Genomic DNA, 72,089 nt, shown 5'->3' with positions numbered 1-72,089 from the left:
TTGCGACCAAGCTTTAACTTCCTGACTGGTGTCTTGAGATGTTGCTTCAATATATGCACATAATTTTCCTGCATCATGACGCCATCTATTTTGTGAAGTGCACCAGTCCCTCCTGCAGCAAAGCACCCCCACAACATGATGCTGCCACCCCCGTGCTTCATGGTTGGGATGGTGTTCTTTGGCTTGCAAGCCTCCCCCTTTTTCCTCCAAACATAACGATGGTCATTATGGCCAAACAGTTCTATTTTTGTTTCATCAGACCAGAGAACATCTCTCCAAAAAGTACGATCTTTGTCCCCATGTGCAGTTTGAAACTGTAGTCTGGCTTTTTTATGGCGGTTTTGGAGCAGTGGCTTCTTCCTGGCTGAGCGGCCTTTCAGGTTATGTCGATATAGGACTCGTTTTACTGTGGATATAGAAACTTTGTACCTGTTTCCTCCGGCATCTTCACAAGGTCCACTTTTCGCACCAAAGTACGTTCATCTCTAGGAGCCAGAACGCGTCTCCTTCCTGAGCGGTATGACGGCTGCGTGGTCCCATGGTGTTTACACTTGCGTACTATTGTTTGTACAGATGAATGTGGTACCTTCAGCCGTTTGGAAATTGCTCCCAAGGATGAACCAGACTTGTGGAAGTCTACAATTTTTTTTCTGAGGTCTTGGCTGATTTCTTTTGATTTCCCATGATGTCAAGCAAAGAGGCACTGAGTTTGAAGGTAGGCCTTGAAATACATCCATAGGTACACCTCCAATTGACTCAAATGATGTCAATTAGCCTATCAGAAGCTTATAAAGCCGTGACATCATTTTCTGGAATTTTCCATGCTGTTTAAAGGCCCAGTCAACTTAGTGTATGTAAACTTCTGACCAACTGGAATTGTGATACAGTGAATTATAAGTGAAATAATCTGTCTGTAAACTATTGTTGGAAAAATGACTTGTGTCATGCACAAAGTAGATGTCCTAACCGACTTGCCAAAACTATAGTTTGTTAAGAAGAAATTTGTGGAGTGGTTGAAAAATCAGTTTTAATGACTCCAACCTAAGTGTATGTAAACTTCCAACTTCAACTGAATGTACACTACATGGAGCTCTGTATTTTCTGTCTTTTATACAATATGTCCAAATAGGCTCTAATGGATGGAGAGAGTGATGGAAGAGAGAGGGATAGAGGAGAGCGGGATAGAGGAGAGAGGGATGGAGGAGAGAGGGATAGAGGAGAGAGGGATAGAGGATGGAGGAGAGAGGGATGGAGGAGAGATGGATAGAGGATAGAGGGATAGAGGATAGAGGGATAGAGGAGAGAGGGATGGAGGAGAGAGGGATAGAGGATAGAGGGATGGAGGAGAGAGGGACGGGGGAGAAAGGGAGGGAAGAGAGAGGGATGGAGGAGGGATAGAGGAGAGAGAGATGGAGAGAGGGATGGAGAGCGGGATGGAGGAGAGAGAGATGAGGAGAGAGGGACGGCGAAGAGAGAGACAGCGGAGAGAGAGACAGCGGAGAGAGGGATACAGAGAGGGACGGAGGAGAGAGACGGATGAGAGAGAGACAGAGGAGAAAGGGAGAGAGGGATAGAGGAGAGAGGGATAGAGGAGAGAGGGATAGAGGAGAGAGGGATGGAGGAGAGAGGGATGGAGGAGAGAGGGATGGAGACGGAGAGAGAGAGGGATGGAGGAGAGAGAGAAAGAGGAGAGAGGGATGAGAAAGAGACGGAGGAGAGAGGGACGGAGGAGAGAGGGATGGAGGACAGAGAGACAGAGGATAGAGGGATGCAGGGGAGAGAGAGATGGAGGAGAGAGAGAAGGAGGAGAGAGGGACGGAGGACAGAGAGACGGAGGACAGAGAGACGGACGACAGAGGGATGCAGGGGAGAAAGAGGAGAGAGAGACGGAGGAGAGAGGGAAAGAGACGGAGGAGAGAGAGAGACGGAGGAGAGAAAGAGAGAGGGATGGAGGAGAGAGGGATTGGATGGTGGTGTAGGGCTGGTCTGTATGTTGAAGAGCAGGTTTATAATGACATGTGACAGACAGAGACTACATCTCAAATGGCATCCTATTGCCTCAGCAGTGCACTCCTTTAGACCAGGCCCATAGGGCACTACATTAGACCAGGCCCATAGGGCACTACATTAGACCAGGCCCATAGGGCACTACATTAGACCAGGCCCATAGTGTACTACATTAGACCAGGCCCATAGGGTACTACATTAGACCAGGGCCATAGGGCACTACTTTAGACCAGGCCCATAGGGCACTACATTAGACCAGGCCCATAGTGTACTACATTAGACCAGGCCCATAGGGCACTACATTAGACCAGGCCCATAGGGCACTCCTTTAGACCAGGCCCATAGTGTACTACATTAGACCAGGCCCATAGTGTACTACATTAGACCAGGCCCATAGTGTACTACATTAGACCAGGCCCATAGGGTACTACATTAGACCAGGGCCCATAGTGTACTACATTAGACCAGGCCCATAGGGCACTACTTTAGACCAGGCCCATAGTGTACTACATTAGACCAGGCCCATAGGGTACTACATTAGACCAGGCCCATAGTGTACTACATTAGACCAGGCCCATAGGGCACTACATTAGACCAGGCCCATAGGGTACTACATTAGACCAGGCCCATAGGGTACTACATTAGACCAGGCCCATAGTGTACTACATTAGACCAGGGCCCATAGTGTACTACATTAGACCAGGCCCATAGGGCACTACATTAGACCAGGCCCATAGGGTACTACATTAGACCAGGGCCCATAGTGTACTACATTAGACCAGGCCCATAGTGTACTACATTAGACCAGGCCCATAGTGTACTACATTAGACCAGGCCCATAGTGTACTACATTAGACCAGGCCCATAGGGCACTACATTAGACCAGGCCCATAGGGCACTACATTAGACCAGGCCCATAGTGTACTACATTAGACCAGGCCCATAGTGTACTACATTAGACCAGGCCCATAGGGCACTACATTAGACCAGGCCCATAGTGTACTACATTAGACCAGGCCCATAGGGCACTACATTAGACCAGGCCCATAGTGTACTACATTAGACCAGGCCCATAGTGTACTACATTAGACCAGGCCCATAGGGCACTACATTAGACCAGGCCCATAGGGCACTACATTAGACCAGGCCCATAGGGTACTACATTAGACCAGGCCCATAGTGTACTACATTAGACCAGGCCCATAGGGCACTACATTAGACCAGGCCCATAGGGCACTACATTAGACCAGGCCCATAGGGTACTACATTAGACCAGGCCCATAGGGCACTACATTAGACCAGGCCCATAGGGTTCTACATTAGACCAGGCCCATAGGGTACTACATTAGACCAGGCCCATAGGGTACTACATTAGACCAGGGCCCATAGGGCACTACTTTAGACCAGGGCCATAGGGCACTACTTTAGACCAGGCCCTAGGGCACTACTTTAGACCAGGCCCATAGGGCACTCCTTTAGACCAGGGCCATAGGGCACTACTTTAGACCAGGCCCATAGGGCACTACATTAGACCAGGGCCCATAGGGCACTACTTTAGACCAGGGCCATAGGGCACTACTTTAGACCAGGGCCATAGGGCACTCCTTTAGACCAGGGCCCATAGGGCACTACATTAGAGCAAGGCCCATAGGGCACTACTTTAGACCAGGGCCCATAGGGCACTACATTAGACCGACTTTAGTCCTCCAAATGCCACCTCTGCACCATCGAGAGCACCCTGACCGGTTGCATCACAGTCTGGTACGGGAATTGCTCCGTCCACGACCGCAAGGCCCTAGTGAAGACAGCCCAGTACATCACTGGGACCGTGGCCTCCAGCAGGTAGTGAAGACAGCCCAGTACATCACTGGGACCGTGCCCTCCAGCGGGTAGTGAAGACAGCCCAGTACATCACTGGGACAGTAACCTCCAGCGGGTAGTGAAGACAGACCAGTACATCACTGGGACAGCACGGCCCTCCAGCGGGTAGTGAAGACAGCCCAGTACATCACTGGGACCGTGGCCCTCCAGCGGGTAGTGAAGACAGACCAGTACATCACTGGGACCGTGGCCCTCCAGCGGGTAGTGAAGACAGCCCAGTACATCACTGGGACCGTGGCCCTCCAGCGGATAGAGAAGACAGCCCAGTACATCACTGGGACCGTGGCCCTCCAGTGGGTAGTGAAGACAGACCAGTACATCACTGGGACCGTGCTCCCACCCATCCAGGACATCTACTCAAAACGGAAGGCTGTAGCATCATCAAGAACCCCACACACCCCGGCCATGAGCTGCTTTCTCCCTTACAGTTGGGAAGACGGTATCGGAGCATGAGGTCTTATACCTACAGGCTCAGAGACAGTTTCTATCTACAGACTGCTGAACACTTGATCTGGACTGACCACCTGCACTGATTCTAACAGGACTGACCACCTGCTCTGATTCTAACAGGACTGACCACCTGCTCTGACTCTCTGCACCTTTGCACACATGAAATATAAAAAATAAATAATATTTAACCTTTATTTAACTAGGCAAGTCAGTTAAGAACAATTCTTATTTACAAATACGGCATACCCCAGCCAAACCTGGACGACGCTGGGCCAATTGTGTGCCGCTCTATGGGACTCCCAATTACGGCCAGATGTGATACAGCCTGGTATTGAACCAGGGTCTGTAGTGACACATCTAGCACTGAGATGCAGTGGCTTAGACTGCTGCGCCACTCAGGAGCCCCCATGCATACACACACACATTCATGAACAAGATGGCGCAGACAGAGATGGCCGTTCATGGGCAAGATGGCCGTTCATGGGCAAGATGGCACCGACAGAGATGGTCGCCTCGCTTCGAGTTCTTAGGAATCTATGCAGTATTTCGTTTTTTATGTATTATTTCTTACATTGTTAGCCCAGGAAATCTTAAGTCTTATTACATACAACTGGGAAGAACTATTGGGTATAAGAGCGACGTCAACTTACCAACATTACGACCAGGAATACGACTTTCCAGAAGGGTATCCTCTGATTTAATCCCAGAGGCCGACCCAAAACAACGTCTCCACAGAAGAGATAGATGGAGCAGCCTCCTGGTCAGGCTTCAAAGGCATGCACACAGCCCACCACTTCCGAGTATACTACTCGCCAATGCCCAGTCTCTAGACAACAAGGTGGACAAAATTAGGGAAAGGGTAGCCTTCCAGAGAGACATCAGAGATTGTAACATTCTCTGTTTCACTGAAACATGGCTCTCTCGGGATATGTTGTCAGAGTCGGTACAGCCACCGGGTTTCTTCATGCGTCGCGCCGACATAAATAAACATCTCTCTGGGAAGAAGGAGGGCGGGGGTGTATGCTTCATGATTAACGACTCATGGTGTAACCATAACAACATACAGGAACTCAAGTCCTTCTGTTCACCCGACCTAGAATTCCTTACAATCAAATTCTGACCGTATTATCTCCCAATAGAATTCTCCTCAGTTATCATCACAGCTGTGTATATCACCCTTCAAGCAGATACCACGACAACCCTCAAGGAACTTCACTGGACTCTATGTAAACTGAAAACCATATATCCTGAGGCTGCATTTATTGTAGCTGGGGATTTTAACAAAGCAAATTTGAGAACAAGGCTACCTAAATTCTACCAGCATATTGATTGAGAGCACTTGTACGGGCAAAACTCTGGATCACTGCTACTCTAACTTTTGTGATGCATACAAGGCCCTCCACCGCCCTCCCTCCCTTCAGCAAATCCGACCGTGACTCCATCTTGCTCCTACCGTCCTATAGGCAGTAACTCAAACAGAATGTACCCGTGACTAGAACCATTCAACGCTGATCGGACCAACCGGAATCAAGATTGTTTTGATCACGTGGACTGGGAAATGTTCCGGGCAGCCTCAGAGAATTCCATCGATCTATACACTGACTCGGTGAGTGAGTTCATCAGGAAGTGCATTGGAGATGTTGTACCCACTGTGACTATTAAAACCTACCCTAACCAAAAACCATGGAAAAACCATGGATGGATGGATGGTGGCATTTGCGCAAAACTTAAAAGCGCGAACCACCGCATTTAACCATGGAAAGAGGACTGGGAATATGGCCGAATATGTGCAGTTATTCCCTTCGCAAGGCGATCAAACAAGCGGTATAGGGACAAAGTGGAGTCGCAATTCAACGGCTCAGACACGAGACGCATGTGGCGGAGTCTACAGGAAATCACGGATTACAAAAAGAAAACCAGCCACATCACGGACACCGACATATTGCTTCCAGACAAACTAAACACCTTCTTTGCCCAGTTTGAGGATAATACAGTGCCACCGATGCAGCCCGCTAACAAGGGCTACGGCCCCCCCCCCCCTCCTTCTCCGTGGCCGGCGTGAGTAAAACACAACTCAGAGAGGCTGCTGCCTACATAGAGACTAACTAGCCACTTTAATAATGTTTACATACAGTATATACATATGAGATGAGTAATGTAAGGTATCTTACACCATCTATTGCATCTCGCTCAGTCATCACTCATCCATATATTTATATGTATATATTCTTATTCCATTCCTTTACTTAGATTTGTGTGTAAAAGGTAGTTGTTGTGAATTTGTCAAATTACTTGTTAGATATTACTGCACTGTCGGAACTAGAAGCACAAGCATTTCGCTACGCTCGCATTAACATCTGCTAACCATGTGTATGTGACCAATAACATTTGATTTGATTTGATGCTACACACACAAACACACACATACATTCATGCTACACACGCTCATAATACACACATGCACACACAGACACACACCCATACCTCTCTACACACATCACAACTGCTGCTACCAGGCTCTTAATATACTACTCAGTTTATACACAACCCCCCCTTCTCCAAAACATGTGTAAATATTGTTCTATAAATGCTGCCTTCCTGTATTACACTGATGCTATGATGTTTATTCTGTTCTACTGAGACATTTTACTTGATGTCGTATTCTTATCTTTTATTATTTCTTATTGTTGTCCAGAAGGAACCTCCAAGTGAGCATTTCATTGGACGGTGTAGTATACCATGCGTATCCCGTACATACACTACATGACCAAAAGTATGTGGACACCTGCTCGTCAAACATCTCATTCCAAAATCATGGGCATTAATATGGAGTTGGTCCCCCCCTTTGCTGCTATAACAGCCTCCACTCTTCTGGGAAGTCATTAATATGGAGTTGGTCCCCCCCTTTGCTGCTATAACAGCCTCCACTCTTCTGGGAAGTCATTAATATGGAGTTGGTCCCCCCCTTTGCTGCTATAACAGCCTCCACTCTTCTGGGAAGTCATTAATATGGAGTTGGTCCCCCCTTTGCTGCTATAACAGCCTCCACTCTTCTGGGAAGGCTTTCCAATAGATGAACATTGCTGCGGGTTCTTGCTTCCATTCAGCCACGAGAAGTATTAGTGAGGTCGGGCACTGATGTTGGGCGATTAGGCCTGGCTCGCAGTTGGCATTCCAATTCAAAGGTGTTTGATGGGGTTGAGGTCAAGGCTCTGTACAGGTTTTTCAACACTGATCTTGACAAACCATTTCTGTATAGACCTCTCTTTGTGCACGGGGGCAATGTCATGAGAGAATGCCAAGAGTTTGCAAAGCTGTCACCAAGGCAAAGGGTGGCTACTTTGAAGAATATCAAATATAAAATATATTTTGATTTGTTTAACACATTTTTTGGGTTACTACATGATTCCATATGTGTTATTTCATAGTTTTGATGTCTTCACTATTATTCTACAATGTAGAAAATACTAAAAAATAAAGAAAAACCCTTGAATGAGTCGGTGTGTCCAATCTTTTGACTGGTACTGTATTGTGACATTTAGTAGTGTTACTAGTTCAGCTGGGGGCCTACTGTATGGTCATCAGCTGTACTGTCGCTCTATAGCAAAACACTGAGCTGTTAACACTATGCTATTACTAACCATCCCACACCACCTGGGAGCTGTGTGTGTGTGTGTGTGTGTGTGTGTGTGTGTGTGTGTGTGTGTGTGTGTGTGTGTGTGTGTGTGTGTGTGTGTGTGTGTGTGTGTGTGTGTGTGTTTAGTTTAGTTTAAATAGGAGTACAATGGTTTGGAACAACTGTCAGGGACAGGAAATGAAAACGTACCACACCAGGTTTACCAACTTTAGGAGGAGAGAGAGTGGAGGGTGAATGAGACGATTAACCAGGTTTACCCCACAATATGTTTGATTGAGTTCCTTTCTGTTGATCTACTGATTCTGCTCCATTTTCTTTATTTAACTAGTCAGTTAAGAACAAATTATTATTTACAATGACGGCCTATCGGGGAACAGTGGGTTAACTGCCTTGTTCAGGGGCAGGACAACAGATTTTTACCTTGTCCTTGGTGCCAGTTTTCCTCCAGACATGAGGTTAGCATTCAGGTCAAAGAGTTCAATCTTGGTTTCATCAGACCAGAGAATCTTGTTTCTCATGGTCTGAGAGTCCTTTAGGTGCCTTTTGGCAAACTCCAAGTGGGCTGTCATGTGCCTTTTACTGAGGAGTGGCTTCCATCTGGCCACTCTACCATAAAGGCCTGATTGGTGGAGTGCTGCAGAGATGATTGTCCTTCTGGAAGGTTCTCCCATCTCCACAGAAGAACTCTGGAGCTCTGTCAGAGTGACCATCATCCCTTTCCCCCCGACTGCTCAGTTTGGCCGGGCGGCCAGCTCTAGGAAGAGTCTTGGTGGTTCCAAACTTCTTCCATTTCAGAAGGATGGAGGCCACTGTGTTCTTGGGGACCTTCAATGCTGCAGAAATGTTTTGGTACCCTTCCCCAGATCTGTGCCTCGACACAATCCTGTCTATGGACAATTCCTTCCACCTCATGGCTTGGTTTTTGCTCTGACATGCACTGTCAACTGTGGGTCCTTATATAGACAGGTGTGTGCCTTTCCAAATCATGTCCAATCAATTGAATTTACCACAGGTGGACTCCAATCAAGTTGTAGAAACATCTCAAGGATGATCAATGGAAACAGGATGCACCTGAGCTGAATTTCAAGTCTCATAGTGAAGGGTCTGAATACTTATGTAAATAAGGTATTTCAGTTTTGCAAACATTTCTAAAAACCTGTTTTCGCTTTGTCATTATGGGGTATTGTGTGTAGATTGATGAAGAAAATAAACGATTTAATCCATTTTTGAATAAGGCTGTAATGCAACAAAATGTGGAAAAGGGGAAGGGGTCTGAATACTTTCCGAATGCTCTGTACATTAAAACAATTATCTATAGGTTATATGCTGTAGCGGCCTAAACAATCCCCACAAAATCCTGGAGGGACTATTCCACTGTCGTTTTCTGCTCTCTCATGCAAACACCCCAATACATTACTAGGTTCCTGTATTCACAGCTTGTCTGCGGATGCTTGTATAGCCTATAGTTTATATAAATAACACCTTACTATTCATGACTAATAATGCATGTTTTTCAGGAAAAAAATGAATCTATTTATGAGGCTACATTTGTTTTATACGAAATTGAAACGCACTCCTGTGGATGATCACGATTGAATGTTCGCAGTGTGCCGCGGACGCCGTCACTCAAACCGGGAGGAAGAAGAAAAAAAAAACACAACTCATGTTGCAACACACAGCCTACATCCAACACAACACGGCCAGGATATTCAGAAATGTAGAATCAGGGACTGACTACTATAGAAACACAGACAGACAAGCTGTGATGAGTGATAGTCACCAACCTGCTGCAGTATGCTGTTCTCCGGTAGCTCCGGTAGCTCCGGCGGCTCGAGGTTCCGCGGTGATGCTGCTCGGGTCGCTGTGAGATCTGCCTCTCTGCAGCAGGCAGGACTCCTCCAGCACACCCGAGGTAGCCATGGAGATGGAGACAGACTACAGACTGGAGACAGGCAGACTAAAACGGGTCGGAAAATAAAATACAATATTGAGAATGTTCTCAGCGTCAGAGAGAGACACAAGGTCACCACGAGCAGAACATCCAACGGTAGTCGGTGATGGGTAGTAATGGATAATTAATTCGGTTTGACAACCAACCACATTTTCGTTGAGTAGGCGACCCGAGAGGCGACGGGAAGAAGATAATATACCCATCAGCGTCTCTCTCTCTCTCTTCCCCCTCGAGCTATCTCTCCCTCTCTCTTCCCCCTCGAGCTATCTCTCCCTCTCTCTTCCCCCTCGAGCTATCTCTCCCTCTCTGCGGGAGCATGTGTGCCAACCTAGAGGAGAGGGATGGTGTTCGTAGGAATACAGTGACATGTTTGTCCGATATTATGGCAAAATTCATATAAAATGCGACCTTTTTTTTTATTTTAGCTGAGCTCATACAAGACTAAGGACATTAAAGGGGTAATCTGCGAATGATTTATATATATATATATATATATATATATATATATATACCCATGAATTATATATACCCATGGATTCTTGAAGAATGTAATTTATACATGCCTCATGAGTTTAGTTCAACTGTTGTACCCCATCAGAACGCAAAAACCCAGCTTGTTTTACCCCATGGCTTATAAACAATACAATTGTAAACACAGACAGTATAGCATCAAAGCATATGGTTGAAACTATGTCTAATATCATTGACAGTCATTCATGGCATCCATCATCCATCATGGCATCCATCATGGCATCCTTCATGGCATCTATCATGGCATCCATCATGGCATCCATCATGACATCCATCATGGCATCCATCATGGCATCTATCATGGCATCCATCCATCATGGCATCCATCCATCATGGCATCCATCATGGCATCCATCCATCATGGCATCCATCATGGCATCCATCATGGCATCCATCCATCATGGCATCCATCATGGCATCCATCCATCATGGCATCCATCATGGCATCCATCCATCATGGCATCCATCATGGCATCCATCCATCATGGCATCCATCATGGCATCCATCCATCATGGCATCCATCCATTATGGCATCCATCATGGCATCCATCATGGAATCCATCCATCATGGCATCCATCATGGCATCCTTCATGGCATCCATCCATTATGGCATCCATCATGGCATCCATCATGGCATCCATCCATCATGGCATCCATCATGGCATCCATCCATCATGGCATCCATCATGGCATCCATCACGGCATCCATCCATCATCCATCATGGCATCCATCATGGCATCCATCATATCCATCATGGCATCCATCATGGCATCCATCACGGCATCCATCCATCATCCATCATGGCATCCATCATCCATCATGGCATCCATCATGGCATCCATCATGGCATCCATCATGGCATCTATCATGGCATCCATCCATCATGGCATCCATCATGGCATCCATCATATCCATCATGGCATCCATCATGGCATCCATCACGGCATCCATCCATCATCCATCATGGCATCCATCATGGCATCCATCATGGCATCCATCATGGCATCTATCATGGCATCCATCCATCATGGCATCCATCCATCATGGCATCCATCATGGCATCCATCCATCATGGCATCCATCCATCATGGCATCCATCCATCATGGCATCCATCATGGCATCCATCCATCATGGCATCCGTCATGGCATCCACCATGGCATCCATCATGGCATCCATCCATCATGGCATCTGTCATGGCATCCATCATCCATCATGGCATCCATCCATCATGGCATCCATCATGGCATCCATCATGGCATCCACCATGGCATCCATCATGGCATCCATCCATCATGGCATCCATCCATCATGGCATCCGTCATGGCATCCATAGCTCTGTCTTTGAGTTTGCTAGCTAGTGGTGGTTACATCTCTCCAACCCCATCCCTAAGCTATTACCAAAACAGCTGCTTTGAACTGCAGATTGCCCCTTTAAGGACAGGGCTGGTTTCCCTGACACAGATTAGGCCTGAAATTAGTCATGGACTAAAAAAACAGATTATCTTTGGGGACAAACAAAATTGTTCACTGATTTACAACACTCCATCTCCATCAGGACAATGGTAGCATCCCAAATGGCACCCTATTCCCTATATACAGCACTACTATAGACCAGAGCCCTATTCCCTATATAGTGGCACTACTATAGACCAGAGCCATATTCCCTATACAGTGCACTACTATAGACCAGAGCCCTATTCCCTATATAGTGCACTACTTTAGACCAGAGCCCTATTCCCTATATAGTGGTACTACTTTAGACCAGAGCCCTATTCCCTATATAGTGCACTACTATAGACCAGAGCCCTATTCCCTATATAGTACACTACTATAGACCAGAGCCCTATTCCCTATATACAGCACTACTTTAGACCAGAGCCCTATTCCCTATATAGTGCACTACTATAGACCAGAGCCCTATTCCCTATATAACACTACTATAGACCAGAGCCCTATTCCCTATATAGTGCACTACTATAGACCAGAGCCCTATTCCCTATATAGTACACTACTATAGACCAGAGCCCTATTCCCTATATAGTAACTACTATAGACCAGAGCCCTATTCCCTATATAGTGCACTACTTTAGACCAGAGCCCTATTCCATATATAGTAACTACTATAGACCAGAGCCCTATTCCCTATATAGTGCACTACTATAGACCAGAGCCCTATTCCCTATATAGTGCTCTACTATAGACCAGGGCCCTATTCCCTATATAGTAACTACTATAGACCAGAGCCCTATTCCCTATATAGTGCACTACTATAGACCAGAGCCCTATTCCCTATATAGTGCACTACTATAGACCAGAGCCCTATTCCCTATATAGTGCACTACTATAGACCAGAGCCCTATTCCCTATATAGTGGTACTACTATAGACCAGAGCCCTATTCCCTATATAGTGCACTACTTTAGACCAGAGCCCTATTCCCTATATAGTGCACTACTATAGACCAGAGCCCTATTCCCTATATAGTGCACTACTATAGACCAGAGCCCTATTCCCTATATACAGCACTACTATAGACCAGAGCCCTATTACCTATATAGTGCACTACTTTAGACCAGAGCCATATTCCCTATACAGTGCACTACTATAGACCAGAGCCCTATTCCCTATATAGTGCACTACTTTAGACCAGAGCCCTATTCCCTATATAGTGCACTACTATAGACCAGAGCCCTGTGGGAATAGGATGTCATTTGGGATGCTCATATTATCAGATGCTGTTGTAGTCTACATCACGTGTCAAACTCATTCCGCGTCGGGCCGAGCGTCTGCTAAAGAACTCCCCTCACATGGTCGTCTAGGTCACTAATTAGTAAGGAACTCCCCTCACCTGATTGCCTACGTTAATTGAAAGGAAAAAACAAAAACCTGCAGACACTTGGCCCTCCGTGGAATGAGGTCGACACCCCTGTTCTTCACTGAACCACAATATAAACACAACATGTAAAGTGTTGGTCCCATGTTTCATGAGCTGAAATAAAACATCCCAGAAATGTTCAACACTCACAAATAGATTATTTCTCTCAAATTCTGTGAACACATTTGTTTACATCCCGTTTAGTGAGCATTTCTCCTTTTGCCAAGATAATCCCTCCACCTGACAGGTGTGGCATATCAAGAAGCTGATTAAACAGCATGATCATTACACAGGTGCACCTTGTGCTGGGGGACAATAAAAGGCCACTCTAAAATGTGCAGTTTTGTCACACAATATAATGCCACAGATGTCTCACGTTTTGAGGGAGCGTGCAATTAGCATGCTGACTGCAGGAATGTTCACCAGAGCTGTTGCCAGACAATCGAATGTTCATTTCTCTACCATAAACCGCCTCCAACGTCATTTTAAAGAATTTGGCAGCACGTCCAACTGTCCTCACAACCCGCAGACCACGTGTTACCACGCCAGCCCAGGACCTCCACATCTGGCTTCTTCTCCTGCAGGATCGTCTGATGGGGGATGGGAGGGTGTTGAGGAGTATTTCGGTCTGTAAGAAAACCCTTTTGTGTGGAAAAACGAATTCTGATTGTCTGGGGCTGTCTCCCCTGCCCAGTCATGTGAAATCTATAGATTAGGGTCTAATGGATTTATTTCAATTGACTAATTTCCTTTTATGAACTATAACTCAGTAAAATCATTGTTGCATTTATATTTTAAAAATAATTTTAAAAAATAGTTTATATTTTTGTTCATTATACATCCATTCCATCCACACAGAACTTGCTGGAAGATCCACTTGGAGTGAAAACCTACAGGACGGTAAAAAAAAACCTGGCAACCAGGCTAAAATGTCCAGGTACAGGATAAAGTTCATGATGCCGTTGAGCTTAACAAGGACCCAGGACCAGTGGAAGGTAAATAGCCCCATAACATCACAGATCCACCACCATATTTTACAGTAGGTCTGAGATACTTTTTTGCATGTTTCTGTTAATCAATGCCAAACTCACCACTGGTGTTGCTTGTGGCGGATGAATCAGAATTAGTTGGGTAACAGAGATAATTAAGATGTTTTATTTGTATAATATGCTTATGTGAGATACTTGTCATTAGGATGGCGTGTCCTTTGGACTCTGGTGTTGACAGTTGTACTTTTCCCTTAGCTAGGGCTCAGTCACTTGGGGCCCAGAGAGGGGAGAAGTCAGAATGAAACATTGTATCCATATGTGAATGTGCCTTTACCTATTCTTAAACCATGTGAAGGGATGGCATGATTAATGGGGAACCAATTACTTGTCTCCACAATGTCTGTGAGCAAGTCACTCCCTCCTTTTCAATTGGGGGAAGGTGTATGGCAGAGTCTGGACCATTCTATGTCCTCTCTCTAGATCTTGCGCTTATCCTGGGATAGTGTATGACCTAGAGGCTCACTCCCCTCAGTGAGCTTGTCCAGGAGTGGAGTCAAGAGGGGGTTTACTCGAGATGGGAGTATCTAGAGTTGTCAATTGATTTATGCCATTGGATGAGCTAATGGTTCTGTTCTATACCGTACCAGGAAGAGACGGATCCAGTTTGGAGTAGGAGGACCAGACACTGGTCTGTTCTATACCGTACCAGGGAGAGACGGATCCAGTTTGGAGTAGGAGGACCAGACACTGGTCTGTTCTATACCGTACCAGGAAGAGACGGGTCCAGTTTGGAGTAGGAGGACCAGACACTGGTCTGTTCTATACCGTACCAGGGAGAGACGGATCCAGTTTGGAGTAGGAGGACCAGACACTGGTCTGTTCTATACCGTACCAGGGAGAGACGGATCCAGTTTGGAGTAGGAGGACCAGACACTGGTCTGTTCTATACCGTACCAGGGAGAGACGGATCCAGTTTGGAGTAGGAGGACCAGACACTGGTCTGTTCTATACCGTACCAGGGAGAGACGGATCCAGTTTGGAGTAGGAGGACCAGACGCTGGTCTGTTCTATACCGTACCAGGGAGAGACGGATCCAGTTTGGAGTAGGAGGACCAGACGCTGGTCTGTTCTATACCGTACCAGGGAGAGACGGATCCAGTTTGGAGTAGGAGGACCAGACACTGGTCTGTTCTATACCGTACCAGGGAGAGACAGATCCAGTTTGGAGTAGGAGGACCAGACGCTGGTCTGTTCTATACCGTACCAGGGAGAGACGGATCCAGTTTGGGGTAGAAGGACCAGATACTGGTCTGTTCTATACCATACCAGGGAGAGACAGTTTGGAGTAGGAGGACCAGACGCTGGTCTGTTCTATACCGTACCAGGGAGAGACGGATCCAGTTTGGAGTAGGAGGACCAGACACTGGTCTGTTCTATACCGTACCAGGGAGAGACAGTTTGGAGTAGGAGGACCAGACGCTGGTCTGTCCTATACCATACCAGGAAGAGACAGTTTGGAGTAGGAGGACCAGACACTGGTCTGTTCTATACCGTACCAGGGAGAGACGGGTCCAGTTTGGAGTAGGAGGACCAGACACTGGTCTGTTCTATACCGTACCAGGGAGAGACGGATCCAGTTTGGAGTAGGAGGACCAGACGCTGGTCTGTTCTATACCGTACCAGGGAGAGACGGGTCCAGTTTGGAGTCGGAGGACCAGACACTGGTCTGTTCTATACCGTACCAGGGAGAGACGGGTCCAGTTTGGAGTAGGAGGACCAGACACTGGTCTGTTCTATACCGTACCAGGAAGAGACGGATCCAGTTTGGAGTAGGAGGACCAGACACTGGTCTGTTCTATACCGTACCAGGGAGAGACGGGTCCAGTTTGGAGTAGGAGGACCAGACGCTGGTCTGTTCTATACCGTACCAGGGAGAGACAGTTTGGAGTAGGAGGACCAGACACTGGTCTGTTCTATACCGTACCAGGGAGAGACGGATCCAGTTTGGAGTAGGAGGACCAGACACTGGTCTGTTCTATACCGTACCAGGGAGAGACGGGTCCAGTTTGGAGTAGGAGGACGAGACACTGGTCTGTTCTATACCGTACCAGGAAGAGACGGGTCCAGTTTGGAGTCGGAGGACCAGACACTGGTCTGTTCTATACCGTACAAGGGAGAGACAGTTTGGAGTAGGAGGACCAGACACTGGTCTGTTCTATACCGTACCAGGGAGAGACGGGTCCAGTTTGAAGTAGGAGGACCAGACACTGGTCTGTTCTATACCGTACCAGGAAGAGACGGATCCAGTTTGGAGTAGGAGGACCAGACACTGGTCTGTTCTATACCGTACCAGGAAGAGTCGGGTCCAGTTTGGAGTAGGAGGACCAGACACTGGTCTGTTCTATACCGTACCAGGAAGCGACGGATCCAGTTTGGAGTAGGAGGACCAGATACTGGTCTGTTCTATACCGTACCAGGAAGAGACGGATCCAGTTTGGAGTAGGAGGACCAGACACTGGTCTGTTCTATACCATACCAGGGAGAGACGGATCCAGTTTGGAGTAGGAGGACCAGACACTGGTCTGTTCTATACCGTACCAGGGAGAGACGGATCCAGTTTGGAGTAGGAGGACCAGACACTGGTCTGTTCTATACCGTACCAGGGAGAGACGGATCCAGTTTGGAGTAGGAGGACCAGATACTGGTCTGTTCTATACCGTACCAGGAAGAGACGGGTCCAGTTTGGAGTAGGAGGACCAGACACTGGTCTGTTCTATACCGTACCAGGGAGAGACGGGTCCAGTTTGGAGTAGGAGGACCAGACACTGGTCTGTTCTATACCGTACCAGGGAGAGACGGGTCCAGTTTGGAGTAGGAGGACCAGATACTGGTCTGTTCTATACCGTACCAGGGAGAGACGGATCCAGTTTGGAGTAGGAGGACCAGTCACTGGTCTTTACAATGAACACTGTTGATACAGCCGTTGCTGTCTGCTATGTTTTATAGATATCTTTCATACAGAACTTAACCTTTGTGAACTGTTCCTAAGATCTGTTGTTCGTCATGTACGTTGAGAGTGGTGGGTCTTGGGTATAAAATATCTTTGTACTTTTGTGTTGTCACTTTTTCAATGGTATCATTGAAGGTCAAGTGCTTTTGCAAAAGCATCTTAATTATTAAAGATGTAGTTTTAAGTATAACTGACTGGTGTGTGAAGTTTGTAACTCTCCTCATTTGTTAATGCAGAAATTAGCCACCACATGTTTCTGTTAATCAATACCAACTCATCACTGGTGTTGCTTCTGTTAATAATCAATACCAAACTCACCACTGGTGTTGCTCCTGTTAATAATCAATGCCAACTCACCACTGGTGTTGTTTCTGTTAATCAATACCAAACTCACCACTGGTGTTGCTTCTGTTAATAATCAATACCAAACTCACCACTGGTGTTCGTGGCCGAAAAGCTTTATTTTCATGCCATCTGACCACAGCACCGCCTGGAGTTTGATAAACGGCATTTTGCACTTGGATTGGAACCGGTGCTGTGATCAGATGACAAGAGAATAGAGCTTTTTGGCCAGGCACACCAGTGGTGGGTTTTACACCCCCAAGCGCTAATCAAAATCTATAAACAAATGGTTAATTGACCACAAAAATCAACATTTTGCAATGATTATAACGCAGTCTCCGGTCTTGAACACCATTGAAAACCTGCGGTTTGGATTGAAGAGAGCAGTCCATAAGCACAGATGAAGATCCCTCCCAATGTGTTCTCCAATCAGAATGGTCTATTCCTCCATACAGATTCTGATTGGAGAACACGTGTCCTCCAGTCTCATAAAAGATGTTAGAAAAAGGCTCAGCGTCACTATCCTCACAAGGGAAGGGTGCCAGAGTATTGAATATAGGAGAGGGTGCTGGAGTATTGAAAACAAGGGGAGGGTGCTGGAGTATTGAAAACAAGGGAAGGGTGCTAGAGTATTGAAAACAAGGGAAGGGTGCTGGAGTATTGAAAACAAGGGAAGGGTGCTGGAGTATTGAATACAAGGGGAGGGTGCTGGAGTATTGAATACAAGGGGAGGGTGCTGGAGTATTGAAAACAAGGGGAGGGTGCTGGAGTATTGAAAACAAGGGAAGGGTGCTAGAGTATTGAAAACAAGGGAAGGGTGCTGGAGTATTGAAAACAAGGGAAGGGTGCTAGAGTATTGAAAACAAGGGAAGGGTGCTGGAGTATTAAAAACAAGGGAAGGGTGCTGGAGTATTGAAAACAAGGGGAGGGTGCTGGAGTATTGAAAACAAGGGAAGGGTGCTGGAGTATTGAAAACAAGGGAAGGGTGCTGGAGTATTGAAAACAAGGGAAGGGTGCTGGAGTATTGAATACAAGGGGAGGGTGCTGGAGTATTGAAAACAAGGGAAGGGTGCTGGAGTATTGAAAACAAGGGAAGGGTGCTGGAGTATTGAAAACAAGGGAAGGGTGCTGGAGTATTGAAAACAAGGGAAGGGTGCTGGAGTATTGAAAACAAGGGAAGGGTGCTGGAGTATTGAATACAAGGGGAGGGTGCTGGAGTATTGAAAACAAGGGAAGGGTGCTGGAGTATTGAAAACAAGGGAAGGGTGCTGGAGTATTGAAAACAAGGGAAGGGTGCTGGAGTATTGAAAACAAGGGAAGGGTGCTGGAGTATTGAAAACAAGGGAAGGGTGCTGGAGTATTGAAAACAAGGGGAGGGTGCTGGAGTATTGAAAACAAGGGAAGGGTGCTGGAGTATTGAAAACAAGGAAAGGGTGCTGGAGTATTGAAAACAAGGGAAGGGTGCTGGAGTATTGAAAACAAGGGAAGGGTGCTGGAGTATTGAAAACAAGGGAAGGGTGCCGGAGTATTGAAAACAAGGGAAGAGTGCCGGAGTATTGAAAACAAGGGAAGGGTGCTGGAGTATTGAAAACAAGGGAAGGGTGCTGGAGTATTGAAAACAAGGGGAGGGTGCTGGAGTATTGAAAACAAGGGTGCCAATAATTTCAACCCCTATCTTTTTGAGATGTTTTATTACTTGTTAAACAAAATCTCTAGGATAAATTAACAATTTACATTTTTTTGCATACAATATAGTTCAATATTTCAATGATTTAATTCATACAGTCTTTGTCGCTCATCTTTATCAAGGGTGTCAATAATTACTGGACCTTCCTGTACATTCATGAAAATATATTAATTGTTCATATTTCAATAATTAATAAGGGAAGCTTATGGAACCACAATGGACACAACAAATAGAAACAACAATTATCAAATGCAATTACAAAATAATTTAAAATGGTAAAATAATTCAATATAAAAGAGTTAATACATATGGAAATCTTTATCTAGATTAGAAAATCTATTCGGTCAGAATCAACTCCTTCTAATCATCACCGCATGGTTCAGTAGATTGTAGATGCAGAAGTTATAGGCTGGGGATGAAGGCAGGGGATGAAGGCAGGGAATGAAGGCAGGGGATGAAGTCAGGGGATGAAGGTAGGGGATGAAGGCTGGGGATGAAGGCAGGGGATGAAGGCTGGGGATGAAGGCTGGGGATGAAGGCAGGGGATGAAGGCTGGGGATGAAGGCAGGGGATGAAGGCTGGGGATGAAGGCTGGGGATGAAGGCAGGGGATGAAGGCAGGGGATGAAGGCTGGGGATGAAGGCAGGGGATGAAGGCTGGGGATGAAGGCAGGGGATGAAGGCAGGGGATGAAGGCTGGGGATGAAGGCAGGGGATGAAGGCTGGGGATGAAGGCTGGGGATGAAGGCTGGGGATGAAGGCAGGGGATGAAGGCAGGGGATGAAGGCTGGGGATGAAGGCTGGGGATGAAGGCAGGGGATGAAGGCTGGGGATGAAGGCAGGGGATGAAGGCTGGGGATGAAGGCTGGGGATGAAGGCAGGGGATGAAGGCTGGGGACGAAGGCTGGGGACGAAGACTGGGGATGAAGGCTGGGGATGTAGGCTGAAGTTGTAGGCTAGGGATGATGTTGAACCGTTCATCAACACCCAGCAGGTGATGATTAACACACCGTGGCCACCAGCCGTTCATCAACACCCAGCAGGTGATCATTAACACACCGTGGCCACCAGCCGTTCATCAACACCCAGCAGGTGATCATTAACACACCATGGCCACCAGCCGTTCATCAAAACCCAGCAGGTGATACTAACACACCGTGGCCACTAGCCGTTCATCAGCACCCAGCAGGTGATCATTAACACACCGTGGCCACCAGCCGTTCATCAACACCCAGCAGGTGATCATTAACACACCGTGGCCACCAGCCGTTCATCAACACCCAGCAGGTGATCATTAACACACCGTGGCCACCAGCCGTTCATCAACACCCAGCAGGTGATCATTAACACACCGTGACCACCAGCCATTCGTCGGCAGGGTGTCTCTCTTCAGACAGGCAGCCCAATTCTGATTTTTTTCCCCACTAATTGGTCTTTTGACAAATTATATTAGCTTTGACAAATATATGTGAAGAGATCTGATGTGATTGGTCAAAAGACCAATTGGCGGAAAAGAGATCCTATTTGGGCTGCCTGTGTAAACGCAGCCAGTCTCCTGACTCTACATGGCTTCATCAGCCATTTAAAAGGTTGTCACGGTTATAGCTTGCTCTCGTTCGTCACGGCCTTGGTCGTCACGGCCTTGACCCTGAGTACCCCCTCCTGGGCACAGCTGGCAGCCAGCACCCCGTCTCTCCTCCACAGACGTCCCTGGACCAGCCCTCTGCTGCCCCCTGGTGGACACACACACACACACACACACACACACACACACACCGGTTAGCATGTGGGAAGACTAACACAGAGAACAAGTTGGAAGGTGAATGCTGCTGTCCGTAACTTTGCGTGTCCGCGTGCGTGAGAATATGTCTCTCTGTGTGTGAGTCCAGTGTGTGTGAGTCCAGTGTGTGTGTGTGTGTGTGTGTGTGTGAGTCCAGTGTGTGTGTGTGTGTGTGTGTGTGTGTGTGACTCCAGTGTGTGTGTGTGTGTGTGTGTGTGTGTGTGTGTGTGTGTGTGTGTGTGTGTGTGTGTGTGTGTGGATGTGTCCTGTGTGTGTGTGTGTGTGTGAGTCCAGTGTGTGTGTGGGTGAGTGGGTGTGTGTGTGTGTGTGTGTGTGAGTCCAGTGTGTGTGTGTGAGTGTGTGTCCATACCAGCCCAGGAGCTCTCAGTCTCGTAGAGCATCCATTCGTCTGCCCTGAAGGTGTTGTGGAACCACATGGCGTGATCCAGAGAGGCTAAGAAAGCGACCCGCTGCCCGGGGAAGGGCAGGAGAGCAGTGTCCAGGAACGAATAGTCTGACACATAGGCTGCCACACAGCAGTGGAGCTTCATATCACCTTTACCTGGAGTAACACACACAGCTTACTGCATCTCCCTCTGGCAGAGGGGTTAGAGCAGATCTGGTTAGAGCAGGGAGGGTTAGAGCAGAGGGGTTAGAGCAGGGAGGGTTAGAGCAGGGAGGGTTAAAGCAGGGAGGTTTAGAGCAGGGAGGGTTAAAGCAGGGCTGGTTAGAGCAGGGAGGGTTAGAGCAGGGAGGGTTAAAGCAGGGCTGGTTAGAGCAGGGCCGGTTAGAGCAGGGAGGTTTAGAGCAGGGCTGGTTAGAGCAGGGAGGGTTAGAGCAGGGAGGGTTAAAGCAGGGAGGGTTAAAGCAGGGCTGGTTAGAGCAGGGAGGGTTAGAGCAGGGAGGGTTAGAGCAGGGAGGGTTAGAGCAGGGAGGGTTAGAGCAGGGCTGGTTAGAGCAGGGAGGGTTAGAGCAGGGAGGGTTAGAGCAGGGAGGGTTAGAGCAGGGAGGGTTAGAGCAGGCCCGGTTAGAGCAGGGAGGGTTAGAGCAGGGAGGGTTAGAGCAGGGCCGGTTAGAGCAGGGAGGGTTAGAGCAGGGCTGGTTAGATCAGGGAGGGGTTAGAGCAGGGAGGGTTAGAGCAGGGCCGGTTAGAGCAGGGCGGGTTAGAGCAGGGAGGGTTAGAGCAGGGAGGGTTAGAGCAGGGCCGGTTAGAGCAGGGAGGGTTAGAGCAGGGAGGGTTAGAGCAGGGAGGGTTAGAGCAGGGAGGGTTAGAGCAGGGCTGGTTAGAGCAGGGAGGGTTAGAGCAGGGCTGGTTAGAGCAGGGAGGGTTAGAGCAGGGAGGGTTAGAGCAGGGCCGGTTAGAGCAGGGCCGGTTAGAGCAGGGCCGGTTAGAGCAGGGAGGGTTAGAGCAGGGCTGGTTAGAGCAGGGCTGGTTAGAGCAGGGCTGGTTAGAGCAGGGAGGGTTAGAGCAGGGCTGGTTAGAGCAGGGAGGGTTAGAGCAGGGAGGGTTAGAGCAGGGAGGGTTAGAGCAGGGCCGGTTAGAGCAGGAAGGGTTAGAGCAGGGAGGGTTAGAGCAGGGAGGGTTAGAGCAGGGAGGGTTAGAGCAGGGAGGGTTAGAGCAGGGAGGGTTAGAGCAGGGAGGGTTAGAGCAGGGCCGGTTAGAGCAGGGAGGGTTAGAGCAGGGAGGGTTAGAGCAGGGCCGGTTAGAGCAGGGAGGGTTAGAGCAGGGCTGGTTAGAGCAGGGAGGGTTAGAGCAGGGAGGGTTAGAGCAGGGAGGGTTAGAGCAGGGAGGGTTAAAGCAGGGCTGGTTAGAGCAGGGAGGGTTAGAGCAGGGAGGGTTAGAGCAGGGAGGGTTAGAGCAGGGAGGGTTAGAGCAGGGAGGGTTAGAGCAGGGAGGGTTAGAGCAGGGAGGGTTAGAGCAGGGAGGGTTAGAGCAGGGCCGGTTTAGAGCAGGGAGGGTTAGAGCAGGGAGGGTTAGAGCAGGGCTGGTTAGAGCAGGGAGGGTTAGAGCAGGGAGGGTTAGAGCAGGGAGGGTTAGAGCAGGGAGGGTTAGAGCAGGCCCGGTTAGAGCAGGGAGGGTTAGAGCAGGGAGGGTTAGAGCAGGGCCGGTTAGAGCAGGGAGGGTTAGAGCAGGGCTGGTTAGAGCAGGGAGGGTTAGAGCAGGGAGGGGTTAGAGCAGGGAGGGGTTAGAGCAGGGCCGGTTAGAGCAGGGAGGGTTAGAGCAGGGAGGGTTAGAGCAGGGCTGGTTAGAGCAGGGAGGGTTAGAGCAGGGAGGGTTAGAGCAGGGCCGGTTAGAGCAGGGCGGGTTAGAGCAGGGAGGGTTAGAGCAGGGAGGGTTAGAGCAGGGCTGGTTAGAGCAGGGAGGGTTAGAGCAGGGAGGGTTAGAGCAGGGAGGGTTAGAGCAGGGAGGGTTAGAGCAGGGCTGGTTAGAGCAGGGAGGGTTAAAGCAGGGAGGGTTAGAGCAGGGAGGGTTAGAGCAGGGAGGGTTAGAGCAGGGCCGGTTAGAGCAGGGAGGGTTAGAGCAGGGAGGGTTAGAGCAGGGAGGGTTAGAGCAGGGAGGGTTAGAGCAGGGAGGGTTAGAGCAGGGCCGGTTAGAGCAGGGCCGGTTAGAGCAGGGAGGGTTAGAGCAGGGCTGGTTAGAGCAGGGAGGGTTAGAGCAGGGAGGGTTAGAGCAGGGCGGGTTAGAGCAGGGAGGGTTAGAGCAGGGCTGGTTAGAGCAGGGAGGGTTAGAGCAGGGAGGGTTAGAGCAGGGAGGGTTAGAGCAGGGCCGGTTAGAGCAGGGCCGGTTAGAGCAGGGAGGGTTAGAGCAGGGCCGGTTAGAGCAGGGAGGGTTAGAGCAGGGAGGGTTAGAGCAGGGAGGGTTAGAGCAGGGCCGGTTAGAGCAGGGCCGGTTAGAGCAGGGAGGGTTAGAGCAGGGCTGGTTAGAGCAGGGAGGGTTAGAGCAGGGAGGGTTAGAGCAGGGCCGGTTAGAGCAGGGCGGGTTAGAGCAGGGCCGGTTAGAGCAGGGCGGGTTAGAGCAGTGAGGGTTAGAGCAGGGAGGGTTAGAGCAGGGAGGGTTAGAGCAGGGAGGGTTAGAGCAGGGAGGGTTAGAGCAGGGAGGGTTAGAGCAGGGCCGGTTAGAGCAGGGCCGGTTAGAGCAGGGCCGGTTAGAGCAGGGAGGGTTAGAGCAGGGAGGGTTAGAGCAGGGCTGGTTAGAGCATGGCTGGTTAGAGCAGGGAGGGTTAGAGCAGGGAGGGTTAGAGCAGGGCTGGTTAGAGCAGGGAGGGTTAGAGCAGGGAGGGTTAGAGCAGGGCCGGTTAGAGCAGGGAGGGTTAGAGCAGGGCCGGTTAGAGCAGGGAGGGTTAGAGCAGGGCCGGTTAGAGCAGGGAGGGTTAGAGCAGGGCCGGTTAGAGCAGGGAGGGTTAGAGCAGGGCTGGTTAGAGCAGGGAGGGTTAGAGCAGGGCCGGTTAGAGCAGGGAAGGTTAGAGCAGGGAAGGTTAGAGCAGGGAGGGTTAGAGCAGGGAGGATTAGAGCAGGGCCGGTTAGAGCAGGGAGGGTTAGAGCAGGGAGGGTTAGAGCAGGGCCGGTTAGAGCAGGGCCGGTTAGAGCAGGGCCGGTTAGAGCAGGGCTGGTTAGAGCAGGGAGGGTTAGAGCAGGGCCGGTTAGAGCAGGGCTGGTTAGAGCAGGGAGGGTTAGAGCAGGGCCGGTTAGAGCAGGGCTGGTTAGAGCAGGGAGGGTTAGAGCAGGACTGCCCAACTCTCTTTCTGCTGAGCTACCCTCCTGTAGATTCACTCCAACCCTAATTTGAATAATTAGCTGCTTAATTAGCTGCTTACCAATACCTGAACCAGGTACGGTCGGTTTAGGGTTGGACCGAAAACTACAGGACTGTAGATCTCCAGGGCGAGGGAAGGGCAGCCCTGCGTTAGAATCATACACAGACTCTGTATCTTACCGATGTAGCCTCTAGCACGCACCCAGTACAGCTTCTTGGGATCCATGGCAACGCGGCGGTAGAAGTCTGGAGGATTGACAGGTTTAATCTCTATGGGAACCTCGTCAGCTAGCAGCTTGTTCAGGCCCTGTTTGGCTTTCTCAGCCAAGTCTGGCTTACTGGAAAACACACACACACACACACACACACACACACACACACACACACACACACACACACACACACACACACACACACACACACACACACACACACACACACACACACACACACACACACACACACACACACACACACACACACAGAGAATGAAAGGATCAGTTCGGAGTGAACCCTTGGCATTGCTAGCCATGTCCTACCGACTGAGTTACACCGAAACCAGGACCATCATAAATAACCAACCAACTCAGCAGTTAATTATTGCCATGCATTACAGGGAAATAATGCACACTTCAGAATGCCATCGAAGCCAATCAGAAACTAATACTCAACAATTCCATGGTCATGAATTATAAAAGTGTCGGGCCACAGTGAGCAGGTCTTCAGGAGGGCAGTGTATTAACAGTAGTATAAATACGTTATAACAGTGTTATAAGGCGTTACAGTACGTGTTATAACAAATCTAATTGTATCGGTCGCATACACATACAGTATTTAGCAGATGCTATTGTGGGTGTATGCTTGTGTTCCTAGCTCCAACAGTGCGGTAATATCTAACAATTCACAACAATACACACACAACCTAAAGTCAAATAATGGAATTAAGAAATATATAAATATTAGGACGAGCAATGTCGGAGTCCGGATGTACTGTACGTATGTTTGTCTACATGTACAGAACCAGTCTGAGCACCGACTCATTCAAGGGTTTTTCTTTCTTTTTTACTATTTTCTACATTGTAGAATAATAGTGAAGACATCAACACTATGAAATAACACATATGGAATCATGTAGTAACCAAAAAAAGTATTTTATATTTGAGATTCTTCAAAGTAGCCACCCTTTGCCTTGATGACAGCTTTGCACAATCTTGGCATTCTCTCAACCAGCTTCACCTGGAATGCTTTTCCAACAGTCTTGAAGGAGTTCCCACATATGCTGAGCACTTGTTGGCTGCTTTTCCTTCACTCTGCGGTCCAACTCATCCCAAACCATCTCAATTGGGTTGAGGTCGGGTGACTGTGGAGGCCAGGTCATCTGATGCAGCACTCCATCACTCTCCTTCTTGGTCAAATAGCCCTTACACAGCCTGAAGGTGTGTTGGGTCATTGTCCTGTAGAAAAACAAATGATAGTCCCACTAAGCCCAAACCAGATGGCGTATCGCTGCAGAATGCTGTGGTAGCCATGCTGGTTAAGTGTGCCTTGAATTCTAAATAAATCACAGAAAGTGTCACCAGCATAGCACCCCTACACCATCACACCTCTTCCTCTATGCTTCACGGTGGGAACCACACATGCAGAGATCTCTGGTGGGAACCACACATGCAGAGATCTGAGTCTCACAAAGACACGCCGTTTGGAAACAAAAATCTCAAATTTGGACTCATTGTGTTTCTTGGACCAAGCAAGTCCCTTCTTATTGGTTTCCTTTTGTAGTTGTTTCTTTGCAGAACTTCCATGAAGGCCTGATTCACGCAGTCTCCTCTGAATAGTTGATGTTGAGATGTGTCTGTTACTTCAACTTCCTTGGGCTGCATTTTCTGAGGCTGGTAACTCTAATGAACTTATCCTCTGCAGCAGAGGTAACTCTGGGTCTACCTTTCCTGTGGCGGTCCTCATGAGAGCCTGTTTCATCATAGCGCTTGATGGTTTTTGCGACTGCACTTGAAGAAACTTTCAAAGTTCTTGACATTTTCCGGATTGACTGACCTTCATGTCTTAAAGTAATGATGGATTGTCGTTTCTCTTTGCTTATTTGAGCTGTTCTTGCCATAATATGGGCTTGGTCTTTAAAAAAAAAGCCTCAGTGGGGTTTGAAAACAGTGCCCCTTGTGTTCAGTGCCGGTATTACCAAATATCCCGGTATGGCACAAGGTCGGTATGAAGGTATGACAATCTGGGTGTCGCACAAGCCTAGTTCAAAGACATTCGCAGTTCATCCATTGAAGCCACTCCTATAATTCTGTGGACATTATTCAGATAATGCATGTCATAAAATGCCCAGTGCTTCAAGACAAGCTTCCTCTATTCTCTCTCGCTCTCTCCTCACCCTCAATTTCAGTTGCATGTTGGGCCCTACATTGTGACAGTACAGCGTGCATGTTATATATATATACAGTACAGCGTGCATGTTATATATATATATATATATATACAGTACAGCGTGCATGTTATATATATATATATATATATATACAGTACAGCGTGCATGTTATATATATATATATATACAGTACAGCGTGCATGTTATATATATATATATACAGTACAGCGTGCATGTTATATATATATATATATATATATACAGTACAGCGTGCATGTTATATATATATATATATACAGTACAGCGTGCATGTTATATATATATATATATACAGTACAGCGTGCATGTTATATATATATATATATATACAGTACAGCGTGCATGTTATATATACATACAGTACAGCGTGCATGTTATATATATATATATTCAGTACAGCGTGCATGTTATATATATATATATATATATATATATATATATATATATACAGTACAGCGTGCATGTTATATATATATACAGTACAGCGTGCATGTTATATATATATACAGTACAGCGTGCATGTTATATATATATATATACAGTACAGCGTGCATGTTATATATATATACAGTACAGCGTGCATGTTATATATATATATATACAGTACAGCGTGCATGTTATATATATATACAGTACTGCGTGCATGTTATATATATATACAGTACAGCGTGCATGTTATATATATATATATACAGTACAGCGTGCATGTTATATATATATACAGTACAGCGTGCATGTTATATATATATACAGTACAGCGTGCATGTTATATATATATATATATATATATATACAGTACAGCGTGCATGTTTGTCTTTCATTATGATTAAACCATGCTGTTACTGCAAAATACAAATTAGCTCTTAAAGACTTTCCTATACAGATTAAAATCGCTTACAGGCTCCACAGTAAGCCGCACTGATTGGTGAAGTAATTTAATGTTGAGCTAAAATAAAAAATAAATATACTATATATATATATATATTTCAGAGGTGTAAAAAGGAACATAAAGGAACGATATAAAATAACTTTTTTGTTTGTTTGAACGGTTCAGAACTTTATTTTGCTGGTCGGAAATGTGGAACGGAATGAAAAAGAACAGTGGTTCTGATCTGAACGAAAGGAAAATAATTGTGGTTCCAACCCCTGGTTATAACAGTGTTATTACCTGAGGTAGAACTGTATGAGCTCCTCCACCGTGAGCAGGTCTTCAGGAGGGGGGACCGAGGGCATGGTGAACTGGTGCTGCAGAGGAGAGGGCTGGTTACTGTGGAAGGAGGCCTGGCAGATGAGGATGGGCTGACCGTGTTGGATGGCCTTCACTGACCGTACGCTGAAACTACGACCGTCCCTGGTCCTCTCCACCTGGTACAGCACTGGCACCTTGGGGTCTCCTGGTACACAGGCCAGAGGAGAGAGGTAGGAGGGTATGTTAGGAGGGTTTAGGTCAGAGGTTATAGGTTAGGAGGGTTAGGGTCAGTGTTCCCTATAGGCTGCGCACCTCCTCCAGGCCTGCCGAGCCGAAGAAATGCCTAACGGAGATGCATGACATTGCACTTCAGTGAGTTCGCCCCTTTGCATGATACAATTCATTCAGAAAGTATTTACACCCCTTCACTTTTTCCACATTTTGTTACGTTTCAGCCTCATTGTTACGTTTCAGCCTCATTGTTACGTTTCAGCCTTATTGTTACGTTACAGCCTTAAAAAAAAGAATACAAATTATTATATTTTTTTTTTTAAACCCCTCATCAATCTACACACAATACCCAATAATGACAAAGCAAACAGCGTTTTGGTTTTTAAATGTTTGCAAATATATTAAAAATAAAAACTTGTCCCGAAGCCATTCCTGCTTTGTCTTGGTGCTTAAGGTCGTTGTCCTGTTGGAAGGTGATCCTTCGCCCCTATCTGGGGTCCTGAGCAGGTTTTCATCAAGAATCTCTCTGTACTTTGCTCCGTTCATCTTTCCCTGCCACTGAAAAACATCCCCACAGCATGATGCTGCCACCACCATGCTTCACCCTAGAGATGGTGCTTAGATTTCCTCCCGATGTGACGCTTGGCATTCCGGTCAAAAGAGTTCAATCTTTGTTTCATCAGAACAGAGAATATTGAGTGGCCCAGTCAGAGCCCGGACTTGAATCGAATCGAACATCTCTGGAGAGACCTGAAAATAGCTGTGCAGCGACGCTCCCCTTCTAACCTGACAGAGCTTGAGAGGATCTGCAGAGAAGAATGGGAGAAACTCCCCAAATACAGGTGTGCCAAGCTTGTAGCGTCATACCCAAGAAGACTCGAGGCTGTAATCGACTGTCATGGGGTATGGGGTAGTGTGTCATTATGGGGTATTGTATGTCGATTAATGAGGGGGGAAAAGGATGTAATAAATGTTTTGAATATGGCTGTAATGTAACAAAATGTTGAAAAAGTCAAGGGGTCTGAATACTTTCTGAATGCACTGTATGTTAGGAGAGTTAGGGTCATGGGTTATAAACTCACTAAAAAAAGAAACGTCCCTTTTTCAGGACCCTGTCTTTCAAAGATAATTCGTACAAATCCAAATAACTTCACAGATCTTCATTGTAAAGGGTTTAAACACTGTTTCCCATGCTTGTTCAATGAACCAATTAATGAACATGCACCTGTGGAATGGTCGTTAAGAAACTAACAGCTTACAGACAGTAGGCAATTAAGGTCACAGCTATGAAAACTTAGGACACTAAAGAGGCCTTTCTACTGACTCTGAAAAACACCAAAAGAAAGATGCCCAGGGTCCCTGCTCATCTGCGTGAACGTTCCTTAGGCATGTTGCAAGGAGGCATGAAGACTGCAGATGTGGCCAGCGCAATAAATTGTAATGTCCGTACTGTGAGACGCCTAAGACAGCGCTACAGGGAGACAGGATGGACAGCTGATCGTCCTCGCAGTGGCAGACCACATGTAACAACACCTGCACAGGATCGGTACAGCTGAACATCACACCTGTGGGACAGGTACAGGATGGCAACAACTGCCCGAGTTACACCAGGAACGCACAATCCCTCCATCAGTGCTCAGACTGTCCACAACAGGCTGAGAGAGGCTGGACTGAGGGCTTGTTAGCCTGTTGTAAGGCAGGTCCTCACCAGACATCTCCGGCAACAACGTCGCCTATGGGCACAAACCCACCGTCGCTGGACTAGACCGGACTGTCAAAAATTGCTCTTCACTGACGAGTCGCAATTTTGTCTCACCAGGGGTGATGGTCGGATTCGCGTTTATCATCGAAGGAATGAGCGTTACACCGAGGCCTGTACTCTGGAGCGGATTCGATTTGGAGGTGGAGGGTCCGTCATGGTCTGGGGCGGTGTGTCACAGCATCATCGGACTGAGCTTGTTGTCATTGCAGGCAATCTCAACGCTGTGCGTTACAGGGAAGACATCCTCCTCCCTCATGTGGTACCCTTCCTGCAGGCTCATCCTGACATGACCCTCCAGCATGACAATGCCACCAGCCACACTGCTCGTTCTGTGCGTGATTTCCTGCAAGACAGGAATGTCAGGGTTCTGCCATGGCAAGCGAGGAGCCCGGATCTCAATCCCATTGAGCACATCAGGGACCTGTTGGATCGGAGGGTGAGGGCTAGGGCCATTCCCCCCAGAAATGTACGGGAACTTGCATGTGCCTTGGTGGAAGAGTTGGGTAACATCAGTTTGCTGAAAATAAACACAGTTGACAGTGAGAGGACGTTTATTTTTTTGCTGAGTTTATGTTAGGAGAGTTAAGGTCAGGGGTTATATGATGGGAGAGTTGGGGTCAGGGGTTATATGATGGGAGAGTTAAGGTCAGGGTTATATGTTGGGATAGTTGGGGTCAGGGGTTATATGATGGGAGAGTTGGGGTCAGGGGTTATATGATGGGAGAGTTGGGGTCAGGGGTTATATGTTAGGAGAGTTGGGGTCAGGGGTTATATGTTAGGAGAATTGGGGTCAGGGGTTATATGATGGGAGAGTTGGGGTCAGGGGTTATATGTTAGGAGAGTTGGGGTCAGGGGTTATATGATGGGATAGTTGGGGTCAGGGGTTATATGATGGGAGAATTGGGGTCAGGGGTTATATGATGGGAGAGTTGGGGTCAGGGGTTATATGTTAGGAGAGTTGGGGTCAGGGGTTATATGTTAGGAGAATTGGGGTCAGGGGTTATATGATGGGAGAGTTGGGGTCAGGGGTTATATGTTAGGAGAGTTGGGGTCAGGGGTTATATGATGGGATAGTTGGGGTCAGGGGTTATATGATGGGAGAATTGGGGTCAGGGGTTATATGATCGGAGAGTTAAGGTCAGGGGTTATATGATGGGAGAGTTAAGGTCAGGGGTTATATGATGGCAGAGTTGGGGTCAGGGGTTATATGTTAGGAGAGTTGGGGTCAGGGGTTATATGATGGGAGAGTTGGGGTCAGGGGTTATATGATGGGAGAGTTAAGGTCAGGGGTTATATGATGGGAGAGTTAAGGTCAGGGGTTATATGATGGGAGAGTTGGGGTCAGGGGTTATATGATGGGAGAGTTGGGGTCAGGGGTTATATGTTAGGAGAGTTGGGGTCAGGGGTTATATGACGGGAGAGTTGGGGTCAGGGGTTATATGATGGGAGAGTTGGGGTCAGGGGTTATATGATGGGAGAGTTGGGGTCAGGGGTTATATGATGGGATAGTTGGGGTCAGGGGTTATATGATGGGAGAGTTGGGGTCAGGAGTTATATGTTAGGATAGTTAAGGTCAAGGTGAGGAGCAGGAAGGCTAAGGGTCAGGTGTTAAACGGGACCTCTCCAGCTGGAACACGGGCCAGAGGGGAGCATAAGAGTTAGTAGCAGGGTTAGTAGTCAGTATAGGGTAGGTTAGTTGGAGCAGGGCAAATTCAATCAGGCTAATTCAATCAGGCTCATTCAATCAGGCTCATTCAATCTGGACCTTGACTGTATAATCTGTGGCATGTTGTGGTAATGTTTATTTATTTTATTTCACCTTTATTTAACCAGGTATTTATATATTGTAGGCAAGTTGAGAACAAGTTCTCATTTACAACTGCAACCCGGCCAAGATAAAGCAAAGCAGTTCGACAACATACAAAAACACAGAGTTACACATGGAGTAAAACAAATATACAGTCAATAATACAGTAGAAAAATAAGTCTATATACAATGTGAGCAAATGAGGTGAGATAAGGGAGGTAAAGGCAAAAAAGGCCATGGTGGCGAAGTAAATACAATATAGCAAGTAAAACACTGGAATGGTAGATTTGTAGTGGAAGAAAGTGCAAAGTAGAAATAGAAATAATGGGGTACAAAGGAGCAAAATAAATAAATAAATACAGTAGGGGAAGAGGTAGTTGTTTGGGCTAAATTATAGATGGGCTATGTACAGGTGCAGTGATCTGTGAGCTGCTCTGACAGCTGGTGCTTAAAGCTAGTGAGGGAGATAAGTGTTTCCAGTTTCAGAGATTTTTGTAGTTTGTTCCAGTCATTGGCAGCAGAGAACTGGAAGGAGAGACGGCCAAAGGAGAAATTGGCTTTGGGGGTGACCAGAGAGATATACCTTCTGGAGTGCGTGCTACAGGTGGGTGTTGCTATGGTGACCAGTGAGCTGAGATAAGGGGGGACTTTACCTAGCAGGGTCTTGTAGATGACCTGGAGCCAGCGGGTTTGGCGACGAATATGTAGCGAGGGCCAGCCAACGAGAGCATACAGGTCACAGTGGTGGGTAGTATATGGGGCTTTGGTGACAAAACGGATGGCACTGTGATAGACTGCATCCAGTTTATTGAGTAGTGTATTGGAGGCTAATTTGTAAATGACATCGCCGAAGTCGAGGATCGGTAGGATGGTCAGTTTTACTAGGGTATGTTTGGCAGCACGAGTGAAGGAGGCTTTGTTGCGAAATAGGAAGCCGATTCTAGATTTAATTTTGGATTGGAGATGCTTAATGTGAGTCTGAAAGGAGAGTTTACAGTCTAACCAGACACCTAGGTATTTGTAGTTGTCCACATATTCTAAGTCAGAACCGTCCAGAGTAGTGATGCTGGACGGGCGGGCAGGTGGGTGCGGGCAGCGATCGGTCGAAGAGCATGCATTTAGTTTTACTTGTATTTAAGAGCAGTTGGTGGCCACGGAAGGAGAGATGTATGGCATTGAAGCTCGTCTGGAGGCTAGTTAAACATAGTGTCCAAAGAAGGGCCAGAAGTATACAAAATGGTGTCGTCTGCGTAGAGGTGGATCAGAGACCCACCAGCAGCAAGAGCAATGTTGACTGAAGGTCAGTTCCTCACTGGCCCCATAAAAAGTTACTGTTCGATCAATGACATTTATAATGGCCTTGTTACATCAGCAGATGTTACAAAGTGCTTATACAGAAACCAGTCTAAAACCCAAACAGCAAGCAATGCAGCAGCATCTGTTATCTGTATAACCTGTGGGGTGTTGCGGTAATGCTATGGTAGAGTTGTGGTAATGTTGTAATATTGCGGTAATGGTAATGCTATGGTAGAGTTGTGGTAATGTTGTAATATTATGGTAATGGTAATGCTATGGTAGAGTTGTGGTAATGTTGTAATATTATGGTAATGGTAATGCTATGGTAGAGTTGTGGTAATGTTGTAATATTATGGTAATGGTAATGCTATGGTAGAGTTGTGGTAATGTTGTAATATTGCAGTAATGCTATGGTAGTGTTGTGGTATTGTTGACAATGTCAGCTCCTTACCTGCCCGTACAAAGTAGCAGTGGAGAGAGTGAGCCAAAACGTTTTCCCTGACGGACTCTGCTGCAGCCACCAGGGCCTGGCCAATGATCTGACCCCCAAACAGACGACGGGTACGGGGCACCCAGTGGTGAGTCCCTCTGAAACGCGGTACACACACACACACACACACACGCGCGCGCACACACACACACACACACAGAAACACACACACACCCGCACGCGCGCACACACACACACACACACACACACACACACACAACCAGAATTTCCCAGATGAGGGAGCACAAGTTTATACTGAGTTGCATCACAATTAAAACTTGACATTGCCATAGTACAACTAAACAACGAGAGGTAAATGTCGAGCAGTAGCTAGCTAGCTGTACTGATCTGTTAATAGTAGACCAAAGGTGAGTGTTGGGCAGGCTAACAGTCTGCTAACAGTATGCTAACAGTATGCTACCAATATAATACCAATATGATACCAGTATGCTAACAGTATGCTAACAATATGCTAACAGTATGCTAACAGTATGCTAACAGTATGCTAGTATGCTACCAGTATGCTAACAGTATGCTAGTATGCTAACAGTCGGCTACCTGTACAGATCTACCTCCAGCTTCTCTAGGTTAAGAACGCTGGTGACCAGAACACTTCGGAGGTCTGGCGGCACCGCCGCAGCAGCGCCAGGAGGCACCGCGGAGTGCGACCTGTCTTCCGATGTTTCACCACTCACTTTCTCTGACATGTTTCTCTGCCCGGTTTCTACTTCTTGTTGAATTCTTACTCTACTCTCCAAGCATGTTGGCAAACTAGAATAATTACGCGTTACCGCCATCTACTGGGTGTGCAGTATGTAATGGAGTGGGGCCTCCAGCTACTGGGTGTGCAGTATGTAATGGAGTGGGGCCTCCAGCTACTGGGTGTGCAGTATGTAATGGAGTAGGGCCACCAGCTACTGGGTGTGCAGTATGTTATGGAGTAGGGCCACCATCTACTGGGTGTGCAGTATGTAATGGAGTGGGGCCACCATCTACTGGGTGTGCAGTATGTAATGGAGTGGGGCCGCCATCTACTGGGTGTGCAGTATGTAATGGAGTGGGGCCTCCAGCTACTGGGTGTGCAGTATGTAATGGAGTGGGGCCGCCAGCTACTGGGTGTGCAGTATGTAATGGAGTAGGGCCACCAGCTACTGGGTGTGCAGTATGTAATGGAGTAGGGCCACCAGCTACTGGGTGTGCAGTATGTAATGGAGTAGGGCCACCAGCTACTGGGTGTGCAGTATGTAATGGAGTAGGGCCACCATCTACTGGGTGTGCAGTATGTAATGGAGTGGGGCCACCATCTACTGGGTGTGCAGTATGTAATGGAGTAGGGCCACCATCTACTGGGTGTGCAGTATGTAATGGAGTAGGGCCTCCAGCTACTGGGTGTGCAGTATGTAATGGAGTAGGGCCACCAGCTACTGGGTGTGCAGTATGTAATGGAGTAGGGCCACCATCTACTGGGTGTGCAGTATGTAATGGAGTAGGGCCTCCAGCTACTGGGTGTGCAGTATGTAATGGAGTAGGGCCACCATCTACTGGGTGTGCAGTATGCAATGGAGTAGGGCCGCCAGCTACTGGGTGTGCAGTATGTAATGGAGTGGGGCCTCCAGGTAATGGGTGTGCAGTATGTAATGGAGTAGGGCCGCCAGCTACTGGGTGTGCAGTATGTAATGGAGTAGGGCCGCCAGCTACTGGGTGTGCAGTATGTAATGGAGTAGGGCCGCCAGCTACTGGGTGTGCAGTATGTAATGGAGTGGAGCCGCCAGCTACTGGGTGTGCAGTATGTAATGGAGTGGGGCCACCAGCTACTGGGTGTGCAGTATGTAATGGAGTAGGGCCGCCAGCTTCTGGGTGTGCAGTATGTAATGGAGTAGGCCGCCAGCTACTGGGTGTGCAGTATGTAATGGAGTGGGGCCACCATCTACTGGGTGTGCAGTATGTAATGGAGTGGGGCCACCATCTACTGGGTGTGCAGTATGTAATGGAGTGGGGCCACCATCTACTGGGTGTGCAGTATGTAATGGAGTGGGGCCACCATCTACTGGGTGTGCAGTATGTAATGGAGTGGGGCCACCATCTACTGGGTGTGCAGTATGTAATGGAGTGGGGCCACCATCTACTGGGTGTGCAGTATGTAATGGAGTGGGGCCACCATCTACTGGGTGTGCAGTATGTAATGGAGTAGGGCCGCCATCTACTGGGTGTGCAGTATGTAATGGAGTAGGCCGCCAGCTATTGGGTGTGCAGTATGTAATGGAGTGGGGCCACCATCTACTGGGTGTGCAGTATGTAATGGAGTGGGGCCACCATCTACTGGGTGTGCAGTATGTAATGGAGTGGGGCCACCATCTACTGGGTGTGCAGTATGTAATGGAGTGGGGCCACCATCTACTGGGTGTGCAGTATGTAATGGAGTGGGGCCACCATCTACTGGGTGTGCAGTATGTAATGGAGTGGGGCCACCATCTACTGGGTGTGCAGTATGTAATGGAGTAGGGCCACCAGCTACTGGGTGTGCAGTATGTAATGGAGTAGGGCCACCAGCTACTGGGTGTGCAGTATGTAATGGAGTAGGGCCACCATCTACTGGGTGTGCAGTATGTAATGGAGTGGGGCCACCATCTACTGGGTGTGCAGTATGTAATGGAGTGGGGCCACCATCTACTGGGTGTGCAGTATGTAATGGAGTAGGGCCGCCATCTACTGGGTGTGCAGTATGTAATGGAGTAGGCCGCCAGCTATTGGGTGTGCAGTATGTAATGGAGTGGGGCCACCATCTACTGGGTGTGCAGTATGTAATGGAGTGGGGCCACCATCTACTGGGTGTGCAGTATGTAATGGAGTGGGGCCACCATCTACTGGGTGTGCAGTATGTAATGGAGTAGGCCGCCAGCTATTGGGTGTGCAGTATGTAATGGAGTGGGGCCACCATCTACTGGGTGTGCAGTATGTAATGGAGTGGGGCCGCCATCTACTGGGTGTGCAGTATGTAATGGAGTGGGGCCACCATCTACTGGGTGTGCAGTATGTAATGGAGTAGGCCGCCAGCTACTGGGTGTGCAGTATGTAATATAGTGGGGCCACCATCTACTGGGTGTGCAGTATGTAATGGATTGGGGCCGCCATCTACTGGGTGTGCAGTATGTAATGGAGTGGGGCCACCATCTACTGGGTGTGCAGTATGTAATGGAGTAGGGCCGCCAGCTACTGGGTGTGCAGTATGTAATGGAGTAGGGCCACCAGCTACTGGGTGTGCAGTATGTAATGGAGTGGGGCCACCATCTACTGGGTGTGCAGTATGTAATGGAGTGGGGCCACCAGCTACTGGGTGTGCAGTATGTAATGGAGTGGGGCCACCATCTACTGGGTGTGCAGTATGTAATGGAGTGGGGCCGCCATCTACTGGGTGTGCAGTATGTAATGGAGTGGGGCCGCCATCTACTGGGTGTGCAGTATGTAATGGAGTGGGGCCGCCATCTACTGGGTGTGCAGTATGTAATGGAGTGGGGCCACCATCTACTGGGTGTGCAGTATGTAATGGAGTAGGGCCACCAGCTACTGGGTGTGCAGTATGTAATGGAGTAGGGCCACCATCTACTGGGTGTGCAGTATGTAATATAGTGGGGCCGCCATCTACTGGGTGTGCAGTATGTAATGGAGTGGGGCCACCAGCTACTGGGTGTGCAGTATGTTATGGAGTAGGGCCACCATCTACTGGGTGTGCAGTATGTAACGGAGTGGGGCCGCCATCTACTGGGTGTGCAGTATGTAATGGAGTGGGGCCGCCATCTACTGGGTGAGCAATAGTTACAGCAGCAGCAATAGTAACAGCAGCAGCAATAGTAACAGCAGCAGCAATAGTTACAGCAGCAGCAATAGTTACAGCAGCAATAGTTACTGCAGCAGCAATAGTTACAGCAGCAATAGTTACAGCAGCAGCAATAGTTACAGCAGCAGCAATAGTTACAGCAGCAATAGTTACAGCAGCAGCAATAGTTACAGCAGCAGCAATAGTAACAGCAGCAGCAATAGTAACAGCAGCAGCAATAGTTACAGCAGCAGCAATAGTTACAGCAGCAATAGTTACTGCAGCAGCAATAGTTACAGCAGCAATAGTTACAGCAGCAGCAATAGTTACAGCAGCAGCAATAGTAACAGCAGCAGCAATAGTAACAGCAGCAGCAATAGTTACAGCAGCAGCAATAGTTACAGCAGCAATAGTTACTGCAGCAGCAATAGTTACAGCAGCAATAGTTACAGCAGCAATAGTTACTGCAGCAGCAATAGTTACAGCAGCAATAGTTACAGCAGCAGCAATAGTTACAGCAGCAGCAATAGTTACAGCAGCAGCAATAGTTACTGCAGCAGCAATTCAACAGCAGCAGCAATAGTTACAGCAGCAGCAATAGTTACTGCAGCAGCAATTCAACAGCAGCAGCAATAGTTACAGCAGCAGCAATAGTTACAGCAGCAGCAATAGTTACAGCAGCAGCAATAGTTACAGCAGCAGCAATAGTTACTGCAGCAGCAATAGTTACATCAGCAGCAATAGTTACAGCAGGTCAATTTAAAATACACCGCTGTTTTTAACGTTGGACATTTTTATTTGAGTCTAGTTGGTGCAATATCAGCTGATGTTATCAGCCAATGTAAACACTTGAGTTTACTGTCTGAATTGGCTCTGCATAGTTTATAGTACCTTAATCTCATGGCCTGTTGAGTTAAAGGAAGCTGACCCATTTCTCCTAAACCAGGTTAGTTCATATATTTTCACTGACTGTTTTATTACCACAAACGAGGTGTGAGAGATATGAAACCACTAAACATCCTTTATCTCCCTCTCACACAGTCACGTGCAATCTGTCTTTACCTCTGTCATTACCTAACTTCTGTCAGTTGGGGACTTCCTCTCTCATCGTCGCAGCCGCAGTTTTCAGTAGTTTTGCATAACTATCAGACCACAGCACTACAACGGTAGAACAAAGAGCAGAACATTTCCATGAAGTTTGAACCATTTGTTAATTGTCTTTTGAGGTTGTATGTTAACGTGGTTGGTGAAGTTCAGATGGACTTGTCTCTAGGATGGCTTCTGAACTTCAATCACTCTCTGTCTTCCATTTCTCCCTCTCCTCGTCCCTCCGTCTGTCTTCCATTTCTCTATCTCCTCGTCCCTCTGTCTGTCTTCCATTTCTCTCTCTCCCTCTCCTCGTCCCTCCGTCTGTCTTCCATTTCTCTCTCCTCGTCCCTCTCTCTCCCTCTCTCGTCTCTCCCTCTCTCGTCTCTCCCTCTCTCGTCCCTCCCTCTCTCGTCCCTCCCTCTCTCGTCCCTCCCTCTCTCGTCCGTCCCTCTGTCTTTCTTTAATGTCGTTTCTCTTTCAAAATGACTGAGACCCTTTTCCCTCACTGGCAGCTTTCCAGTAAACAACCCCCCTCCCCTCGTCACAAACACCTGTGCCAAACACTCTGACTTTCATTTAAACTCATCTGTAGTGTGAAGAGCAGCTTGTGTGTGTGTGGTCAACCACACTTTAAGGGGGCGAGATTAGATGATTCTGCTGTGTGTGTTGCAGCATGGATGGGAAAAACTGTTCAGTCATTACATTTTAGCAGACGCTCTTATCCAGAGCGACTTACAGTAGTGAATGCATACATTTCATACATTTTTTTCCCCCGTACTGGTACCCCATGGGAATCGAACCCACAATCCTGGCGTTACAAACACCATGCTCTACCAACTGAGCTACAGGGGACCGTGTCCAGGACAGAGGAGACCAGGCCTTCACAAAGAGAGGTATCTCACACACACACACACACACACACACACACACACACACACACACACACACCATGCTCTACCAACTGAGCCACACGGGACCATATCCAGGCCTTCACAAAGAGAGGTATGTCACACGTAACATGGACACAGTGTCTGAAATTGTCTCTGTTTGCTAACTGTGTGTGTTTTTTTTTTTTGCAGAGGCCTCTGACATCATGAAGAGACAATCAAGGTACCTGACCTTTAACCCCTGACCTCTTACCCCTGACCCCTAACCCTAACTGTTCAATACCAGCAGTTTCACCTGCTGACATCTGACTCTAAAATATGATCATGTCCTATAGCCAAATGAAACTGGTCTCTCTCTTCTCTCTCTTCTCTCTCTTCTCTCTCTCTCCACCTTCTCTCACTCTCTCTCTCTCCCCTTTCTTTGACTCTCTCTGCCCTCTCTCTCCCCTCTCTCTCCCCTCTCTCTCCCTCCCCCTTCTCTTGCTCTCTCTCTTTCCCTCTTTCTCCCATCTCTCTCTTTCCCTCTTTCTCCCATCTCTCTCTTTCCCTCTCTCTCTCTCCCATCTCTCTCTTTCCCTCTCTCTTTCTCCCATCTCTCTCTTTCCCTCTCTCTTTCTCCCATCTCTCTCTTTCCCCCCCTCTCTCTCTTTCCCTCTCTCTCTTTCCCTCTCTCTCTTTCCCTCTTTCTTCCTCTCTCTTCCTCCTTCTAGCCAGACAACCTCCGTCTGAAAGGTCTAATGCACAGCTGAAACGGGCAGAATTTGGTTTCACTAAAGAGACACATTACTCACTAGCCAAGCCATGTTACACACCATACTACATTGGTAAGGACACACACACACACACACACACACACACACACACACACACACACACACACACACACACACACACACACACACACGCGCACACACACGCACACACACAGACACACACACGCACACACACAGACACACACACACACACAGGTGCACAGACACACACACACACACACAGGTGCACACACACACACACACACACAGACACACACACACACACACAGGTGCACACACACACACACACATACTACTCTGTACACACTCTCCATGCCTGAACTATTACATTTACATTTAAGTCATTTAGCAGACGCTCTTATCCAGAGCGACTTACAAATTGGTGCATTCACCTTATGATATCCAGTGGAACAACCACTTTACAATAGTACATCTAAATCTTTTTTTGGGGGGGTGGGAGTTAGAAGGATTACTTTATCCTATCCCGGGTATTCTATACAGTGTAGAGGTACGTTAAGATGGTTTAAAATCTTTAACCCCCCCAAAGAAGTACGATAAATCATGTGGTTTGGACATAACTACTCATTCAAGGGTTTTAAACAAATCAAAATATATTTCAGATTTGAGATTCTTCAAAGTAGCCACCCTTTGCCTTGATGACAGCTTTGCACACTCTTGGCATTCTCTCAACCAGCTTCACCCGGAATACTTTTCCAACAGTCTTTAAGTAGTTCCCACATATGCTGAGCACTTGTTGGCTGCTTCTCCTTCACACTGCGATCCAACTCATCCCAAACCATCTTAATTGGGTTGAGGTCAGGTGATTGTGGAGGCCAGGTCATCTGATGCAGCACTCCATCACTCTCCTTCTTGGTCAACTAGCCCTTACACAGCCTGGAGGTGTGTTGGATCATTGTCCAGTTGAAAAACAACTGATTGTCCCACTAAGCCCAAACCAGATGGGATGGCGTATCGCTGCAGAATGATGTGGTAGCCATGCTGGTTAATTGTGCCTTGAATTCTAAATAAATCCTGACAGTGTCACCAGCAAAGCACCCCCAGAAATGTGAAAAATGTGCACAATTGTGGACTTCGTCATCCATTTCATATGTGCACTACGTCATCCATTTCATGTGTACTACGTCATCCATTTCATATGTGCACTACGTCATCCATTTCGTATGTGTACTACGTCATCCATTTCATGTGTACTACGTCATCCATTTTGTATGTGCACTACGTCATCCATTTCGTATGTGTACTACGTCATCCATTTCATGTGTACTACGTCATCCATTTCATATGTGCACTACGTCATCCATTTCGTACGTGTACTACGTCATCCATTTCATCTACGTCATCCATTTCATATGTGCACTACGTCATCCATTTCACCTACGTCATCCATTTCATATGTGTACTACGTCATCCATTTTGTGTGTGTACGTCATCCAATTCATCCATTTTGTATGTGTACTACGTCATCCATCTCATGTGTGTACTACGTCATCCATTTTGTATGACATTACAAAAAATTGCCCAAAAAATGTATATATATATATATATATATATATATATATATATATATATTCTGGGGGGGATTGTTGAAATTTGTATGATATGTTGTGAATTCCTATTTGTACAATATGTTACGAGTTTGTAATTGCTTAAGATCCCAGACTACATCATTAACCATTAGTGGGAGAAATGTAAAACTGACCCGAGATTCAGTGTCTAGGGGCAACTTCGCCCTACACCTCGAACATGCAGATATAATGCCTTACTCATGTCATTTCCACAGTGACGGAAGGAAGTGAGGACTTCACAAACTGAAGCAAAACATGAAACTCAGAGTTGTTGTGATGAATTCTCTATACATCCTAACACATGATGGGATCGTTAGAGAGATGGCCTCTTGTGACGATGTTTAGGGTAAGAGAGGGGCCCGTTGGTGACAATGTTTAGGGTAAGAGAGGGGCCCGTTGGTGACGAGGTTTTCCTGGTTTTGGGGACGTTCAGCCATGCTGTCTATCTTTGACCTGTGCTGCATGGACATGCACGCACACACACACGCACGCACGCACGCAGACACACACATACACACACACACACACAGTGTTCATGCAGGTGCCTGTTTATCATCAACGTGTTGAAGAATAACTACGATGACGATCACAGTTCCCACTCTAAACACACACACACACACACACACACACACACACACACACACACACACACACACACACATACCTGTATCCCTGTATCACTCTAAACACACACACACACACACACACACACACACACACACACACACACACCTGTATCCCTGTATCACTCTAAACACACACACACACACACACACACACCTGTATCCCTGTATCACTCTAAACACACACACACACACACATACACCTGTATCCCTGTATCACTCTAAACACACACACACACACACACCTGTATCCCTGTATCACTCTAAACACACACACACACACCTGTATCCCTGTATCACTCTAAACACACACACACACACCTGTATCCCTGTATCACTCTAAACACACACACACACACACCTGTATCCCTGTATCACTCTAAACACACACACACACACCTGTATCCCTGTATCACTCTAAACACACACACACACACCTGTATCCCTGTATCACTCTAAACACACACACACACACACCTGTATCCCTGTATCACTCTAAACACACACACACACACACCTGTATCCCTGTATCACTCTAAACACACACACACACACCTGTATCCCTGTATCACTCTAAACACACACACACACACCTGTATCCCTGTATCACTCTAAACACACACACACACACACCTGTATCCCTGTATCACTCTAAACACTGCAGCTGAACTGAAGTAGACAGCGTTCCAGAAAGGAATTCACTGATACAGTCAGCTAGTACACACACACACACACACACACACACACACACACACACACACACACACAGAAATGGACCTCTCTGCCTCTCTATCTGAATCCTTGTACCTAGAAACATAATACTCTTGTGTTGTTTTGGAAACATTGTCACGGTACGTTGCGTCAGAGTATGCTATCTGCTTTTTCTTGACGTTCTAAAATTCAGAAAGTATTCTGGAACGAACACTACAGCTGTGTGCAGATGCAACACTGTCTATGGTTAGATGCACGCCACTGACGTCATGCTCTATAGAAACATGGAAACTGAAAACCCAAAGTGACACCTGTAGTTTGGCATCTTTCTCAGCTGCTGACTGTTATGGTGAAGATCACCGTAAACACTGTAAACACTGTATCCCTGTATCACTGTAACACCATCACTGTATCACTGTAACCATCACTGTAAACACTGTAAACACTTTATCCCTGTATCACTGTAAACACGGCATCACTGTATCACTGTAACACCATCACTGTAAACACTGTAAACACTGTATCCCTGTATCACTGTAAACACGGCATCACTGTATCACTGTAACACCATCACTGTAAACACTGCATCACTGTATCACTGTAACACCATCACTGTAAACACTGTAAACACTGTATCCCTGTATCACTGTAAACACGGCATCACTGTATCACTGTAACACCATCACTGTGAACACTGTAAACACTGTATCCCTGTATCACTGTAAACACTGCATCACTGTATCACTGTAACACCATCACTGTATCACTGTAACACCATCACTGTAAACACTGTAAACACTGTATCCCTGTATCACTGTAACACCATCACTGTATCACTGTAACACCATCACTGTATCACTGTAACACCATCACTGTGAACACTGTAAACACTGTATCCCTGTATCACTGTAAACACTGCATCACTGTATCACTGTAACACCATCACTGTAAACACTGTAAACACTGTATCCTTGTACCACTGTAAACACTGTTTCACTGTAACACTGTAACACCATCACTGTAAACACTGCATCACTGTATCACTGTAACACCATCACTGTGAACACTGTAAACACTGTATCCCTGTAACACTGTATCACTGTAACAATGCAACACTGTAACACCATCACTGTAAACACTGTAAACACTGTATCACTGTAACAATGCAACACTGTATCACTGTAACATTGTAACACTATAACACTGTAACACTATCACTGTATCACTGTATTACTGTAACACTGCAAAACTGTACCACTGTATCACTGTACTCTATTGACTCAAATAACAAATAACTTCTTTCTTTTGACCTTTCCACTGCTGAGAGTCTTTGTACTATTTCTACCTCTATCAAATCAAATCAAATTTTATTAGTCACATGTGCCGAATACAACAGGTGTAGTAGACCTTACAGTGGAATGCTGAATACAACAGGTGTAGTAGACCTCACAGTGAAATGCTGAATACAACAGGTGTAGCAGACCTTACAGTGGAATGCTGAATACAACAGGTGTAGTAGACCTTACAGTGGAATGCTGAATACAACAGGTGTAGTAGACCTCACAGTGAAATGCTGAATACAACAGGTGTAGTAGTCCTCACAGTGAAATGCTGAATACAACAGGTGTAGTAGACCTCACAGTGAAATGCTGAATACAACAGATGTAGTAGACCTCACAGAGTCAATGTGGAGGCTATATACAGTGTGTACCAGTACAGTGTCAGTGTGGAGGCTATATACAGGGGGTACCGGTACAGAGTCAATGTGGAGGTGTAACAGATGTATATCGTACTCTCCTTGCGTTGTGTTTTCTCCTAATTAATCACATCAGCCAGTGGTCCCAGTTGAGCATCATTTATTCCTGTTGTTAAATGAGAAACAGCACGGTAGTTGTGCAGGGCTTAATGATACCGATGGCTGTCGATGGCAAAAGCTGTAGCATGAAGACAACTGTGTTAGCAGTGGGCTTATGTGACCATTACGTCGGTGTCTGCTAGCTAACACTTATCTACAGCAATCATATGCCAAAGCACATTCCATAAAGCCCCTCAATCCCTAACAGGTACCATATACCCACACATGTATAAATCAGTAACGTACAGCAAACTTGTACACATTGTAAAATATAAAATATAAAACAGTATTCAGAACGTGACCTACCCCTTGCATCACATTTTCATACTGGGAAGACCTGACGTTCGCGATCTCCCCCTATCTGCAAGCGGGGCCAATCACAACACACCTTATTGTCATCAGTTGAACCAACCAATACGAATGCTTGAACATTAAGTACACATTGCTTTAGAGGCAAGTGGAAACATAACCAACCCTGTTACAGAGGCTATATACAGGGTGTACCAGTACAGTGTCAATGTGGAGGCTATATACAGGGGGTACCAGTACAGTGTCAATGTGGAGGCTATATACAGGGGGTACCAGTACAGTGTCAATGTGGAGGCTATATACAGGGGGTACCAGTACAGTGTCAATGTGGAGGCTATATACAGGGGGTACCAGTACAGTGTCAATGTGGAGGCTATATACAGGGGGTACCAGTACAGTGTCAATGTGGAGGCTATATACAGGGGGTACCAGTACAGTGTCAATGTGGAGGCTATATACAGGGGGTACCAGTACAGTGTCAATGTGGAGGCTATATACAGGGGTACCGGTACAGAGTCAATGTGGAGGCTATATACAGGGTGTACCAGTACAGTGTCAATGTGGAGGCTATATACAGGGGGTACCAGTACAGTGTCAATGTGGAGGCTATATACAGGGGGTACCAGTACAGTGTCAATGTGGAGGCTATATACAGGGGGTACCAGTACAGTGTCAATGTGGAGGCTATATACAGGGGTACCGGTACAGAGTCAATGTGGAGGCTATATACAGGGGGTACCAGTACAGTGTCAATGTGGAGGCTATATACAGGGGTACCGGTACAGAGTCAATGTGAGGGGGCACCGGTTAGTTGAGGTAATATGTACATGTAGGTAGAGTTATTAAAGTGACTATGTATAGATAAAACAGAGAGTAGCAGCAGAATAAAAGGGGGGCAATGCACATAGTCTGGGTGGCCATTTGATTAGGTGTTCAGGAGTCTCATGGCTTGGGGGTAGAAGCTGTTTAGAAGCCTCCTGGACCTAGACTTGGCGCTCCGGTACTGCTTGCCATGCGGTAGCAGAGAGAACAGTCTATGACAAGGGTGGCTGGAGTCTTTGACAATTTTTAGGGCTATACTCTGACACTGCCTGGTATAGAAGTCCTGGATGGCAGGAAGCTTGGCCCCAGTGATGTACTGGGCCGTTTGCACTACCCTCTGTAGTGCCTTGTGGTCGGAGGCCGAGCAGTTGCCATACCAGGCAATGATGCAACCAGTCAGGATGCTCTTGATGGTGCAGCTATAGAACCTTTTGAGGATCTAAATACCCATACCAAATCTTTTCAGTTTCCTGAGGTGGAATAGGTCTTGGCGTGCCCTCTTCATGACTGTCTTGGTGTGCTTGGACCATGTTAATTTGTTGGTGATGTGGACACCAAAGAACTTGAAGCTCTCAACCTGCTCCACTACAGCCCCGTCGATGAGAATGGGGGCGTGCTCGGTCCTCCTTTTCCTGTAGTCCACAATCATCTCCTTTGTCTTGATCACAATGAGGGAAAGGTTGTTGTCCTGGCACCACACGGCCAGGTCTCTGGCATCCTCCCTATAGGCTGTCTCATCGTTGTTGGTGATCAGGCCTACCACTGTTGTGTTTTCGACAAACTTGATGATGGTGTTGGAGTCATGCCTGGCCATGCAGTCGTGAGTGAACAGGGAGTATAGGAGGGGGCTGAGCACGCACCCCTGAGGGTGTTGGAGATTAGCGTGGCATATGTGTTGTTACCTACCCTTGCCACCTAGGGCGGCCCACCAGGAAGTCCAGGATCCAATTGCAGAGGGAGGTGTTTAGTCCCAGGGTCCTTAGCTTAGTGATGAGCTTTGAGGGCTCTATGGTGTTGAACACTGAGCTGTAGTCAATGAACAGCATTCTCACATAGATGATCCTTTTTTATCCAGGTGGAAAAGGGCAATGTGGAGTCCAATAGAGATTGACTCATCTGTGGATTTGTTGTGGCGGTATGCAAATTAGAGTGGGTCTTGGGTTTCTGGGATAATGGCGTTGATGTGAGCCATAACCAGCCTTTCAAAGCACTTCATGGCTGCAGACGTGAGTGCTACAGGTCGGTAGTCATTTAAGCAGGTTACCTTAGTATTCTTGGGCACAGGGACTATGGTGATCTGCTTAAAACATGTTGGTATTACAGACTCAGACAGGGAGAGGTTGAAAATGTCAGTGAGACACTTGCCAGTTGGTCAGCGCATGCTCGCAGTACACGTCCTGGTAATCCGTCTGGCCCAGCGGCCTTGTGAATGTTTACCTGTTTAAAGGTCTTACTCACGATGGCTGCGGAAAGCGTGATCACACAGTCTTCCGGAACAGCTGGTTCTCTCAAGCATGTCTCAGTGTTATTTGCCTCGAAGCGAGCATAGAAGTAGTTTGGTACTGTCGTGTCTTTGGCTATGCCGGATTAAGTGATATGACATGCTAACTTATAAAATTATTTCTCTGTAATTAATATTACCTGATTAAGCTAATCATGTAAATGTAATTAACTAGAAAGTCGGGGAACCACAGAAGAACGTTTATAGAGCTGTTATCTTCCGAATAAACTCTTAAAATACTTAGTAATATTTTACATCGATAGCAGTCAATATTAACCCTTATCTTATTTTCAGTCTCATCATGAAAGTTGTAAATTCTTGGTTATCTTCACGAACCCTGGCTAACAAGTTGAATCAGCAATACAAAATTGGGTTTAATTATTTATTTACTAAATACCTAACTAATCACACAGAATTACAAATACACAGAATACAATGATGTCATACAGAAAACGTCCTGGTGAACGGAGCCTGTATCATGGCTGTTTACACAAAGGAAAAGGGGGTTGGGCTTGAATGAAAGAGCGGGAAGACTGAGGAACAAAGGGAGAAGCTGTGCTATCGTAAATACATTATCTTATGCATTCTAAATTACCGCCCATTTGGAAAAGGAAAATGCAATAAATATTTACTCTGAGCTGCGCTTCGGTAGATTGGTCGTAGATGCTGGCCGGGTTGGCCAGCAGATCTTCCGGTAGTGGAAGAATGTCAATGGTGGTAAATTGGATACGTGGTGGTATCTTCGTCTGGTTGTTAGACTGGATCCGTCGTCCGTCCTTTCCTAGCCCACGTTAGCAGCGGCTAACTCAACGGCTAGGAAGTATCACTTCTGTAGTGAATAAGCTCAAAGTTCATACCATTCGCCATCAAAGCTCACGCCGAGGTTGGCTTAGTTCTGTCCTTGATATGGTTTAGTTAACATGTGTGTCCTTCTGACGCAGGCTGCAGACCTCCCGTACTGGAACACGTGAATGTCTTTTCGTCAAAGACTTATATAGTGGAGAGGAGGGAAGGAGGTGTTTCATCGTTTATAACCCCATGTCTCTTCACAGGGTTCGCCACTGATCGGGCAGGGCCCTTTCCTTAGGAAAACCCAATTCTCTCATTTGGAAGCTAAAATTACATTTAATCTCCTAACAAACAATTTCAATATCAAACATTTCAATTGCATAACAATTCCATGTGACTCTGATAACTAGAGGGTGTATACTTTCTCAGGTACAGTTTATGTCGTCCTGTCATCAATCATAATGTCTCAGATAACAATGAACTGACATACATACTTATTACGTTATCAAGCATATTTCCAACTGGTTTTATTATCAAAAGATGGTTCCTTTTCCCCATTTGTTTGATGTTCCCAGACTCTCTATATTTAACACAGGCTATTCCAGTCCTTCAGTAGGGTCAGAGAGAGAGGGGAAGGGAGAAAGGTATTTATGGGGGGGGTCATAAACCTTACCCACAGGCCAACGTCATGACAGTACATATAATAACATCTCCTGTAAGTATGTTACTATCTCCTGTATATTACATCTCCTGTATATTATCGTCTCATGTAAGTATGTTACCATCTCCTGTAAGTATGTTACCATCTCCTGTAAGTATGTTACTATATCCTGTAAGTATATTACTTTATCCTGTAAGTATAATACCATCTCCTGTAAATATATTGCTTTATCCTGTAAGTATAATACCATCTCCTGTAAATATATTACCATCTCCTATAAATATATTACCATCTCCTGTTGTATATTTCCATGTCCTGTAAATATATTACCATCTCCTGTAAATATATTACCATGTCCTGTTGTATATTACTGTCACGTCCTGACCATAGAAAGATGTTATTTTCTATGGTAGAGTAGGTCAGGGCGTGACAGGTTTTTTTCTTCTTCTATGTTTTCTATTTCTATGTTGTCAGGGTCTAGTTTTGTATTTCTATGTTGGGGTTTTATTTGGGATGATCTCCAATTAGAGGCAGCTGGACTTTGGTCCGCTTCTCCTTACGACAGCCGTGACAGAATCTCCCACCACCAAAGGACCAAGCAGCGTGGTATGGACCAGTGGACCATTCGAGGTAAGGAGGAGTATATCCAGGGCTTTGGAGGATTTAGGGGCAGGAGAAAGATGCCTCCCATGGGAACAGGTGGAAGCAGCGAGAGCACGGCAACAAGGGAAGCACGAGAGGCAGCCCCAAAAAAAAATTTTGGGGGACACACGGGGAGATTGGCAGAGTCAGGTTGGAGACCTGAGCCAACTCCTCGTGCTTACCGTGAGGTGCGTGTTACCAGTCTGGCGCCACCTGTGCCAGCCCCACGCATCAGACCTCCAGTGTGTCTTCCCAGTCCAGAGCTTCCGGCGACGTTTCCCAGTCCGGTGAGACCTGTTCCGGCTCCACGTAAGAAGCCTCCAGTGATGATCCATGGTCCGAAGCCTCCAGTGATGATCCATGGCCTGGAGCCTGTAGGGATAATCCATGGCAAGAAGCCTGTAGGGATGATCCATGGCCCGGAGCCTCCAGTGGTGTTCCATGGCACAAAGCCTCCAGTGATGATCCATGGCCCGGAGCCTGTAGGGATAATTCATGGCAAGAAGCCTCCAGTAATGATCCATGGCGCGGAGCCTGCAGCAACGGACCACAGTCCGGAACCTCCTAAGACGGCCCACAGTCCGGAACCTCCTGAGACGGCCCACAGTCCGGAACCTCCTGAGACGGCCCTCAGTCCAGACCCTCCTGAGACGGCCCTCAGTCCAGACCCTCCTGAGACGGCCCACAGTCCGGAACCTCCTGAGACGGCCCTCAGTCCGGACCCTCCTGAGACGGCCCACAGTCCGGAACCTCCTGAGACGGCCCACAGTCCGGAACCTCCTGAGACGGCCCACAGTCCGGAACCTCCTGAGACGGCCCGCAGTCCGGAACCTCCTGAGACGGCCCGCAGTCCGGAACCTCATGAGACGGCCCTCAGTCCGGACCCTCCGGCGACGTACCCCAATCCGGACCCTCCGGCAACATTCCCCAGTTCGAAACCCTTCAACGAAGGCCTGCAGTCCAGAGTCTTCAACGACGGCCTGAAGTCCAGAACCTCCAGCGGCGGTATGCATTCCAGAACCTCCGGTGATGATCCACAGTCCGGTAACATAAAAACAGAGGGATCAGCGGGCGGAGCGGAGGTTACGCCCTGAACCGGAGCCGCCTCCTCTGTTGGAGGATCCACGGGATGAGAAGGTTCTGCTTACTGCACCAGAGCCACCATAGACATTTGCACCCTCCCTAACCCTACCTTTTCTTTTTGGTTGGTTCTTTTGTTGTCGATGCGTTCGGAGTCCGCACCTTTGGGGGGGGGGGGGGTACTGTCACGTCTATGTTTCTACTCTGCGTCATGGTTTGTTGTTTTTGTTCGTTCAGTTTATTTGTGTATGTATTGCAAAGTTTCACAGTGAGAATAAAATGTGGAACGAAACACACGCTGCACTTTAGTCCGCTTCTCCTTACCATCTCCTGTTATATATTACCATTTCCTGTTGTATATTACCATTTCCTGTTGTATATTACCATGTCCTGTAAATATATTACCATCTCCTGTTGTATATTACCATCTCCTGTTGTATATTACCATTTCCTGTTGTATATTACCATGTCCTGTAAATATATTACAATTTCCTGTTGTATATTACCATGTCCTGTAAATATATTACATTTTCCTGTTGTATATTACCATGTCCTGTAAATATATTACCATCTCCTGTTGTATATTACCACCTCCTGTTGTATATTACCATTTCCTGTTGTATATTACCATTTCCTGTTGTATATTACCATGTCCTGTTGTATATTACCATCTCCTGTTGTATATTACCATCTCCTGTTGTATATTACCATTTCCTGTTGTATATTACCATGTCCTGTAAATATATTACCATCTCCTGTTGTATATTAACATTTCCTGTTGTATATTACCATGTCCTGTAAATATATTACCATCTCCTGTTGTATATTACCATTTCCTGTTGTATATTACCATGTCCTGTAAATATATTACGATGTCCTGTTGTATATGACCATTTCCTGTTGTGTATTACCATGTCTTACAAATATATTACTGTGTCCTGTAAATATATTACCATCTCCTGTAAGTATATTACTGTGTCCTGTAAATATATTACCATCTCCTCTAAATATATTACCATCTCCTGTAAGTATATTACTGTGTCCTGTAAGTATATTACTGTGTCCTGTAAGTATATTACTGTGTCCTGTAAGTATATTACTGTGTCCTGTAAATATATTACTGTGTCCTGTAAGTATATTACTGTGTCCTGTAAGTATATTACTGTGTCCTGTAAGTATATTACCGTGTCCTGTAAGTATATTACTGTGTCCTGTGTTTTAAAGTCGATCTGAGTTTTTACAACATTTTTACAGCAGTAGTATGGTTTAATGTGGTCTCTCCTGATGTAGATACAGTAGTAGTATTGTCACGGTTGTCGTCGGTGAAGGAGGACCAAAACGCAGCAGGTATGTGTATGCTCATCTTGATGATTATTTATTTTCAAAATGAACATAAAAAAATAACAAAAAAAACACGAGAACTAACGAACGAACAACAAACAGTCTGGCAAAGCCTAAGGCTCAACACAGCACAATCACCCACGAATCACAAACACACCCCAATATATGGGACTCTCAATTTTACATTACATTTAAGTCATTTAGCAGACGCTCTTATCCAGAGCGACTTACAAGTTGGTGCATTCACCTATAATATCCAGTAGAACAACCACTTTACAATAGTGCATCTAAATCTTTTAAAGGGGGGGGGGGGTTAGAAGGATTACTTTATCCTATCCCAGGTATTCCTTAAAGAGGTGGGGTTTCAGGTGTCTCCGGAAGGTGGTGATTGACTCCGCTGTCCTGGCATCGTGAGGGAGCTTGTTCCACCATTGGGGTGCCAGAGCGGCGAACAGTTTTGACTGGGCTGAGCTCAATCAAAGGCAGATAGACAACACCTGCCTTCAACTGAGAGTCCCAACCCCAATCAACACAACATAGAAACACACTCACCAGACTACACATAGAAATACATAAACATAGACTATAAACCACAACCCCGGAAATACTACATCAAACACCCTTTAAACAAACACACTACCCTGAACCACATAAAACAAATACCCTCTGTCACGTCCTGACCAAACTACAATACTAATTAACCCTTATACTGGCCAGGACGTGACAAGTATGGTTTAATGTGGTCTCTCCTGATGTAGCTACAGTAGTAGTATGGTTTAATGTGTTGTGGTCTCTCCAGATGTATTTACAGTAGTAGTATGGTTTAATGTGGTCTCTCCAGATGTATTTACAGTAGTAGTATGGTTTAATGTGTTAATGTGGTCTCTCCAGATGTAGTTACAGTAGTAGTATGGTTTAATGTGGTCTCTCCACATGTAGATGCAGTAGTAGTATGGTTTAATGTGGTCTCTCCTGATGTAGTTACAGTAGTAGTATGGTTTAATGTCTTAATGGTCTCTCCAGGTGTAGTTACAGTAGTAGTATGGTTTAATGTTTTAATTTGGTCTCTCCTGATGTAGTAGTATGGTTTAATGTGGTCTCTCCTGATGTAGTTACAGTAGTAGTATGGTTTAATGTGTTAATGTGGTCTCTCCTGATGTAGTAGTATGGTTTAATGTGGTCTCTCCAGATGTAGTTACAGTAGTAGTATGGTTTAATGTGTTAATGTGGTCTCTCCAGATGTAGTTACAGTAGTAGTATGGTTTAATGTGTTAATGTGGTCTCTCCAGATGTAGTTACAGTAGTAGTATGGTTTAATGTGGTCTCTCCAGATGTAGTTACAGTAGTAGTATGGTTTAATGTGTTAATGTGGTCTCTCCAGATGTAGTTACAGTAGTAGTATGTTTTAATGTGGTCTCTCCAGATGTAGATACAGTAGTAATATGGTTTAATGTGGTCTCTCCAGATGTAGTTACAGTAGTAATATGGTTTAATGTGGTCTCTCCAGATGTAGATGCAGTAGTAGTATGGTTTAATGTGGTCTCTCCTGATGTAGTTACAGTAGTAGTATGGTTGAATGTGTTAATGTGGTCTCTCCTGATGTAGTTACAGTAGTAGTATGGTTTAATGTGTTAATGTGGTCTCTCCAGATGTAGTTACAGTAGTAGTATGGTTTAATGTGGTCTCTCCAGATGTAGTTACAGTAGTAGTATGGTTTAATGTGTTAATGTGGTCTCTCCTGATGTAGTTACAGTAGTAGTATGGTTTAATGTGGTCTCTCCAGATGTAGTTACAGTACTAATATGGTTTGGTGTCTTGGTGTGGACTCTCCAGATGAGTGCCTCTCTTCAAATGGCACCCTATTCCCTATTTAGTGCACTACTTTTGACCAGGGCCACACGACTCTGTTCAAAAGTAGTGCACTATATAGGGAATGCGTTTCCATCTGGGATGCAGATACATACTCCTGTGACAACAGGCCTCAGTACGCTGACGCTAACCTTTACCCTGTACACTGGATGTGTCAGAGCCTTCTCATCTTCAGCTGATGCTCTCAACTAGAAAGCCTTGATGAATTGGCTGGTAGTTAAGCAGAGTCAGTGTGAATTGCCTGGTGGTTAGGGTTAGAGTTATGTTATGACTGTTTCACTGATTCACGTTCAGAGATTATCTTCACACCGATTTAGCTATTTTCTGAGAATATCTCTGACTCCTGTTGGTGCAGTACAAGAATATACACACACACACACACATACACACGCATACACAAGTGTCTCTCTGCAGAAATGCGTCAGCATCGGTCTCAGATGGAAACCACAGATAGAAGCGCATTCGTCAGACAAAATATGTGGACTAAGGTTTAGTTTCAGTATGTTTTCTCATTTGCTTTGTAGAACCTAAAAGGGTTCTTCAGCTGTCCCCATAGGAGAGCCAAATAACCCATTTTGGAACCCTGTTTTCTAAGAGTGTATATTCAAACCACAAAACTGAACTTTGGTCAAATGTTTTTACTGGTTTGTTCCCGTTTTTTTTTTGTTTTTTTTACGGTGAGCGTTAAAGGTGAGGCCAGTATGGTTGTCATTACAGTAAAGATCCGTTGCCTGCTGGTAAGTGCTCTGGGGAAGGTTTGCTGCTGCTGGTAAATCAGTGTTGCCCACCCCTGAGGTAGAGTGTAGAAACGAGAAGCTTCGGTTCTGCTGTTACGGTTAGGATTAACACATGGTGTCAACCCTTCCTCCGTCTGATAGGGTTAGGAACATTGTACCTGACCTAGAAATGAAAAACCTGGACTCTTTACATTATAGTGTTATTTAACAGCAGCAAAGGTCAGAGAAACGGATGTATTTCAGCATTTATATACACTGCATTCGGAAAGTACCCAGATCCCTTTACTTCTACATTTTGTTATTTTATAGCCTTGTTCTAAATTAATTACATTTTTTTCTCATCAATCTACACACAACACCTCATAATGACAAAGCTAAAACATGTCTTTAGAACTTTTTGCAAATGTATAAATAAAATTAAAAACTCATAACATTTACATAAGTATTCAGACCCTTTACTCAGTACTTTGTTGAAGCACCTTTGGCAGCGATTACAACCTCGAGTCTTCTTGGGTATGACGCTACAAGCTTGGCACACCTGTATTTGGGGAGTTTCTCCCATTCTTCTCTGCAGATCCTCTCAAGCTCTGTCAGGTTGAATGGGGAGTGTTGCTGCACAGATATTTCCAGATCTCTCCAGAGATGTTCGATCGGGTTCAAGTCCGGGCTCTGGCTGGGTTACTCAAAGATATGTGTGCTTCCTGTTGGAAGGTGAACCTTCTCCCCAGTCTGAGATCCTGAGTGCTCTGGAGCAGGTTTTCATCAAGGATCTCTCTGTACTTTGCTCCGTTCATCTTTACCTCGATCCATTTTTTTCCTTCTAATCTTTACAGGAAAATGCCATGAGCACTATCTGATGTGTGGAGACATTTCACTGCAGCTAATGTAGAAGGAAAAGCTGTGTACATTTGCAAATACTGTCACAAATCATATGTGAAGAATGCAATAAAGATGCAGAATCATCTGGCCAAGTGCATAAAGTTCCCTCAGCGCTCACAACAAGCAACCTCTGACAAAAGTCCCTCTACTTCTATTCGAGGTGAAAATGATGAGTCAGACACCTTATCAATAGCAACAGCTCATGGTCCTCCTGGAATCAGAAGTTTTTTTGAGTCAATGGAGGAACGTAATCAGAGAAATGCTGATGAATGTCTTGCTCGAGCTGTGTATGCAACTGGTTCACCTCTGATGTTCACAGGCAATGTGTACTGGAAGAGGCTTCTGAATGTTTTTCGCCCAGCATACACCCCTCCAAACAGACATGCTTTATTTACTAATTTGCTGGATGCAGGGTTCAACAGAGTTCAAGTGAAGGTCAAGCAAATCATAGAGAAAGCAGACTGTATTGCAGTCATCTCTGATGGGTGGTTGAATGTTCGTGGACAAGTGTTGTGTCTTTGGCATCATTAAACTGAAGACATGTTTATCAAATAACTCTCTGTAATTATTATTACGCGATTACACTGAGTAATCGTGTAACTGTAATTAACTAGGAGGTCGGGGCACCAAGGAAAATATTCAGATTACAAAGTTAAAATTTTCCTAATATAACTTTCAGATATTATAATATCTGATCGATTCATCTCCTGATTAATGATGTATTATTTACCTCACGCCAGTCTCATTCCAAACGTCGTAAATTGTTGGTTATCTGCACGAACCCAGTCTTCACTATGAGTCATCCATACATCAATTGTCTTAAAATCATTTATTTACTAACTAAATAATTCACAGAAATGCATAACAAACAGATATGGTTACAAGGAAATGATAGGAGAATGTGCCCTAGTGGGCTAAACCGGCATGGCGGCTTGTTAGACAAAAGGGGGGTGGGGTCAGCGGAGAAGACGCTACAGAGTTGATAAATATTAACAATTGAAATGCTAATCCTTTGCCCATGAATGCTCACTCATTCGGGAACAATTGCAATCAATATATATATTTACGCTCAGTGTGTCGTCGGGATCTTTGTTGAAAAGTTTGGTTCTGTTGGAGAGTTTTGTCCTCGCGTTCTCTCTCTCTCTCTCTCTCGGTTAGAATGGATATTTCAAAGTGACATTCATTAATGTCGTTATAGGACGGATGTTTCGTCGGTCTTCGCGTTCAATTATATCGAATTCCTAGCTGCAGGCTAGTAATTAATATCAAAGACTTGTTATTATTCTGTCGGTATCAATAGTCTAAGAGTTTAACCACGTGGTATGGTTAAAGTTCAGAACGAGGAATGCATGGTCAAACTTTCAGCCAACTCTAATGGAGGTCAGGGTGATAGAAAATCTGGGTGGGGGTTATATTCGGAACATAGAAAAGGCTGTCTCATGACGCCGGGTCCTGTCTGTGTCCCTGGGGGCATGCCAAGGACTTAGTTAAGACTCCAAAGGGAATTTGAGTTTCCTTCATTAAACAGTCCAAAATCACATTACACAATTTCACAAACAGTTCCATCCTTATTCATTCATTTTATACAACCATTAGATATAAGTCTCACAACTGAGGCTATTATATAAACAGAGCCATGGTAATGTGACCTTATTGTCGCTCATGAGTTTCACAAAATTGTACCAAACGGACCAGTTTATAGCTGGATTCTTCACCGATCTTTTATACCTTCTCCAGAACATAAATGTCATTCGGTTCTACAGTCTGTGAGGTGGAAGAATTCCTTTGACTCTCTATGAAAACATTCTGTCTTTATACTGTGGCCATGAGGCGGGACATTTTCTTAGGAATTTACGACCCCTCTCACAGGGCCTGGGCAGGGATGGTACATAGAAAACCCAAAGAGGGCAACGTCATGACACAAGGAATAATTAACTACATCATCTCCACCCCTCAACCAGTATTCTACAAGAGCACAGAAACAAGGGACAACAGACACACCGGTCTCTACACTGCAGATGAGCTGAAGGCAAGTCATCAATGACCTTGGACCACAGAAGGTATTTGCACTGGTGACAGACAATGCTGCGAACATGAAGGCTGCTTGGTCTAAAGTGGAGGAGTCCTACCCTCACATCACACCCATTGGCTGTGCTGCTCATACATTGAATCTGCTCCTCAAGGATATCATGGCACTGAAAACAATGGATGCACTCTACAAGAGAGCCAAGGAAATGGTTTAGTATGTGAAGGGTCATCAAGTTATAGCAGCAATCTACCTCACCAAGCAAAGTGAGAAGAATAAGAGCACCACATTGAAGCTGCCCAGCAACACCCGTTGGGGTGGTGTTGTCATCATGTTTGACAGTCTCCTGGAGGGGAAGGAGTCTCTCCAAGAAATGGCCATATCACAGTCTGCCGATATGGACAGCCCCATCAAGAGGATCCTCCTGGATGATGTATTTTGGGAGAGAGTGGTAAGCAGTCTGAAACTCCTGAAACCTATAGCAGTAGCCATTACACGGATTGAGGGAGACAATGCCATCCTGTCTGATGTTCAGACTGTTCAGATGTAAGAGAAAAATCCGTACTGCCATGCCCACTTCACTGTTGCTCCAAGCAAAGGAAACTGCAGATCTGAATACATCAAAAAGCATGAAGACTTCTGCCTGAAGCCCATACACGCCGCAGCGTATATGTTGGACCCCAAGTAAGCTGGCAAGAGCCTCCTGTCTGATGCAGAGATCAACAAGGCCTATGGTGTCATCAATACCGTGTCTCGACACCTTGGCCTGGATGAGGGCAAAGTTCTTGGCTGTCTGGCGAAGTACACTTCCATGCAAGGGCTTTGGGATGGAGATGCAATATGGCAGTCGTGCCAACATATCTCATCAGCCACCTAGTGGAAGGGACTTTGTGGATCTGAGGCTCTTTCCCCTGTTGCCTCCATCATCCTCCAAATCCCACCAACATCAGCCGCCTCAGAGCGCAACTGGTCCTTGTTTGGGAACACACACCAAAACACGCAACAGGCTGACCAATACAAGGGTTGAAAAATTGGTGGCCGTCCGGGCAAATTTGAGGCTTTTTGAGCTTGACAACAAGCCATCCTCAACAAGGTTGGAAAGTGACAGTGAAGATGAGGCCTCAGAGTCTGATGTTCAAGAGGTGGACATTGAGGAGGTCCAGGGAGAAGACATGGCAGCCTGAGAGGAAGACAACCAAAGCTTTAGTTTCTAGACTATCATTTTACAGATGTATGTTGAAAACGTTTTTGGGAGATGCGATGGATCATTGGGGATCATTCAATATTCCCTTTCTTTTGTTGTTCTGTGAAATCATCTCATGTGAAGAGTCAACTCATTTAATTAAAGTTCAGTTCATAACTAAATTGTTTTTTTTCTATTGGAAGGATTTAATCATTTGCAATTATGTCCACTTATGATAAGGTAAATGGTTTATGTTTCTGTCTCCATATGATATGGTAAATATATCCAATGCAAAAAACATCTACAATTAAATGGTATTAATAATAATTTACATATTTTTGTCACAACGTCCACAGAAGGTGTCGCCTCTCCTCGGTCGGGCGGTGTTCGGCGGTCGTCGTCGCCGGCCTACTAGCTGCCACCGATCTGTGTTTCAGTGTCTGTTAGTTATGTCTGTTTTTTGATTGCACCTGTTTCGTGTTTGTCATTAGTGGGGGGGTATTTAGTCTCTCTGTGTTTAGTTAGGATTCATGCGGGATTGTTCTTTGTTACGTGTGGTAGAGGTGGTGTTGGTTTACGGCTTATTGTATAGGCAGTAGGGTTGCCGGGCTGCGCCCCGTCTGCCTGTTGAGCTGAGCTTCTTTTAGTCTTTTTGACTGTTGTGCTCCCAGCCGTACATGGATTTTGCCTTTGGATTTATTAAATCAAGTTTGTTCCAACGGACCTCAGTCTCCTGCGCTTGACTCACCCTAAAACAGTTCTACCCGCTCGTGACAATTTTTCCCGTTAATTCCCATATATTCCCGTTAATTCCCACGGAAAGTGTCCACCTCTGAATATTCCCCAAAACCCAACCAATCGCTGAAGTGTTCTAAATGGCGTGTGGAAGAACTGGCCGTTACTCACCACTTAAAAGGCTTTACAATTTAAAGGTAAACAAAAGCACTGAGGTAAAAATGGTTTCAAAGTAGTAGATTTATTTTAAAACTGCAGTTAAAATCATGAATAAATACCAAAACATTGCCAGCTAAAACACTTAAAAGTTGTTTTAAAAAAAAAAATACATTCTACCTCACAAACATTTAGGCACAACTATTTAAAATGTCAGGGGAGCTAATTATTAGTCAAAAACATAGACCATGAAGAGATGGCAGTTATTGATTCTTCTACAAAACAAAATACGCTTTCAACATTATCCAATTAATACATTATGGTGCAAAATTCCACTTTATTACAAAGACGGATTTAATTCAAATCAGTAGTGACATTGGTAATAAAAATAGGATATATTTTTAAAATGCCACAATATGTTGTAAACATGGTCATTCGTAATAGTCATTATTACAGGCCTGTATATAATTCCTTACCACATCGTGGTTAATAGTCATTATTACAGGCCTGTATATGATTCCTTACCACATCGTGGTTAATAGTCATTATTACAGGCCTGTATATGATTCCTTACCACATCGTGGTTAATAGTCATTATTACAGGCCTGTATATGATTCCTTACCACATCGTGGTTAATAGTCATTATTACAGGCCTGTATATGATTCCTTACCACATCGTGGTTAATAGTCATTATTACAGGCCTGTATATGATTCCTTACCACATCGTGGTTAATAGTCATTATTACAGGCCTGTATATGATTCCTTACCACATCGTGGTTAATAGTCATTATTACAGGCCTGTATATGATTCCTTACCACATCGTGGTTAATAGTCATTATTACAGGCCTGTATATGATTCCTTACCACATCGTGGTTAATAGTCATTATTACAGGCCTGTATATGATTCCTTACCACATCGTGGTTAATAGTCATTATTACAGGCCTGTATATGATTCCTTACCACATCGTGGTTAGAATAACGTCACATCATGATAATGCTAATATCCAAATTATACTAAACAAAAATATAAAACGCAACATGTAAAGTCTTGGTCTCATGTTTCATGAGCTGAAATAAAAAGATCCCAGAAATGTTCCTTACGCACAAAAAGCTTATTTCGCTCAAATGTTGCTTACGTTCCTGTTAGTGAGCATTTCCCCTTGGCCAAGATAATCCATCCACCTGACAGGTGTGGCATATCAAGAATCTGATTAAACAGCATGATTATTACACAGGTGCACCTTGTGCTGGGGTACAATAAAAGGCCACTCTAAAATGTGCAGTTTTGTCATTTTGATCAATGGCAATTTTATACCGTGACGAGATCCTGACGCCCATAGTCATGCTGTTAATCCGCCACCATCAACTCATGGTTCAGCATGATAATGCACGGCCCCATGTCTCAAGGATCTGTACACAATTCCTGGAAATGGCCCAGTTCTTCCATGGCCTGCATATTCACTCAGGATATTTGGGATGCTCTGATTCGACGTGTACGACGGTGTGTTCCAGTTCCCGCCAATTCCCAGCAACTTCACACAGCCATTGAAGAGGAGTGGGGAAACATTCCACAATCAACAGCCTGATCAACTCTATGCAAAGGAGATGTGCTTGAGGTAAATGGTGGTCACACCAGATACTGACTGGTTCTCTGATCCACACCCCTACTTTTTTTAAAGGTATCTGTGACCAACAGATGCATATCTGTATTCCCAGTCATGTGAAATCCATAGATTAGGGCCGAATGAATTTATTTAAATTGACTGATTTCCCTAACCCTAACTAACTGAGTCAAATGTTTGAAATTGTTACATGCTGTTTTTCTTTATATTTTAGTTCAATGTTCTCGATATCTGAAGAAGGACTTCCAGAAAGTGTCAATCATGAAAATTGATGCGATACAAATGATACTTTACAGCAGAATGTTTTAGTCAATATGACTGATTAATAAACATGATCCTGATGCTGAATCTAAATGTGGTTCAGGACTTTAGTGAGAAGTTCCTGTGTGGCGTAGTTGGTAGAGCATGGCGCTTATAAGGTCATGAACACGGGTTGACTTCCCACTGGGCCCATCCATACTAAAATGTATAAAGGCAGTACTGTACCGAACACGAATTAGGATAAAAATCATCTGTTAATAAATGGCATATATTATAATGATTAGGTCCTCAGAAGGTCTTCAGGACTTTAGAGAGTCGGTCTTCGAGAACGACTAAAGAGTAGGATTAAAGACTAACGGGAGGACTTCTATTGAATGTTAGAAAAAAGGTTCCTTTAGTCTCACTTCCGCAAAGACACAGATTCCTTCCTGGACTGAACATGCAGTTTAGAGGTTTAGGGTTGGAGGTTATTAGAGGTTTGAGGTTATCCACAGCACTCTGGGTCATTCTGGTTGGTCCATGCTCAGGGTCAGTGTGTCCTGCTTGGCTGAGGCAGTGGTCAGGGGTCAGTGTTTGTGTCTCTGAGAGACCAGGTACTCCTCAATGTAGTTGAAGAGCAGGTCCAGCTCTCCCATTGCCTTATAAAGGCCCTTATCCTGCATCTAGACACACAGGAAGTACACACTCAGGTTAGAGGAACCACACCTTGTGAGGACACAGAATTCATGTTCCATTCAAAATCCTATTTTCCCTAACCCCTAACCCTAACCCATACTCATACCCTAACCCTAATCCTAACTTTAACCCAAAAACCTAACCTTAACACTAAACCTAATTCTAGTTCCTAATCCTAAAACTAACCCTAGCTCCTAACCAACCCTAAACCTTAACACTAATTCTAATCTTAAACCTAAACCCCCTAGAAACAGCATTTGACCTTGTGGGGACCAACAGAATGTCCCCAGTTCGTCAAGTCTCTGTTCTTTTACTATTCTTATGGGGACTTCTGGTCCAGTACACACACACACACACACACACACACACACACACACACACACACACACACACACACACACACACACACACACACACACACACACACACACACACACACACACACACACACACACACACACACACACACACACACACACACACACACACACACACACACACTATTAGGATCCCCATTAGCTAACACCGTAATGCTAGCTAATCTTCCTGGGGTCCAACACCAATTAACAAGACATTACAAACAACCCCACATCAAGACTTCACAAACATTCAACAAGTACACAATACAGACAATTAAAACACCTGAGAGGAAACACATTTAACATTCAGTTGATACTTTCTATTTCCTGTCCAGTCATATGGTCTATCACATTAGATGTTCTTTCTATTTCCTGTCCAGTCATATGGTCTATCACATTGGATGTTCTTTCTATTTCCTGTCCAGTCATATGGTCTATCACATTAGATGTTCTTTCTATTTCCTGTCTAGTCATACGATCTATCGCATTAGATGTTCTTTCTATTTCCTGTCCAGTCATACGGTCTATCGCATTAGATGTTCTTTCTATTTCCTGTCCAGTCATACGGTCTATCACATTAGATGTTCTTTCTATTTCCTGTCCAGTCATACGGTCTATCGCATTAGATGTTCTTTCTATTTCCTGTCCAGTCATACGGTCTATCACATTAGATGTTCTTTCTATTTCCTGTCCAGTCATATGGTCCATCACATTAGATGTTCTTTCTATTTCCTGTCCAGTCATACGGTCTATCACATTAGATGTTATTTTATTTTTTTCTTGAATGTTGATTTACTTTTTGCCTGAGAAATATAGATTGGTAAAGAGCTCTAAGACAACCCAAGCCAAGGACAAATCACCATAAATACACAATAGAGACATAGCTGATTTCTGCCCTGAATTTGCCTGTCTGGTTTGGTGGTTATGCGTGTTGCTAGCATGTACTGGCCTGAAAAATACTGTTATATATATATATATATATATATATATATATATATATATATATATATATATAACATTCCTAAAGAAAATCAGAAGACTAGATAGTAGTTTGTTTTCAATGTGAAGCCATGAGAGATTCTGATGCATTTGGATAATATTAATACAGTTAGAACAATGAAGAGCTAATCTGGCAGCCCTGTTCTGATCAATGAAGAGCTAATCTGGCAGCCCTGTTCTGAGCAATGAAGAGATAATCTGGCAGCCCTGTTCTGAGCAATGAAGAGCTAATCTGACAGCCCTGTTTTGAGCAATGAAGAGCTAATCTGACAGCCCTGTTCTGAGCAATGAAGAGATAATCTGGCAGCCCTGTTCTGAGCAATGAAGAGATAATCTGGCAGCCCTGTTCTGAGCAATGAAGAGATAATCTGGCAGCCCTGTTCTGAGCAATGAAGAGCTAATCTGGCAGCCCTGTTCTGAGCAATGAAGAGATACTCTGGCAGCCCTGTTCTGAGCAATGAAGAGATAATCTGGCAGCCCTGTTTTGAGCCATTTGGAGCTTTTTTATATCTTTCTTTGCTGCAGATGACCATATAACTGGACAGTACTCTAAGTGTGATAGGGATTGACCATATAACTGGACAGTACTCTAAGTGTGATTGGACCAGGACCATATAACTGGACAGTACTCTAAGTGTGACAGGACCAGGGATTGACCATATAACTGGACAGTACTCTAAGTGTGACAGGACCAGGGATTGACCATATAACTAGACAGTACTCTAAGTGTGATTGGACCAGGGATTGACCATATAACTGGACAGTACTCTAAGTGTGATTGGACCAGGGATTGACCATATAACTGGACAGTACTCTAAGTGTAACAGGACCAGGGATTGACCATATAACCAGACAGTACTCTAAGTGTGATGGGACCTGGGATTGACCATATAACTGGACAGTACTCTAAGTGTGATAGGACCAGGGATTGACCATATAACTGGACAGTACTCTAAGTGTGACAGGACCAGGGATTGACCATATAACTGGACAGTACTCTAAGTGTGATGGGACCTGGGATTGACCATATAACTGGACAGTACTCTAAGTGTGACAGGACCAGGGATTGACCATATAACTGGACAGTACTCTAAGTGTGACAGGACCAGGGATTGACCATATAACTGGACAGTACTCTAAGTGTGATGGGACCTGGGATTGAATCACCTGATTCAGAGTGCTAGATGTTACCTACTCTGAACATGTTCTTGTGACAGTAATTCCCTCACCCATCTTAATAACGATATTATCTATGTGTTCTGACCATGATGAAGCTGCTTCCAACATGACACCTTGTAGTTTCATTTTTTTCACTTCTTCTACATGCATTCTATTCATCTACACATTCAATTGGGGATAATCAGCAAGCATATATCTTGAACCAAATACAATACATTTAGTTTTAGAAATGTTCAACACCAATTAGTTCATATCAACCCAGTCAGACACCATTCTTAGTACACTACTCAGTTCATCTGTTAGCTCATTACATTCTGAGGCTGCGCTATACATTGTAGCGTCATCAGCATACATGACCACTCTTGCTTTGTTCATTACTGAAGGTGAATCATTAGTAAAAGATAGAGAAGTGGGCCTAGGCAACTTCCTTGAGGAACACCTCAGTGTATATCTTTACTGTTTGAAAAACTACCATTACAAAACACTTTTGGCCTTCTCCTGGATTGATAGCTTTCCATCCAGGATAGAGCTGAAGACTTAAAGACATAACATTTGAGTTTTCCTAGTAACAGTTCATGATTAATTACATCAAAAGCAGCACTGAAATCCAGCAACACTGCACCAACTAACTTCCTGTCGTCCATACTCTTTAACCAATCATCTGTCATTTGTTCTAAGGCCGTACTCGTAGAATACCCTTCTTTGTATTGCATGCTGGAAACCCGTTATCAGACCATTACATGAGAAATAATACTTGATTCGTACAAATACAATTTTTTCCAATAATTTACTTAACACAGGCAGCAAGCTTATAGGACGACTATTAGGGCCAGTGAATGCAGATTTTTTATCCTTAGGTAGTGGAATAACCTTTGACTCTTTCCAGGCTTCTGGGCACACCCCACACATCAAGCACTTATTAAACATATGAGAGATTGGTGTAGATATTTGGTTAGCTGTAACTCTAAGCAATTTGTCGTCCAGATGATCTGTACCAGGTGACTTGTCATCCGAAAGACACAACAACATCCTTTCTACCTCCTCTCTTTCTACTTGGTGAAATTCGAACCTGCCTTGCCTCTCCTTCATGATACAATCCTTTATAAGGGTATATGAAATGGAGCCATCAGTTGGAATCATAGCATTCCTCAATTTGTCCACTTTGCTTGTAAAATATTGATTAAAGTAGTTTGCGTTGTCGTGTGGTTTTGTCAATAAATATACCCTCTGACATGTTCTGGTCATCCTAACCATGTTTAAGGATTATTTAAGATCTACTACACAATTAAGTTATTTATAATGGTCATAATATTTGTGTTTTTTAAATGCTAGTGCAGAATATTTATTATAAAACATTGTTCTAGTGTCACTGTATCAGTGGAAGTTACAGTGGCACGAAGTTACAGTGGCAGGAGGTTACAGTGGCACGAGGTTACAGTGGCACGAGGTTACAGTGGCACGAGGTTACAGTGGCACGAGGTTACAGTGACACGAGGTTACAGTGGCACGAGGTTACAGTGGCACGAGGTTACAGTGACACGAGGTTACAGTGGCACGAGGTTACAGTGGCACGAGGTTACAGTGGCACGAAGTTACAGTGTCACTGTATCAGTGGAGGTTACAGTGGCACGAGGTTACAGTGGCACGAGGTTACAGTGGCCATAACTTGGTTGCACTCACCATAACTTGTTTGCACTCACTAGGAAAACTAAAATACCAAAGGCTGGCCCTAAGGTAATCAACTGCAGGTCCTACAGAGGGTTCAATCAGACTCACTCCCCTTTAAGAAAATGCACTGTGAGGTCAAACGGTGCCCCATGGATTGATGACGAGCTGAGAAATTTCATGATTCAACTTTATGATGCCCAAAAAAGTAACAGATAAATCTGGTACTCTGATAAGCAAAGTTACTGTAAATGAAGAACATGTCCGCCTCTTTTGTTGAATCAGAGGGTATATTTATTACAAAACCACACGACATCGCAAACGACTTTAATGAATATTTTGTGTACACACACAGATACACACACACACACTCTCTCAGAGCCTGCAGGGGACTCACCTTTTTATATGAGGAGATGAAGTTGTTGATGTCAAACGGTTTCTTACAGGAGAAGTAGTTCCTCTGTGGGGAGAGAAGAGATCAGATCTAGTGACAGCAATCCCCACAATGCAATATTGTTGGGAGGCTTTAGGCTACTACAGTAGTACACTGGAAACAGACAGACAGACAGACAGACAGACAGACAGACAGACAGACAGACAGACAGACAGACAGACAGACAGACAGACAGACAGACAGACAGACAGACAGACAGACAGACAGACAGACAGACAGACAGACAGACAGACAGACAGTCTCTCTCTCTAGTGTGAGGTTGTTCAATGCTGTGTAAGTTAGGAAGTAACCCTGTCAGTGTTGTGTGTTTGGGGTTAGACCGCCAGCTGGTCCCTAACTCTGTCCAGCTAGGCCCTAGCTGCTAGGGGCCCTAGCTGCTACATATAGTACTATGTCATAGAACCTGATGAAGCATTAATGATATGACACACATCCATGGAATATATAGGACCAGTTTATATAGGACCAGTTTATATAGGACCAGACTATATAGGACTATATAGGACCAGACTATATAGGACCAGACTATACAGGACCAGACTAAATAGGACCAGACTATATAGGACCAGATTATATAGGACCAGACTATATAGGACCAGTTTATATAGGACCAGTTTATATAGGACCAGACTATATAGGACCAGCTTATATAGGACCAGACTATATAGGAATATACAGGACCAGACTATATAGGACCAGACTATATAGGACCAGTTTATATAGGACCAGATTATATAGGACCAGATTATATAGGACCAGACTATATAGGACCAGACTATATAGGACCAGTTTATATAGGACCAGACTATATAGGACCAGATTATATAGGACTATATAGGACCAGACTATACAGGACCAGACTATATTGGACCACACTATCTAGGACCAGACTATATAGGACTATATAGGACCAGTTTATATACGACCAGACTATATAGGACCAGACCATATAGGACCAGACTATATAGGACCAGTTTATATAGGACCAGATTATATAGGACCAGATTATATAGGACCAGATTATATAGGACGAGACTATATAGGAATATACAGGACCAGACTATATTGGACCACTCTATATAGGACCAGACTATATAGGACCAGACTATATAGGACCAGACTATATAGGACTATATAGGACCAGACTATATATGACCAGACTATATAGGACTTTATAGGACTATATAGGACCAGATTATATAGGACCAGACTATATAGGACCAGACTATATAGGACCAGACTATAAATGACTATATAGGACCAGACTATATAGGACCAGACTATATAGGACTATATAGGACTATATAAGACTATATAGGACCAGACTATATAGGACCAGACTATATAGGACCAGACTATATAGGACTATATAGGACCAGACTATATAGGACCAGACTATATAGGACCAGACTATATAGGACTATATAGGACTATATAGGACCAGACTATATAGGACCAGACTATATAGGACTATATAGGACCAGACTATACAGGACCAGACTATATAGGACCAGACTATATAGGACTATATCGGACCAGACTATATAGGACTATATAGGACCAGACTATACAGGACCAGACTACTCTAACAGGATATCTGACCAGGCTACTTACGCATTGGACGATCTCCTTCTTCAGCTCGTGGAAGATGTTTCCGATGGAGTCGATGGGAGATTTAAAGTTGTGTGTTCCGTTGTTGTTGTTCATGGCGTTGGGCAACACCGTGTTGAGGTAGAACTTCAGGATGCTGTCCATAGTGTGACACCCCACCGGGCTCTGATGAGGAAACAAGGTCATCAACATCACAACTTTGCTATGTATTTCTGGAGAGAGGAGCAAACACACTCCCTAACTAATCTTAACCCTAACTGAAGATGAGGAAATTATAACTATAACTAACCTTAACTAATCTTAACCCTAACTGAAGATGAACTCACCTTGATGTGGTCTAGGATCCCCTCGTCTAGCAGAGGAGACAGTATGAACTCACCTTGATGTGGTCTAGGATCCCCTCGTCAATCAGAGGAGAGAGTATGAACTCACCTTGATGTGGTCTAGGATCCCCTCGTCTATCAGAGGAGACAGTATGAACTCACCTTGATGTGGTCTAGGATCCCCTCGTCTATCAGAGGAGACAGTATGAACTCACCTTGATGTGGTCTAGGATCCCCTCGTCTATCAGAGGAGACAGTATGAACTCACCTTGATGTGGTCTAGGATCCCCTTGTCTAGAAGAGGTGTCTCCAGCTCATCATTAGCCTCCTGCAGACAACAAACAGCCCAGTTTAGTGAAGTCTGTTTTATATCATATCCAATCAAGCAGTGGGTGTAAACGGTACAATGATATGCTTGGTAAGGGTTATATACAGTGCCTTCGGAAAGTATTGACCCCTTGACTTTTTCCTACTTTTGTTAGGTTACAGCCTTGTTCTAAAATTGATTTAAAAAAAAAATTCCCTCATCAATCTACACACAATACCCCATAATGACATCACAGTACCCCATAATGACAAAGCGAAAACAGATTTGGAACCACCAAGACTCTTCCTAGAGCACTCAGGAGAGATGGTCCTTTGTCAGTGAGGTGACCAAGAACCCAATGGTCACTCTGACAGAGCTCCAGAGTTCATCTGTGGAGATGGGAGAACGTTCCAGAAGGACAACCATTGTTGCAGCACTCCACCAATCAGGCCTTTATGGTAGAGTGGCCAGACGGAAGCCACTCATCAGTAAAAGGCACATGACAGCCCGCTTGGAGTTTGCCAAAAGTCACCTAAAGGACTCTCAGACCATGAGAAACAAGATTCTCTGGTCTGATGAAACCAAGATTGAACTCTTTGGCCTGAATGCCAAGTGTCCCGTCTGGAGGAAACCTGGCACCATCCCTACGGTGAAGCATGGAGGTGGCAGCATCATGCTGTGGGGATGTTTTTCAGCAGCATGGACTGGGAGACTGGTTAGGATCGAGGGAAGGATGAACGGAGCAAAGTACAGAGAGATCCTTGATGAAAACCTGCTCCAGAGCGCTCAGGACCTCAGACTGGGGCGAAGGTTCACCTTCCAACAGGACAACGACTCACGGCACACAGCCGAAACAATGCAGGAGTGGAATTGGGACAAGTCTTTGAATGTCCTTGAGTGGCCCAGCCAGAGCCTGGACTTGAACCCGATCGAACATCTCTGGAGAGACCTGAAAATAGCTGTGCAGTGACGCTCCCCATCCAACAGAGCTTGAGAGGATCTGCAGAGAAGAATGGGAGAAACTCCCAAATACTGGTGTTCCAATCTTGTTGTGTCATACCCAAGCCTGGTTAAATAAAGGTTAAATTAAATAAATATATTTGTATATATATATATTTATATATATATATATTTCAGAATAAGGCCATAACATAACAAAATGTGTAAAAAGTCAAGGAGTCTGAATACTTTCCTAAAGCCCTGTGTAGAGTACTTACATAGTAGTATGTTAATTTAAATATATATATATATATATATAGAGTACTTACATAGTAGTATATAAATGTATATATATTAGAGTACTTACATAGTATATTAATATAAATGTATATATATAGAGTACTTACATAGTGGTATATTCATATAAATGTATATATATAGAAAGTACTTTCATAGTGGTATATTCATATAAATGTATATATATATATATATATATGGAGTACTTACATAGTAATCTCTGATGGTGGAGAAGGCGGTGCGGAGCTCCTTCAGTCTGACGGGGAAGCCCTCTATAAACGAGCAGCAGCGGTCGGAGCATGTCACACGTCTGCACTGGGCATGCTCACACTGCAACACTGCAGCCAGCAGCAGGGACAGGAGAAGAGAGCAGGGAGACATCCTGGAGTCTACTGGTGCTGGAGATACTGATCCTCTGGTCCTGGAGTCTACTGGTGCTGGAGATACTGATCCTCTGGTCCTGGAGTCTACTGGTGCTGGAGATACTGATCCTCTGGTCCTGGAGTCTACTGGTGCTGGAGATACTGATCCTCTGGTCCTGGAGTCTACTGGTGCTGGAGATACTGATCCTCTGGTCCTGGAGTCTACTGGTGCTGGAGATACTGATCTTCTGGTGCTGACACTGTCTGGTGCTGGAGATACTGATCCTCTGGTGCTGACACTGTCTGGTGCTGGAGTCTACTGGTTCTCCTTGTCCTGTAGATGTCCTGTTCAGCAGAAGACAGGAGAGCATGTCAACCCTTCATCATTTATACCCTGAGAAACTCTATCCTCACCTATTTCCTTTGTGATGTGATCTGGTGATTCGGGGGAAGGGGAGGGAGTTCCTGACAGAACTAGGGTTAACTCCGTAAACTTGATGTTCATGATGCAACATATTCAGTCATTTACATGTCTGTTGCGTTGGGGAAAGTTCTGACTGTGTAATTTACTTCCTCCTCATTACAATTCTCTACATCATCTAGACCATAGACAGAAATAGAGAGAAATTCCTGGTATAGATATTTAAATAGATTTTTTTAAAAAGGCGTGATTCATGTGAAATATCTATTAATAAGTTTAATTTGCTTTGTAGATTTATCCCTGTTTCACCCTATCATGATATAATTCTGCTAGTCCAGTGTTTCTCTCAATTATGTACTTACTGGTCATGTTTATTAGTTATGCATCAATTCATTCAAACAGTTTATTTTGACCCCATATGACAGTGTTTCCTAACTCCAGTCC

General features: G+C 45.4%; 3 protein-coding genes across 3 annotated transcripts in view; all 3 read right to left on the bottom strand.

Moving 5' to 3' along the window:
- The window catches only part of LOC115207231 (phosphatase and actin regulator 3), a gene marked incomplete at its 3' end in the record, with an annotated part of 71,165 nt that extends 61,010 nt beyond the window's left edge, over nt 1-10,155 (bottom strand). The window contains 1 exon segment of the mRNA XM_029774206.1: nt 9,760-10,155. Coding sequence (XP_029630066.1) covers nt 9,760-9,895 — 136 coding nt within the window.
- Nucleotides 10,156-19,353: 9,198 nt separating this feature from the next.
- Nucleotides 19,354-35,017, bottom strand: acot8 (acyl-CoA thioesterase 8). The gene is made up of 6 exons (XM_029774205.1): nt 34,656-35,017; nt 34,059-34,195; nt 28,491-28,716; nt 25,078-25,235; nt 21,514-21,705; nt 19,354-21,096 (listed from the first exon to the last, which is right to left on the bottom strand). The coding sequence occupies exons 1-6, from the start codon at nt 34,892-34,894 to the stop codon at nt 20,963-20,965; spliced, it is 1,086 nt and encodes a 361-aa protein (XP_029630065.1). The 5' UTR covers nt 34,895-35,017; the 3' UTR covers nt 19,354-20,962.
- A 26,942-nt stretch (nt 35,018-61,959) lies between these two features.
- LOC115207229 (interleukin-10-like) lies at nt 61,960-71,572 on the bottom strand. Its single transcript, XM_029774204.1, has 5 exons — nt 71,073-71,572; nt 69,588-69,647; nt 69,000-69,161; nt 67,329-67,391; nt 61,960-62,716 (listed from the first exon to the last, which is right to left on the bottom strand). Exons 1-5 carry the CDS (start codon nt 71,241-71,243, stop codon nt 62,621-62,623), a joined length of 552 nt encoding a protein of 183 aa, XP_029630064.1. The 5' UTR covers nt 71,244-71,572; the 3' UTR covers nt 61,960-62,620.
- Between the last annotated feature and the right edge of the window lie 517 nt (nt 71,573-72,089).

Source organism: Salmo trutta, chromosome 14 (assembly GCF_901001165.1).
Source record: "Salmo trutta chromosome 14, fSalTru1.1, whole genome shotgun sequence".
NCBI classification, from domain to species: domain Eukaryota; kingdom Metazoa; phylum Chordata; class Actinopteri; order Salmoniformes; family Salmonidae; genus Salmo; species Salmo trutta.
Note: the sequence above shows the minus strand (reverse complement) of the source record. Positions and strands in the feature narration are given on the sequence as shown.

Excerpts from the sequence above, each read along its gene's own strand:
- acot8 (XM_029774205.1), bottom strand. The coding sequence starts at position 34,894 with ATGGCGGTAACGCGTAATTATTCTAGTTTGCCAACATGCTTGGAGAGT. Across the intron at positions 34,196-34,655 it reads CTGGAGGTAGATCTGTACAG|AGGGACTCACCACTGGGTGC; the intron begins GTAGCCGACTGT and ends ACCGCGTTTCAG. Across the intron at positions 21,097-21,513 it reads GACTGAGAGCTCCTGGGCTG|GGGGCAGCAGAGGGCTGGTC; the intron begins GTATGGACACAC and ends TGTGTCCACCAG.
- LOC115207229 (XM_029774204.1), bottom strand. The coding sequence starts at position 71,243 with ATGTCTCCCTGCTCTCTTCTCCTGTCCCTGCTGCTGGCTGCAGTGTTG. Across the intron at positions 69,162-69,587 it reads GGATCCTAGACCACATCAAG|AGCCCGGTGGGGTGTCACAC; the intron begins GTGAGTTCATAC and ends TTTCCTCATCAG. Across the intron at positions 67,392-68,999 it reads AGAAGGAGATCGTCCAATGC|AGGAACTACTTCTCCTGTAA; the intron begins GTAAGTAGCCTG and ends CTCTCCCCACAG.